Here is a 72,089-nt window from a genome sequence, read left to right as displayed (position 1 = left end):
ACTAAACCTGAAGCTTGGTGGCCTGTCTGTATTCCAGCCAGGTGGTGTTGTTGAAGTCTGCACACTTGCTTGCAGACGCTTCCTCATCATCACCTGTTGAACGCATGGAAATGATAACATTTAACAAAAACAGCACATGAATAATCATCCACTAATAACCAAATGAATATTTGTTTTATATGAACCAATGATGAGTTGATGCATACTAATCAAAAGTTTGAGTAATATGTATTCATGTGAAAATAACCTCAACCTGCTATTTATTATATTTGGGGTAAATTTCACACATGAATTCATTTGTTTTCATATCGCAACTAAGGTTAATTCTTTATTAGTACACGTTTAAACTCATCATTAGTTCATATTGAAGTAATTTTTAATTTATGTATTAGTGCATGATTATTTATGTACTGTTATTGTAAAATGTTGCCTTTAGAAATTGGGGCAGAAGCTCATGAGTATGCCAGAAATTAATAAAGAGGGTGATACTCTTAAAAATGTAATGACAACTTTAAAAATATAATCCAATAAAAGACGGCTATTTTACAAGGTAAAACTATTTAGCATTGTTACTCATTTACTATTTTGGAACAAATATATGAAGCCTTGATGAGCAGAAGGAGCTTCTGCCAAGGCTATGTTTATATGATAAAAAAACTATAGTGAAATAATATTGCATTGCCTTTTTGATTATTTATTTAAAAACCAAATTAGAATAATTTATTTAGTATCATGTGGTTTTAAAAACTGATTAACATTTGGCTTTTTCTGTCACATTAAATTTAATGATGAAAATAGAAAACAGTTCTTTATTTAACAATATTTCCCAGAATTACCATTTTCATTTAAGTGCATTTTGGTTTGATGTGATAACAGGGTTTCTGCAGTTTCTTAAAGTCAAATTTAAGCCTTTTTAAGACCATTACGGATTACAATTTAGCCTTATTTAGGGCTAAACACAAAGGATTTTTTTCTAATGGCTCAGTTACTTCTGTAAATAGCTTTTGTATTAATGAAAGATCATGTAAAGGAATGTGTTGCTTTAGTTTTCCTTCTCTGCTAAGGGAATTGAATTAGGAGAATTTGCTGTAAACTTTTCAAACAGTTGTTGTGAATTGCATCTCTTTATATATAAGTTTAGAACATAAGTTTGTTCTGTCGAAAATACAATTATCTTAAAGGGCTAATAATTTTGTCCCTAAAATATTTATGCAAAAAAATAAAAAATAAAAACTGCTTTCATTCTAGCCAAAATAAAACAAATAAGACTTTCTTCAGAAAAAAAAAAATGATCAGACATACTGTGAAAATTTTTTGCTCTGTTAAATATAATTTAGCAAATATTTAAAAAAGAAAAACAATTCAAAGGGGGGCTATATATATATATATGTGTGTGTGTGTATGTATGTATAAAGTTTTGAGATGGATTAGTGGTGGTTAAGTGCTGGCCTGATTGGATAGCTTTACTTACATTGGAAAATTAAGACCTGTTTAAAATGACTGAAGACCTACGCAACCATTTAAGACTTTTTAAGGCCTAAAATTTAGTTTTTGAAATTTTAGACATTTTAAGACCTCGCAGAAACTCTGGATAACAGCTTACAATAGAACTTCCATAACTGCAGTTTTATTTTGTGTAATAATAAAAGAAAATAAACTTACCCAGAGCTGAAGTGACACACACCGACAAATAAACAAATGCCTTGATCCATTTCCAAGCCATGATTTTCTTGATCAACTGTATGAAATCTGATGTTTCTTGTTCGGGTGCAAAATCATTCTTACCAAATATTTTGCTCCTGTTCTTCAACTAGAAAACCTAAGAAGCCTGGAATCCACTTATTAGCCACCAAAATCTGTTACACAATGCCTGGTTATGAGAAAAATGCAACAATATCCGATTAAGCAAGATGAAGGGCCTTTCCTTCCATTCCCGGTGTGCTTTTATTGACCATGTCAGCATGTGGAGACGTGGGGGAAATTAATTTCCAGCATCCACCCTGTCATGGCTTATGTAGCCAGTGGAGCTAAGCTTTAACTACAATGAAAAACAAATGGTTTGTCCGCTGCTCTGCAGCTGGTTGAGAGCCTATGACCTCATAGATGAAACGTTTAATTGTTTGTCCAGAGGCTGGACTTTGCCCACTTTAGCACAGCGTCCAGCCAATGCTCCCCCAGAAGAGGTTTAACTTGACTGAAAAGAAATGAACACAATCAATTGGCCCAAAATTATCATGATGAGCTCTTTGTTCAGAGTACTCCTTGACACTGAGGTATCTTCTGCAGACAAACTTCACAGGAATAAGTTACTCCTTCCAAACTTTTACTGTTTATAAAAAGCTTAAATACAATACAGGGCTAGCCTGTGACATTTTGAAGTATTCAGGCACAGTAAAATATATTTATTATGGATTAGTGTAAAGACCTTTTGTCTTTTGTATAATGTACACACGGTGTTGTACATTTTCTATATATTTATTTGTCAGATTACTTTTGGACGTCCCATAGAAATTAAAAGCACTGTTTATTTCATTTAAACATGCAGTTTATGTAATTTATGTGTAGTGCGATGCACTTCCCTACAAAATCATCACAATCCGTAACTATATTATTTTACATAATAAAACAAAACTCGTTCCTAATAAAAACTATTTAAATAATCTGATAAAATTATTTCATACTGCATAGTAATGCAAATTTTCGCACATTCAGGTTTAACGTTAGTTAAATAATGACTTAACAGCCTCACACACAAGCCTTTTGGGCAAAATGCAGTCATAAAAAGAAAATTAATTGCGGAACAGTCAAAAGTATCTGACTGGGGACCCAATAGAGTGAAACACGAACTATTCAACGAAGTTAAGCGAACACAAACCTGACACAAACCCTATGATGTCACATATGCTAGCAAAAAAGCGGTTATCATACGATTTTTCCATAGGCTTGAAGGTTGCAAATAATAAGCTATGTGTTAAAACCAGTGGTGGTAAGAGTACAAAAAAATTGTACTCAATTACAAGTACTGTTACATTGCTGAAATTGTACTCAATTACAAGTAAAAGTACTGGTGTTAAAAAGTACTCAAGTAAAAGTACAAATTACTCTTCGTAAAAACTACTCAAATTACAAAATTACAAATTACTTTTTTAGCTTGGCGATATTGGTGGAATTATCCATAAATGCGGAGTCAGACAAGATTCAGGCAGTAAAACACATTTTACATAACACATTTAAAGATACTATAAACACTTTTAAAACTGTGTAAACAGCATTAATTATAGATTATAATTATAGAGCACCTATAGAGGAAACCCACGCCAACATGGGGAGAACATGCAAACTCCACACAGAAACACCAACTCACTCAGCCAGGGCTTGAACCAACAAACTTTTTGCTTTGAGGCGATAGCAATACCCACTGCGCACCATGATTATTTTACAAAAACAATGTTTTGCTATTTTGAGTATAAAGATAACAGAAATATGCACAAATGCACGACTTTTAATCATTTCAAATGATGCCTTTCTATCTGTACGATCAATAGATGATTTAATAAATTAAAAAAACACTTGCAAATTATGGAGAAACTTTGTTAATTACCTAATTTGCGAACTGAACCGTCAGAAACCACAGAACAACACTGCCTAGTGCCTAAACATATTATTAATAAATTAAATATCACACAAATTAAGTTGTCTTCTTACCATAATGTTTTTTTTTTCAGATTATAGACTGAAGTCTTGTAAAAAAAAGGGTTTCTGCAGATATCATAATGTCAAATGTAAGACTTTTTAAGACTACGTCATATTTTTAATATTGTTCAAGATTTTAAAAATAATTATTTTTCATTATTTTATAATTTATTATGATTACAAAGTTGGGTAACGGGTGGGGCAGTGGGTAGCACTCTCGACTCAAGGCAAAAAGGTCGCTGGTTCAAGCCTTGGCAGGGTCAGTTGGCATTTCTGTGTGGAGTTTGCATGTTCTCCCCGTGTTGCGTGGGTTTGCTCAAGATGCTCCGGTTTTCCCCACAGTCTAAACACATGCATTTTAGGTGAATTACCTAAGCTAAATTGTCTGCTGTTGTAAATGAGAATGGGTTGCAGCTGGAAGGGCACAATTGCTGGATAAATTGGCGGTTCATTCCGCTGTGGCGACCCCAGATTAATAAAGGAACTAAGCCAAAAAGAAAATTAATGATTATAAAGTTTTATAACTTTTCAAGATTTTTTAAATCAAAGTTTGATGCATCACTCACTTTTGTTTATATCTCGGACAGTTCTACCTATTAAAGTTAAATATCAATGACAACAGAACATGGGTTACTCTACAATTTTTTTTTTATTCTGGCAAGAATAATAGCAAAAAAACAAAAAACATTTTTTGCCCACTCAACAATTGACACATTATTGTCTGGCTAGTTTCTGTCCTCTACTAATGAGCTGAAAAGGCAATAATGGTCAAACAATCCTGTCCATCATCACCAATAAAGCCTAGAAATTGGGCATCAGTTTACTGTAAGTCGATGAGTTCATATTGTCCAGTTATTAAATACCTTATTTGTTACTTAATTTTTGTTACATTGCTTTAACTTCAAAATGATACATCAGTGTAAAACCTATAAATGGTGGAAAAACATATTCTGTAATCTTAAAACCACCTGGGTCTCCACTTTTGCCATGGCCTCTTTTTTGTTGTAACAAACTTATCCCCCAGGTTTTTCCAAACTTTAACAAAACACTTCCTTTCCATGGCTGTTGCAATTTCTAGCCAAGAATTATTGGTCATCTGGTTATCTCTATGCTGATCACGCATGGTCGGATAGTTAAGATGTCTGTACAGTCGTACTGTTACAGACAAAATCTCTTCAAAGCGATTCAAATTCAACTCAAATCAAGCGCGGCGCCGCGCGAACTGTTCACCGGAAATCATGTCGCGCGCATCCAAAGTGAACCTCCGCAAACACGGCGATGACGTCACATTCGCCGCTCGCACTAAGCTATTGCATGCTGGTATTATTTGTAGTTTTAATACTGCAAATCACAATAGGACTAGTGAAATAAAGAACTACACCACCACGAAACCAAGCAACAACAAAAAAATTATTTAAATGAGAATTAAGAGTAGCGTCTCACGCCTTCAAACGCCAGCGCGCGTTCACTGCGTGCAGGATTGCCTTCTGATGCGCAAGTCACTTAGTAAATGAAGATAATTTATTCATGCAGCTGCTCCTACTGATGCAAATTCTGTTTTTACTTTTGATATTTGTCGCCAGTTAATCAGAAGGTGGCAATTTTGTTCTCTTTGACTTGATGGACAGAAAAGCTGCTTTATTTGCTGTCTTTTATGCGATATTCCAGTTTTGAGCATACATTTAATTAGCATTTTAGATGATAACATAGCTATTCACATCAGCGCATCTATCCCCTTTCTTCCCTATATACCTGTAGGTGAACAGCTCCTCCGGGTGTGGCCATGCATTTATCCTCTGCTATTTCTTCCTCATTTCTTCTGTCTTAAATCTCCATATGTCAATTGATAACTTTGTGACTGTATGATGACGGTCACTTAAATCTGCAGTAGCCTGAACTTGTTTTTCGGTTCAAATAATGTACCAGGATTTTCATTGGTCCGTTAAGATGAGCTTTTTTTATTGGCTACCGAAATGCTGGTCAGTGCGTGGCTGAAATATTAAATTATTTACAGTACTCTGTAACGAATTGTGATTTTAAAAGTAACGAAGTAGATTGCTCAGCTTAATTTGTACTCAAGTACAAGTAAAATTACAGGCTTAAAATTCTACTCATGAAAGTACAATTACACCAAAAATGTACTTAATTACAGTAACGTGAGTAGTTGTAATTCGTTACTCCCACCACTGGTTAAAACACAGCTCATTACACTTACAAGTTTCGTTCAGCCGGATAATCCTCACACAAAAATATAACTTTTAGCACTTTTGGATCTTAATTGCAAAAGCAAGAACTGAAAAGCTAACATTAGGCTATAAACGGACTACAGTGCCTTTGAGCGCTCGCCTGTGACGTCAGCACCACCTGGCTACAAACAACTTTTCAAGCTTATTTTGAGAAATATTTTTTATAATTTTATATAGTTTATTTTATTATAATCCACGCTTTATAATATAAACAAATAAATACGTTAAAACACATAGACCAACGTGTCTTTTGGATATTTTTTGCGTAATAAATACATTTTGTTTTGCTTTACGGTTGTTGTAAAAGTTTTGAAACTATATGTATAAACCAATGACTGTAAAAAATATGGACGACGCGACAGCCCTTTTTCCCATTGAACGCCTTGAGGGCAAAACGCCTGCTTGACGGGCACAAACTGTCGCAAAAGACTGCTGAAATTGGAGCCAGACATGCGCAGAAGGACTGTCTGATGGAGCCAGAGGAGGAGCCGCGAAAATGAGCAGAGTCGAGCTTCCAATCAAACGCTTTATGTAAAATCAACTACGCCCCCCGAACTTCTCAGCATGCGTTTGCTGTCATATCAACACAAATGGATGTAATAACGTTAACAAATATAAGGGTTTTATATATTCAATCGCGCCAGCTCCAGGCCGCAGCGCATAACTTACTCGCGGCGTCGCGGGCTGATTCCGGCTCGCATGCGGCAGCGCCTGCTCGCTCGGCCGCCGCATCTGGCTCGATTGACTCGGGCTGGAATTGGGTAGTGAGTCCAGGCATCCGGAGTAGGTCCAGCGGAGGTAACATTAGTCAGTCGGAGCTCTAAGAGATAAGTCTCCGGCAGGCGAGAATCTAGCCGAAACTGTGTTTTGCTATCTGGGTGGCTAGGCGTGTATCCACCAGGATCATGTATGTCAGAAACTATAGTTTACTGCTGAACTCATTTTGTCATGGTAAAATAACACCATGACATGGAATAATAACACTTCAGTCTCCTGCCGAAGCTCAGACGCCGCGCTTTGAGAAACTGTCAATCACAGCTGTCAATCACGATGACACGCCCAGCATTAAATTACTGCTAAAAACAAACTGTTTACAAAAATGAAGATCTGCACCTATTTCAGCACAATAACCAGTGCCTTAATCGACCAGAACTATCTTTCGGGACATTTTATTGCAAGTGTAATATTTTTTTTTTATTTGGGCTCAAGTCTCCTTCATTAACACGGAGGAGGCGGGCTTTATGACTTGTACTGCAGCCAGCCCCCAGGGGGCGATCTAACGGCCGAAACCTTCACTCAAACGTAGGCTTGCGGCACACTTGGTATAAACGTGCCTACATATTATCATAACTAAGACATTTCATAAGACATTTAAATAAGTGTATCGCTATAACAGTAACAGACGACAGAAAGTTCCTACAAGTTCCATCATGGACACAGAATATGGTGTAACAGGAACACGCAGGATCCGGCACCTCTGATATCTGATCCGGCATCCTCCTCAACTGCCCTGCCCTCTGCCCCCGTCTGCTGTTCACTTTCACTTTCCTCTGCGACTCCCATATACCCTCTTCCGCGACACCATACACACTCATTCACACACACATACACAACGGACAATTTACCAGCAGCACGTCTTTGGACTTGTGGGGAAAACCCACACGAACACAGCGAGAACATGCAAACTCCACACAGAAATGCCAACTGACCAAGCCGAGGCTCGAACTAGCGACCTTCTTGTTGTGTGGCTGTAGCAGTATTCCCCACGTAAACATTAAATAAAAGTTAAAAGGTTATTTTTTATTTCATATATTAAGTTTTTAGTTACAATACCCCCAAAATAATTCTGCATTAACCCACAGATTTTTTTTATATTTCTTTTTTACAAAAATACTTCTCAGAAAAAGCAAAAAATATCAGCAGATTCTGTCTGGCCCTGAGTAAGTGGTGGTTCATTCTGCTGTAGTGACTACTGATAAACCGGACTAAGCTGAAGGAGAGTGAGTGAGTATTGTGCCCTTTTTTTTTTAAATTGAGTGAGATTCCTTTTTTTTAAGTGAGATTTCTATGCTTGATTTAGTAGTTGCAAGATTTGGTGAGCTACAATCAGTAGGCCTACTGTGGTTATTTTCACAACACAATTCAGAAAATAAAATGCGTCTTGCAGGTTTATTCTGCATTTATGCTGGAAAATGACAGGGAAAAACACTTTGATGCCATACTGGCAGGAAAGATGCAGATACTTGTAAACATTCATCTCCATTGCATCAGCCTGCACACAGAATCTGCAGACATTTTGTTTTGCTGTTTCAGAATTTTTTAAAGAATCTTTGAAAATATGTGGAATGATTTTGGGAGTATATTAACAAAATACATGAAATTATTACATGAAATAAAGACAATTTTAAAATATTTTTTTCCTGTAATACCAAAGCTCATTTACAGTTTTTTTTACAATTGCTATGACACTTTTTTCAATACATTTAACAAGTTTCCTAAACTCTTAACACGGTTAGCACAACATCCGTCTTCATGGGCTATACAATTAACACATTTCTTGTTGTTTTGACACAAAATGCATCCAGTTAACACAAATTTAAAATGCTTGAACTACTTTTACACACAAACTCAATCAAGACCAAAACAACGTAATTTTACAGTCAAATTTACAAATACTTTCACACAGAATGTCAGAACAGATAACACCATGATCTAAACACAACTTATAGGCTAAAGTCAAAGTGAATTGTGAATTGAAACACAAATATATATTCCCTGTATTTTATTACATTGCTAGTGAGAAAAAGCTTATTGCAGTTATGTGTTTGTGTGTGTGTGTGTGTGTGTGTGTGTGTGTGTGTGTGTGTGTGTGTGTGTATATATATATATATATATACAGGCCCGTGCAGAGACTGTCCAAAGGGCATGTGCAGGATACATTTTTTGAAGAGCGGGGGGTTTGTTGTTGTTGTTGTTGTTGTTGTTGTTGTTGTTGTTGTTGTCATCGCGCGCGTACTTAAGAAGAGCGGTGTTGTCGCGCGCGTACTCAAGAGCGGTGTTATCGCGTGCCTACTGCTTCAGGACAGTAGGCACGCGACATGTGTCGCAGGGGGCACTTTTGATCATTTTGGAAGGGCACTTTCTATCCAAGACTAAAAAGGGCATGTGCACTGCACAGGTTGAGCCCTATGTGTGCACGTGCCTGTATATATATCACAGATTATTCCCATTTAGGCACCACATTCATGGTTCACTCATGGCACACTCATGTGTTGAGGTTTTACATGATCATATTACAAAAAAAAATTTCTAAAAGAGAACTCAGGAGGTTTTTGAAATTAACAGTGAGCGCAACTCCTCCACGAATTACGTCCAGGTATGGTTATGCAATACAGTGGTTACTTTACTATGCACAGTGTGTTTTGCAGTAAACTACTCTATAAACCTGGCGTTAATTTTTACATACATTAGTTATACAGTACAGTAAAGCATTTAAACTGTGTCTAATTACTTTTAGAGAGTCATGGAGTTGGAGGTCAATCAAGTCCCACATGAAATTATCTATGTTGACGAGGCTGGCTTCAACTTGGCAAAAAGGCGACGCCGTATAGGAGAAACATAATAGGCCAAAGGGCCACCGTTACCATGCTTGGCCAGAGAAGAAGTCGGGCAAATGCAGAAGACCAGGCAGAATAGAAAATTACTTTGTTTTTAAATTATAATTGCGGTGCTTTTCTGTGTGTATATCTTGCTCATAAACTGTATATAACATGCAGTAAACTGTAACTTTTTTAAAGCTACTCTAAGATGGTCGTTCATTTTTTGCATTGAATTTCTGCAGCATAAGAAACAAAATGCATGCTGTACTAAACCCAACAACACAAAAATGTAGAGAGGCTTCAAATATAAGGGCAGACCTGACACATCAAATAAAAATGCAGTTTCTGTAATGTCAGCTGATGATAGTGTTTTTATTGTCAGTGTGTATGATTGACTAAATGTTTATGTTGGAAGAGTACATGTGTTAGTGTTTTGAACAATTATTTCATTTTAAAACATGTTTACAGTGTTTTGTTAGACATGGTGTATTTTGTTCGTTTATTATTGTATTTTGAAAAGAAGTTTAGAGATTGAGTTTACATTGTGGGATTTTGAGCATGAGATTAACTGTTTTGCCAATTGTGTGTTTTAGGTGTGTTGCTGCGTTAAGAGTTTAGGAAACCTGTTAAATGTATTGAATAAAGTGTCATAGCCATTGTAAAAAACTGTAATTGAAGAAATATGTCAGAAATGGCCACTGGCAGGAATTCCCCAATAGTAAATAAAGTACAGCTAAGAACCAGTAGGTAAAATAGCTGGATAAAAAATATTAAAACACATATAAAGGTTCCAATTAGTTTCTACATTTGCTAATTTGCAGTTACCATTGTTTATAACATTTTTTTGTTCTTGGTTTGATTCAGGCATCTTAACATTGCTTGTAAAAACATTTTAAAGAAACACTTCTTAAACTTATGGAGAGATTGCTTGTTTCAAAACATTTTACCAAACATTTTTATTAACATTTTAAGAAATCGTACAATGAAGCAAACACATATTTTTGCAATCTAGAACATTTTAAATAATATCTTAATATGTTAAATAAATGCACTTATCTGTGCACAATATCCACAAAGGATAAAAGAAAAAGGAATGCAAGCAAAATAAAAATATCAGGATAGTTTAAAAGAAACAAATGTCTTATTATAATCAAATATTCAAAAGGATTTCATTAAATGCTCTACTTAGCATCTGTAAGAGTCAATATTTTGTTAAGAAACTTTTGTTTGTGAAAATAAAATTTTCTCATAGGAATAAGAAAATTTACAGTAGCTTATAGGAATTTCCTTTGGTTTTCAAAATAGCAAATCCTTGATGTGAAGCAAAACACCAAATCATCCCCATAAAATGATACCTTAAATTAAGAAATGTTCCTTTATTACAAAAGGTGCATTTATCACATCACAAATCTTATATACCTATACAAAACGAAACAAAACAAAAAAATCATTCCCAAAAAATTATAATACATTGATGGATACGGTGCAAATAGCAACATATTATATATAATATATATATATATATATATATATATATATATATATATATATATATATATATATATATATATAATTATATAATATATAAAATAAATGATATATTATATATATATGTTTATAGGCCTTTGTGTGTCTGTCTGTGTGTGAAAATATATAATACAATAAATACAAAAATACATATATAACTTTTCATTTGAATTGAAAACATTTTGTGAGAGGGGACAATGCTGTACAGTACCCAAACAGTGCTTTCACACTGGCACTATTTTCTGTTTAGCCACAGCGCAGCGTGACGCTTCACATGCCGTGACCGCGTAGGGAAACTGTGACGTCGAACTCATCACCATGATATATTTGGTACATGCAGTAACAGATGATTTTTACTTGAAAATGTTTAAATGTAACTTTTACTTGATTGTCGTTTTCGATCTGCGTTTTAGGCTTACAAAAGATAGAATACAAGGAATCACGGCGCTACTTTTGTCAGTCCAAGTAAGTGCATAAACAAGGTTAGGTTGAGTTCGTGTCGATGGTTTGAGCAGGTTTGAGATTTGCAGTTATTAACGATGATGATGCATTTATAACAGTTTGAAGAATCATCATGATGCTGAATGTAGACAGTCACTGTGAGTAAGTTTTTACGTTATGTTTTTTTGTTCCTTTAACTTGACTTCGATCTGCGTTTTCAGGTAACTTAGACTTGCAAAAGAACAACAATCGACGCAAGTGTTTCAGTCCAGCCATGCACAAGTAACACAAGTGACGGTAAGTGCATTTAAGTCCTTTTATAAGTCAGAATTTATGCTATATAATCATTCTAGTTCGATATCGTGTACGTTAGAACTGCTCGCAAGATGCAGTTATTGTTAACGATGGCGATACACTTTAAACGTAAGAGTCATTTGGATGGTAAATGCAATCAATGCTAATATGTTTTAGCGTTAAAAGATATTCATTTGATGCTGTTTACTTGATTTAACCCGAGTTGAATGTGCTGTGGACAGTGAGATGCTCTAATGCGCGGCTGGCAGTGCAATGGCGCCATCTAGCGGATGCGCTGCGTACTGAACGCTTAAACTCCTTTTTTACTGAATACAGTAGAAATTATGAATTACTGTTAATCAATAATTATCAATCAATAAATAAAAGATGGAACGCTTCACGAATTTGCGTGTCATCCTTGCGCAGGGGCCATGCTAATCTTCTCTGTATCGTTCCAATTTTAGTATATGTGCTGCCGAAGCAAGCACGAGCTGGGAGTCTGGAGGACGGCTATATATACCAGTGACTTCTGGGTATGTGTTTCATGTGTGGTATATGGCTTACTTACTTATTCAACTCATTTACACTTACATGTGTCAGTAAATCACTGTGTAGTAGTAAACCTGTAAACCCTTAAATTCTTTAAAATTTGAAAACCAGCAGTTTATGTAGGTTTACCGTAGAGTTTTGGAGCTGTAAGCGTATGCGAAGGAAACAGGCCGTTTCTTTAGAGTGATTGGATGAGTTCCTGAACTTCCTGTGTGACATCGAGGAGCTTTTGTTCACGTGTCCTTCTCCTCCCCCCACAGGCATGCGCAGATCCCCCCTGCCTTGGATAAGAGCACAAAACACTCCGACAAAAGGAAGCTGCTCTCACTAGAGCAGAGCCCATGAAAACCCAGACAGACACGTGGAGGGTAAGAATACTCTAAATCTTGGAGACATGAAAAACTGAGTTCACAGCCGGCGTTGAACTCAAAGCTCTCAGCAGAACAAAGATCAAACATTCAAACTGACGTCGAGAACAAAGCCTGCCTGTCATGCAGCTACATGTGCTATGTAGCATTCTCCTGGATATCGTAGTTGTGAAATTTGTTTTTATGTTTTAAAAAGGACTATAAAAGTCATTAGTTGCACAGAGATTAGTTTGTTATGTCTTAACTATAGCTTCATAGAATCTTGCTAATAATCTGACTTTAAGTTTTTGCTTACAGCATTTATCCACAAAGCTTAAATGGATAGTTTACAGGAAAATAAAAGTGGCTCAGAAAAGTGGCCTCTTTTTGAGTTTTTTCCCCGTTGAACACACAAAAACATGCTTTGAGGAATGTTGGGAAATAGCAGCCATTGATATTCATTGTAGGAAAAAAATGCAAGTCAATGACTTCCAGCTTTATTTACTATGTCTTCTTTAAAACACCTTTATTTTATACCTAAAAAAAAATTTGAAAGAAGTGGAATGTTGAGTTTGATAGAATTTCCATTTTGTTAGTGAACTGTCTCTTTAAGTGGCTCCAACACTATGAGTTTCCTTTCTCTGGTTTAAAACCAGTACATTAGTAGGAAAAAATACAATGGAAGTCATTGGCTACTTTTTTCCCCAGCATTTTCTTAAAAAAGAAATGCTTTAACAAAAGAAGGAAACTAATAGATGCTGGAGCAAGTGGAGGGTGAGTAGGCATAGGCCGGTATAAGGTTTTGACTGTATGATAACCTTGGATAAAAATATCACAGTTTGACAGTATTGTGGTTTTTGATTTAAAATATATATATATTTTTAAATGTCTGAAACTTTTTCTCCTATTGAAATCAATATATATTATACTTTAAGGAACATTTAAAATATTTTGGAGCTGTAAATAAGCAGGATAAATAATTAAAATAAATCACCAAGTTCTGTAATTAGTTTCAAAGATTTTTTTACAACTTGAAAATGCATCTTTGGCACTGTTCAGGTCCATAGTATGCTTGTATGTAGGTGCATAAGCTACTTGTTTCTCACATGTTGTTGTGTATGGTTGATGTGTATGGTTATTTGCTGCTGGAGATATACTGCAGAAACTGTAAAACAGAAAAATGTAGCGGTTTCGAAACTGTGACTTTTTCAAACAGAGGTAAACCTTGAAACTGGTTATCATCCCATGCCTAAGGGTTAGTAACATCATGTAGCAATTGTAGAATTGATATTGAGCAATTCTGGAAAAAATGCATCACCGTTTCTACAAAAATAGCCAGCACAAATGATTTCAAGATTTAAATTAATAATAAATGTTTTGTTTACTACCAAATCAGCATATTTGAATGATTTCTGATGGATCATGTGACACTGAAGACTGGAATCATGTTAAATATGAGCCTAGGATCAAGATATAAAGTAGGTTTTAAATATATGATAACATAATTAGATTTAATAACATTGTAATAACATTTCACGGTATTATGCATTTACTGTGTTTGGATTAAATAAATACACCCTTACTGTACCTTTCTGTGAGGGGTTTATTAACTTACAGTAATAGTAGCTTGTTTCCATCTAGTGGCGTAATTAGGTTTTGCTATCACAGTGACTTAATGACTTCAAAAGGTTTTTAAACCAAGTTGGACCTTTTAAAAGAATTTTAAAAAAAAATTGAAAATTAGTCATTTTAAAAAAACCTAAATTTCACAATATTTATTTGGTGTAGTTCTGATCAAACACAAGCAGTCTTGCTGTGTATTGGTATTGAATATATTAAAACTAACCAGTCTCTCGTCTTCATTGTGGAGTAACTGTTTTCCTAGCTTTGCCATTACAAAGACTTAAATGCTTTTTTAACCTTTGTATGGTGTTCGGGTCTGTGAGACCCGTTTTCAGTTTTTTTTCAAAAGAAAAATTAAGCCATTTATTTTTTCAACCTGAAATTCATTGGCTTTAGCTTATTTTCTGTGAAGAACATAAATTTTCAAAAAGCAAATTTTCAATGACCGCATAATGTACCTCCCCCACACATTTACATTACATACAAGGTGTTCGGGTCCACTGGACCCAGGTCTAATAAAAGTCTTGAAAGTGTAGGTCCAGTGTTCCTACACAAAGTTGCAACATTGTTGAAAATTCAACTATCAACACTGTCTGCTCTTACATTCCTGCACAGTTTATCCTCTCTCTTGCGGGAACCAAGCTTTATTTTCTCATACCCTGTCCCATCTGCAGGGGCATAGTACTATAAATAAGACATTGCGGGTGTGATTCCTTATCACAACTGATCAAGATAGCCAAAAGATTATCTGCTGCGAGGGCCTTGCAATTGATTGTGGAAGAGAGAGGAGCTTCTGATGATAATGTCCATGACCATGGTGGAAACATTACGAATAAACAAATCTGTGGGTTTTATTCTTTTCATAACATAAAAAAACATTAAAAAAAAAGCGAGAAGCACATTAATCCATCAATATGATCTAACAAAGGTAAAGGGGAAAAATTAACCATGTTTGCTGTTCATATGGCTTGTAATTGGGATTAAGTAAACATTTGTTGAATAATTTAACATTAAATTGTTTGATAGTGTTAATATGGGAAGCCAAAACTCTAGGCCAGGGGTGGCTAACCCTGTTCCTGGAGAGCCACCTTCCTGCAGATTTCAGTTGCAACCCATTTCAAACACACCTGCCTGTAATTATCACGTGGTGTTCAGGTGCTAATTAATTGGTTCAGGTGTGTTTGATATGGGTAGTAACTGAAATCTGCAGGAAGGTGGCTCTCCAGGAACAGGGTTGGCCACCCCTGCTGTAGCGGGTCCATCAGACCAGTTTTTCTAGCGGGTCCATCGATCAGTTTAATCGAACACTGGCTGAGAAACAAAATACGAACACCCCACAAGGGTTAAAATATACACTATTTAATATTTAAAAGATAGATAAAAAAATTTAATTTGTAAATGTAATATCATTTCGCAATATCACTGTTTTAAAAATAAATGCACTCTTCTGTTTCGTAAAATAATTTTAAAAAGACAAGTACTTTGTCGCCATCTTGTGGCGTAATCATTAAGACTTAATAATCTTTTCACTAACATCACTCATCATATTATCACATTAAGTGTTTAATGAAATTGCAATAGCTCACAAACTGTTGACATATTGTTTTACAGCGCCACACCCAAACCTGGCTCACTTTGCCTCCTATTGGTAGCTTTGCTTAACACAATTATCACCATTGAATGACAACAACAGACAGCGGAGGGATAGCCTAAAATACACACATGCATACAGACTCAAACATTAATCAATTATCACATTATACATGTATTTATTTAAAGTATTTAAAGTAGGCCTACGTTTGACAATCGACCCCAAATGTAAAATTGTCCAAGACTCCAATAGTATCTGGATGTAGCCTTGATGATGCAAGCTGAGACTGCATATCTCCACTGAAGGCAGGCAGATAGCATTGAAAGCCGATTAATCACTATTTCTGAAACATATTCAGTAATAAAAACCATGTTCAGTTGATAAAGCGCATTAGACACCTTAAGTTGAATGTAGGAAATCCAACAGTAGGCATATAATGCATTAAACTTTTTTTTTGTTGTTGCAATAATTGCTGAAGCTTTTATCCTGAAATAATTCTCACAAGATTGACATAGACCGCAAAAAGGGATACTTTAACAGGTATAATAATTTATGTAAATGCTCAGAGCAAAAAACTTCAAACTAATTTAATAGCAAAGGGTTTATAAAGATACAATAGGTAATGTTTAACAATAAGGTCTCATTAGTAATTGTTAATGCACTATAATAACTAACATCAATAGTAAGAAATAGCTACATTTGTTACAGAAGTTTTGTTAATGTTACTTTAAAAAACACAACTGATCTGAACCATGCTTGTTCCTTATCACAATATATTGAATTATTAAACACTGGCACGTTTAACCAACAGGCAGTTAAAGTCATAAACAACATGCGAGTTTATTTCAAGTTAATTGATCGTATTTCTGCAGGTAAGACAGATGCAAACCAATCAGTAGTGCATTTGCGCGCCTCTTCCCATTCATAGCGAGGGGTGTAGCCGAAATCCCTGTGAGCCTTTTGATATGAGAAACTAAAAGGCGTGTTAAGCATGGTCAGTAGCTGCCTATTTAAGGGTGGAGTAAACGTTAGGAAGGGTCGGAGCACAACGTGCAGCAACTCCATGAAGAAAGAAAGAATATACAGGAGCGGAAAGGGCAGAATTGGCCTCTCTTGTATCCCAAAGCCTAAAGAGGACAGAACAGCATAGTTAAAGTCCGAATAGCTGACATGTGGCGTGTTGTCTGAGATGTAATAGAAGTTTCCTCCCATCATGGCCCTTTTCTGAGGATCTCTGAGTCCCCGTCCTGCTTGTAGATGTGCCAGGGCTGCGTTTCCCACATATACAGGATTCACTTTAGCCTCACGGCGTGAGGTTCGCAGCAGCACATTTCCATTGCGGATTCCATCCCTCATGTGGCCTAAAGTAAATCGGCAGCCTGGTCCAAAAATGTACATGGGCCTCAGTGCACAGGTGGCGAGCTGACCTCCATTACACAGCAGATCTCCATTGGCCTGCAGGCAAATCTCTTCGGCCTCCTTTTTGGTTTTGCTGTAGCTGAATTTAAGGCGAGAGGAGTATGGGGTGTCCTCATTGCCGTTGATGATTGGTTCACCACTGGGATTGGGACCAGCCACCTCAATGCTGCTGGTGTAAATGAAGGAGGGTACGTTTTCTTGGATGCATGTCTCAAGCAGCAGCTTTGTTGCTGTCAAAGAAAAACAAACACAAATATTTTTCTTTAGCATTCAATGGGCATATTTCAGTTGGATATTCAGTTGCATATCTCAGATCATTATCAGTTGGAGATAATGAATGGCTTTACTTGTATTTCTATTGCAAGGACCATATAGACCATTTCGATGTGGTGGTTTCACTGGCCCATGAACATTTCCTGTTGTCAAAGTATTTCGAAACTAAAAAAAGAGGCAATTTAATCATAATGTTAAACGGCAATCATAACATTATTTATCAATACGTGGACCTTTTAGGATTCTTGGACACTATGGAAATTACAAATGCAATACAGGAAATACACTAGGACCATTGTTATTGTTTACATCCCTTAAAATGGTCTATAAAATCAGAAGATTGGCTCACGCAGAAGAATAATAGAATACCTGTGCTGTGCCACTATCAAGAAATCATGCCAGACCTTTAGACTCATGACAGTCAAGGACTGACTCATCTAATTAACATGACAATTCTAATTGATTGGTTGCTTTACATATCAGTCAGACATTTTCACCCGCCTAAACCTGACAGCGAACAAAATAATTGTGTACAGTTAGTTTTGTTAGGTGTTATGTTTAGGAGAGTAAAAATATAAAGTTATTGCCTCTGTAACAGACCAGTGTGCAAAGCTCTTGTAAGTATTTTAAAGAATGTACCTTAAACCATAGGTCTCAAACTAGATTCCTGGATGGCTGCAGCTCTGCACAATTTTGCTCCAATCCTAATCACACACAGGTGATACAACTAATCAAGGTGTTCAAGACTACTAGAGACTGTTAGGCTGTTGTAAGTTAGAGGTGGTTGGAGCTAAACTGTGCAGAGCCGTGGGTCTCCAGGAACTGAGTTTGAGACCATTGTGCTTAAACCAAGGGTTTTCAACCTTTTGTATTCCACAGACCCTAATAATAATTATTACACCGTAAAAAAAAAAAAAAGTATATATATATAAAAAAAAATCCTGCAAAGATGTTAATTTTTTTTTCAGTAATATTTTAGAGTAATTACTGTAACAATCTCTCTAAATTAAGTTTGACTTTCATTTTAAGTACTTTATCATTAAAGACAAATTACTGTAATTTTTATTTTTTTATACAGGGAAATTACTTTATTATTTATATTTATATGTTATTTTAAAGTGCATTCAAAACTCCGTAAAAATTACAAACAATATCTGTAAATTAACGGCTTGACTGTTATTTTAAGTATTGCATAGTTAATGACAAATTACAATAATTTGTCTGTTTTAAACTATACAATTACACACAGTTTTTTTCCTGTTTTTTTAAGAACATTTAAAATTAGGTAAAACTAAAGTAATAGCACCTCATTATATTAAGGTTGATGCTAACAGTTTTTTTTTAATTCTTGTGATTTAAAGTTGTGAGAATTTTAATCAGTTTTATCTTGTATGTTGTTTTTTTCCAGACTTTTTTGATCCAAAATAAAACTTTTTAATTACAACCTTGAGCATGTCTTGACATTTTATTAAAAGTATTTAATCGTAATGATTTAGGGAGAATTCTGTTAAATTGTTTAGTTTTCTTTTTAACTTTTATAGTGCAGTCACTTTATAGATGTTGTTCGGTCATAATAATCTCTGAAAAGTCTGTAAAATAACAGTTTCTTTGTAAAACTCTTATTGTGTAACTATTGAATGAATTTGATCGTAATAATCTAGGAAAAGTCTGTAAAATAAAAGTGTTTTTCTGTAAACGTTTTACTGAAAATATCTGTAGATTTATTATTTTTGCACTTTATTTCAACAATGAAATTTTTTCCATAATTTTATGATTTTTCTTTGGCAGCCATAGCCGCCAGTCATTTGACCTTTTTTTAACGATTTTTTTACAGTGTACATTATTATTTGCAAAATTTCCACTTATTTATTTGTTTTCACAAAGCTCTATCTTATAAAAAACAGCTGTTTATGGTGCTGCTGGTTTAAAGAGATTTCAATATATATATATATATATATATATATATATATATATATATATATATATATATATATATATATATATATATATATATATATTTTTTTTTTTTTTTTTTCTGGAAATTCAAAAATCATTTGCAGTAAAATTCAAATTTATTGCAAAAATAATACATGCAAAATAGTAATATTAAATGTATCAGGACTGGCAAATAAAGATTGTACTTTGTACATTTTTTTTCAGACTCAAATATAAAACCCAAGTTTTAAATGAGCCCATCAGGCAGAGAGAGCAGTGTCTCTGTGCAATCTCAAACTTTCTTCTGAAATGAGCATTTTTCTCAGCCATATGTTTATGTTCAGTAATTTTCCTTAAAGGCAAAATAACCTATTTATCGCCATGTTGTAATATTATTATTATTATTATTATTATCGGAATCTGTCTTTTGAAATCATTTTCCTCCTTATACAGTGCTCAGAATAACTGAGTACACCCTATTTTGAAAATGAATATTTTTCCCCATTTATCAGTGAATATAGGCAAGGTATTTTAGTGCAACAAAACAGATTTATTAAACAGATATAATTATTCAAATAATATTTTAGTAACAACATAATACAATTAAGTTCAAGAAAAATATTGCAAGAATAAATAACAATCTACAAAATTTCAACAATTTTTCATATTTTTGCTTCTCTTGATTTTTCCTCGTTTTTAAATTTGTATTTAAAATTTTTCTCTAACATATAAACTGTGTACTAGTTTTTGGACTTTTATGGTAAGTTATTTTGTTAGATTTGGCTTCAGTACTGACTAATCTAATGTATATGCACACATATAATATTGTGCAGCCTCCTATTAAAAATATGAATTTAAAAGAGAGATTTGTGAAGGGTGTACTTTTATATGCTGAGCACTGTATCTCAATTGGTTTCATTTTTATGTGCTAAACACACTTACCTTTGACATTAACTCCATACAGTTCACTGTATTCAACTGCTCCAATGACATCAATGAGAGACGCAGTGTGAAAAACAAGCGCTGCTCCTTTACAAGCTCTCCTCAGCAGCTCAGGATTCCTGATATCGCCCTCGAAAACACTCACTTTAGTCTCTCCCCGGCAATCTGAGCACACAGAGAAACAGCAGATTCACAGTAATGTATGTTTTGCCCTAATTCATGCTTTAAAATGAGAAGATAGTGCCTTATGAATGGCTTACATCAACTACATTCTTTATTTTTACTGTGAGGCGACAGTGCTAACCAATTGAGCCGCTGTGTATATACTAATGAAATAGATATTGATGGGGTCACATTTTGTCTTCAAATCTATCCCAGAAAGGATCAATGTTTATGCTTTTCTCATTACTTTATTAATATTATTATTTGAATCAGTATTTAATCCTGAAATGGTTTTGACTAATGAATAAAGTTAACACATTGCTTCATATAAGAATGTTCAGTGCATTTGCCCCTCTCTTTGTAACTTTGGGAGCCACCAAACTCAAAACCAAAAGGGCTTGATGATATACGTATTTGTATTGCTGTGTGTAAATAAGTGATTTTGATATTATTATTATCATGTGTTCATTATTATGTGTAACATTAACTCTGTTTATAGTGGTTTTGTAGTGAGAATATACAAAACTGCTCCTGAATGTAGATTATACTGGTTTTTAACCAGTTTTGATAAAGATGGCTGAGAGTATACTTAGTTTTGGGTAAGGAACAGATTGTACTTTGGGTGTGTGTGTGTGTTTTATTTGATTGTAGATCTTTTCAGAGTACTGGGGTCAGCTCTAAACAGCCTAGGGGCTGTCTGACGTTGAATGCTTGAGATATTGAGATTTTGTTCAGAGTTGTACGCACGCACCCATGTGGAACTCAGGTTAAAACACCTATCTATGACGCATTTAATGCTGTTATGTAAGAGTATAATTGTTGTTGATTTGTGATCGTAAGCAAAGCAGTAAGCAGTAAGCAGACGAGTGTTGAAGCTGGCTTCTGCTGAGGAAACTATCTTCAGTAAACTTTATTTATTCGAATCTCTGACTCCTCTTCATCTTACAGACTGGTGATTTTTGGGTTCAAACTGTAATTATCCCTTCAATATATTAATATTAATTAACTATTATTATCAGTATTATATCAATCACCCATCATAACACACATAATATTACATTTATTATTAACTAGTCAGATGATCTACAACCAGTGTTTCAAACTCCAAATCATTCAAAATATTCTTAAATGTAATGAGGTCAACTTCTTAATCTGAAACTTAATTTGCCAGTTGCTCTATGAAAAAGCTGCTGCATATTCAATTGCCTTCCCCCAAAAAATTTTGTACACACCGCTTGTACAGACAATAAATAAAAAAAATTGATAGATGAGAAAATACTGGGCAACCCTTTACAATAAGGTTCATTAGTTGATGCATTTACTAACATGAACTAATCATGAACAACACTTGTACAGCATTTATTAATCATAATTGAACATTTACTAATGCATTATTAACATTCAAGTCCATGCTTGTTAACATTAGTTAATGCACCATGAGTTACCATGAACTAACAATGAACAACTGTATTTTCATTAACTAACGTTTATTAACATGAATATATACTGTAGTGAATGTATTGTTCAATGTTTGTTCATGTTAGTAAATGCATTACTTAAAATTAACTAACGAACCTTATTGTAAAGTGTGACCAAATACTGTGATGGAAATATCCACTAACCATCAAGAGACTGTATTAGCTCAGAGCGGATGTTTCTATCCAGCAGTCGGATCTCAGCAAGCTTCTCCTCCTTCAGCAACAGTCGAACCAGCCTTTCTCCAAGAAACCCGCAGGCTCCTGTCACCACACACACTTCTCCTGAAAGAGCCATGGAAACTGCCAGCAATGCCAATTCACTGCTGGGTTTTGCCACTCTGATGGAATTGTTCGAGTGAGCAGGGACTGGAGAACTCAGAGGTGTAACAAGTCCTCAGAAGCTGGAGCAGACTAGAGGGCGGTGTGTTTTTAAGGCTTGCTATCTGCCAAGGACAGTCTCAATGCCAACAGTGTTGGGAATCAGTGTCAAGGTGCGAGTCAGCACTCGGCTTATTTTTATGGTCCTGTTTTTGTAAAGACAGCCATTGAAATCCACCATATTGATTTTTTTTTTTCATGGTGTCACATATTATTAAACAGACATAATTTGAAATACAAAATGGTTGTGGGACCTTAAAATAAACTCTGCTCCTCAAACACTTGCACTTGCTATTAAAAGAAACTTGCTCTGACTTTCTATTACTAACATTATTTCATTTATTCATCATTTTATTCTGTCAAAAAGAGAGAGAGAGAGAGAGAGAGGGTGTGTTTGTGTGTGTGTTTGTGTGTGTACCTTGTATTCCTCACATTCAGGCCCGGCGCCAGGAAGTTCAAACTGAGGGGGCACTTTAAATCCATATTGGGGCACTAGACCTGGGGCCTCATGTACGAAGACTTGCGTGGAAATCTTACTAAAACATTGCGTACGCACAAAGCTGTAAATGTGCGTACGCAGAAAAAAATTCAGGGGCCTCATGTATCAACGCTGCGTACGCACAAAAACTTTGCGTACGCCAGGTTTCACGCTCAGAATCGCTCACGTTTGGATTTACTAACAATGAACTGAACGTGGGAATGTGCGCACCTTCACGGCAGCTTTCTGGCAGGCGTACGCACATTTTTTGTGCGTGTCTGTTTTATTTCCATTGGCGACTCCTAGAGGCAGTTGTATTAAATTCTTCTCTACAAAGTGTCTGAGCCTTGCAATGGCAGCTGTATGAGACGGGTTCATATAGTAGGTATGTAAGATTTCCATACCATACAGTTGACCAGCTAAACATTAAAGCACAATTTGCAGCGGTCGCCTGTTTTCCCAATGTAATCTGAGCGATCTACTGCACGCACATTGCTATAAAGACACTATCTGAAGATAAATTTGCATGCGTGAATCAGAAACATTTCCATTCAATAAATGTGCAAATAAAATATGATGCACAAACTTATTAATGATTCCTACTTGTCTTTCTCGTGATAAATAGTGGGCAAAATCTGATATGTAGCGGGGAAAAAAAGAAGAAAGAATTCATCAGACGCTGGATTCGAACCGAGTTTGTGCTCGAACGAGTCAGCATATGATCATATGCTTCTTATGAGGTGCGCCACTGAGACTGCTAAGGGTACTGCAACAGTTTACAGATATAAACCACACTATTTCTTTTTTAAATGCACTCAGTGCGATGTTCAGACCCAACTGTGTTAACCGTATCAGCTAAACTCTCCCACTCTATTTTTTTCTTTTGTTGTTAATTCCGGAGAACAAACTTGCAAATAACACCGCTTTTCTCCGTTCTACCTCCGAAAGCAGCACCTCCAATTCACATTCTGTTCAAAGTTTCTCTTTTTGTTTGATTTTGCCGTTGCTTTTTCGTTGGGTTTTGCCATTAGCATAGTCATTAGCATATTCATACGGGGGAGGAGGCAGGGAGGGGTTTTGCGCTCGTGCATGTTGCGCTCAGTTTCACGTTCATTCGGATGTACAAAAGAATATGCGTGAGATTCGGCGTACGCAGTGTTTCATACATCTGAATTTTTTTCTGCGTACGCACATTTACAGCTTTGTGCGTACGCAATGTTTTAGTAAGATTTCCACGCAAGTCTTCGTACATGAGGCCCCAGGGGCCTCATGTATCAACGCTGCGTACGCACAAAAACTTTGCGTACGCCAGGTTTCACGCTCAGAATCGCTCACGTTTGGATTTACTAACAATGAACTGAACGTGGGAATGTGCGCAACTTCACGGCAGCTTTCTGGCAGGCGTACGCACATTTTTTGTGCGTGTCTGTTTTATTTCCATTGGCGACTCCTAGAGGCAGTTGTGTTAAATTCCTCTACAAAGTGTCTGAGCCTTGCAATGGCAGCTGTATGAGACGGGTTCAGCAGGTATATAAGGTTTCCATACCATACAGTTGACCAGCTAAACATTAAAGCACAATTTGCAGCGGTCGCCTGTTTTCCCAATGTAATCTGAGCGATCTACCGCACGCACATTGCTATAAAGACACTATCTGAAGATGAATTTGCATGCGTGAATCAGAAACATTTCCATTCAATATTATTATATCTGTAAAATGTTGCAGCACCCTGAACAGTCTCAGTGGCGCGCTCGTAAGACACATGTGAACATGTTTTGACACGTTCGAGCATGAACTCGGCTCGAATCCAGCGTCTGATGAACTCTTTCTTCTTTTTTCCCCCGCTACATATCAGATTTTGCCTACTATTTATCACGAGAAAGACTAGTAGGAATCATTAATAAGTTTGTGCATCATATTTTATTTGCACATTTATTGAATGGAAATGTTTCTGATTCACGCATGCAAATTCATCTTCAGATAGTGTCTTTATAGCAATGTGCGTGCAGTAGATAGCTCAGATTACATCGGGAAAACAGGCGACCGCTGCAAATTGTGCTTTAATGTTTAGCTGGTCAACTGTATGGTATGGAAATCTTACATACCTATCTGAAGATGAATTTGCATGCGTGAATCAGAAACATTTCCATTCAATAAATGTGCAAATAAAATATGATGCTTATTGATATGAATTTATTAATGATTCCTACTTGTCTTTCTCGTGATAAATAGTTGACAAAATCTGATATGTAGCGGGGGAAAAACAAGAAAGAGTTTATCAGACGCTGGATTCGAGCCGAGTTCCTGCTCGAACGTATCAATTCCTGATCACATGGGTCTTACGAGTAGCGCCACTGAGACTGTTACCAATCCTGCAACATTTTACAGATATAAACCACAATATTTCTTTTTTCAATGCACTCAGTGCGATGTTCAGACCCAACTGTGTTAACCGCATCAGCTAAACTCTCCCGCTCTATTTATTTCTTTTATTGTTAATTCCGGAGAACAAACTTGCAAATAACACCGCTTTTCTCCGGTCTACCTCTGAAAGCACCTCCAATTCACATTCTGCTCAAAGTTTCTCTTTTTGCTTGATTTTGCCGTTGCTTTTGCCATTAGCATAGTCATTAGCATATTCATACGGGGGAGGAGGCAGGGAGGGGTTTTGTGCTCGTGCATGTTGCGCTCAGTTTCACGTTCATTCAGATGTACAAAAGAATATGCGTGAGATTCGGCGTACGCAGTGTTTCATACATCTGAATTTTTTTCTGCGTACGCACATTTACAGCTTTGTGCGTACGCAATGTTTTAGTAAGATTTCCACGCAAGTCTTCGTACATGAGGCCCCAGGGGCCTCATGTATCAACGCTGCGTACGCACAAAAACTTTGCGTACGCCAGGTTTCACGCTCAGAATTGCTCACGTTTGGATTTACTAACAATGAACTGAACGTGGGAATGTGCGCACCTTCACGGCAGCTTTCTGGCAGGCGTACGCACATTTTTTGTGCGTGTCTGTTTTATTTCCATTGGCGACTCCTAGAGGCAGTTGTGTTAAATTCTTCTCTACAAAGTGTCTGATCCTTGCAATGGCGTCTGTATGAGACGGGTTCATATAGTAGGTATGTAAGATTTCCATACCATACAGTTGACCAGCTAAACATTAAAGCACAATTTGCAGCGGTCGCCTGTTTTCCCAATGTAATCTGAGCTATCTACTGCACGCACATTGCTATAAAGACACTATCTGAAGATGAATTTGCATGCGTGAATCAGAAACATTTCCATTCAATAAATGTGCAAATAAAATATGATGCACAAACTTATTGATGATTCCTACTTGTCTTTCTCGTGATAAATAGTGGGCAAAATCTGATATGTAGCGGGGAAAAAAAAGAAGAATGAATTCATCAGACGCTGGATTCGAGCCGAGTTATGCTCGAACGTGTCAGTACATGATCACATGCTTCTTATGAGGTGCGCCACTGAGACTGCGAAGGGTATTGCAACATTTTACAGATATAAACCACACTATTTCTTTTTTAAATGCACTCAGTGCGATGTTCAGACCCAACTGTGTTAACCGTATCAGCTAAACTCTCCCACTCTATTTTTTTTCTTTTGTTGTTAATTCCGCCGAACAAACTTGCAAATAACACCGCTTTTCTCCGGTCTACCTCCGAAAGCAGCACCTCCATTTCACATTCTGTTCAAAGTTTCTCTTTTTGCTTGCTTTTGCCATTGCTTTTTCGTTGGGTTTTTACATTAGCATAGTCATTAGCATATTCATACGGGGGAGGAGGCAGGGAGGGGTTTTGTGCTCGTGCATGTTGCGCTCAGTTTCACGTTCATTCGGATGTACAAAAGAATATGCGTGAGACTCGGCGTACGCAGTGTTTCATACATCTGAATTTTTTTCTGCGTACGCACATTTACAGCTTTGTGCGTACGCAATGTTTTAGTAAGATTTCCACGCAAGTCTTCGTACATGAGGCCCCAGATGTATGAAACACTGCGTACGCCGAATCTCACGCATATTCTTTTGTACATCTGAATGAACGTGAAACTGAGCGCAACATGCACGAGCACAAAACCCCTCCCTGCCTCCTCCCCCGTATGAATATGCTAATGACTATGCTAATGGAAAAACTCAACGAAAAAGCAAAGGCAAAACCAAGCAAAAAGAGAAACTTTGAACAGAATGTGAATTGGAGGTGCTGCTTTCGGAGGCAGACCGGAGAAAAGCGGTGTTATTTGCAAGTTTGTTCTCTGGAATTAACAACAAAAGAGAAAAATAGAGTGGGAGAGTTTAGCTGATACGGTTAACACAGTTGGGTCTGAACATCGCACTGAGTGCATTTAAGAAAGAAATAGTGTGGTTTATATCTATAAAATGTTGCACTACCTTTAGTAGTCTCAGTGGCGCAGCTCATACGACGCATGTGATCATAAACTGACACGTTCGAGCTTAAACTCGGTTCGAATCCAGCGTCTGATGAATTCTTTCTTCTTTTTTTTCCCGCTACATATCAGATTTTGCCCACTATTTATCACGAGAAAGACAAGTAGGAATCATTAATAAGTTTGTGCATCATATTTTATTTGCACATTTATTGAATGGAAATGTTTCTGATTCACGCATGCAAATTTATCTTCAGATAGTGTCTTTATAGCAATGTGCGTGCAGTAGATCGCTCAGATTACATTGGGAAAACAGGCGACCGCTGCAAATTGTGCTTTAATGTTTAGCTGGTCAACTGTATGGTATGGAAATCTTACATACCTGCTAGATGAACCTGTCTCATACAGCTGCCATTGCAAGGATCAGACACTTTGTAGAGAAGAATTTAACACAACTGCCTCTAGGAGTCGCCAATGGAAATAAAACAGACACGCACAAAAAATGTGCGTACGCCTGCCAGAAAGCTGCCGTGAACCTGCGCACATTCCCACGTTCAGTTCATTGTTAGTAAATCCAAACGTGAGCGATTCTGAGCGTGAAACCTGGCGTACGCAAAGTTTTTGTGCGTACGCAGCGTTGATACATGAGGCCCCAGATGTATGAAACACTGCGTACGCCGAATCTCACGCATATTCTTTTGTACATCTGAATGAACGTGAAACTGAGCGCAACATGCACGAGCACAAAACCCCTCCCTGCCTCCTCCCCCGTATGAATATGCTAATGACTATGCTAATGGCAAAACCCAACGAAAAAGCAACGGCAAAATCAAGCAAAAAGAGAAACTTTGAACAGAATGTGAAATGGAGGTGCTGCTTTCGGAGGTAGACCGGAGGAAAACGGTGTTATTTGCAAGTTTGTTCTCCGGAATTAACAACAAAAGAAAAAAATAGAGTGGGAGAGTTTAGCTGATACGGTTAAAACAGTTGGGTCTGAACATCGCACTGAGTGCATTTAAAAAAGAAATAGTGTGGTTTATATCTGTAAAATGTTGCAGTACCCTTCGCAATCTCAGTGGCGCACCTCATAAGAAGCATATGATAATGTTCTGACACGTTCGAGCATAAACTCGGCTCAAATCCAGCGTCTGATGAATTCATTCTTCTTTTTTTTCCCGCTACATATCAGATTTTGCCCACTATTTATCACGAGAAAGACAAGTAGGAATCATTAATAAGTTTGTGCATCATATTTTATTTGCACATTTATTGAATGGAAATGTTTCTGATTCACGCATGCAAATTTATCTTCAGATAGTGTCTTTATAGCGATGTGTGTGCAGTAGATAGCTCAGATTACATTGGGAAAACAGGCGACCGCTGCAAATTGTGCTTTAATGTTTAGCTGGTCAACTGTATGGTATGGAAATCTTACATACCTACTATATGAACCCGTCTCATACAGACGCCATTGCAAGGATCAGACACTTTGTAGAGAAGAATTTAACACAACTGCCTCTAGGAGTCGCCAATGGAAATAAAACAGACACGCACAAAAAATGTGCGTACGCCTGCCAGAAACCTGCCGTGAAGCTGCGCACATTCCCACGTTCAGTTCATTGTTAGTAAATCCAAACGTGAGCGATTCTGAGCGTGAAACCTGGCGTACGCAAAGTTTTTGTGCGTACGCAGCGTTGATACATGAGGCCCCTGGTGACTGATTTTGGTCTCTTGTTTCTTTTATTTAGGCTATTTATTCACATTTATTATTACTTTGCATTACTGCCTAAGTTACTGGACTAAGGCAGTAATATAGGCTACGTTTTAATAGTAATAAACAATATGCAGTTTCGCTATTACGAATTTTATTAACGATGGTAATGCAAACCGCTTATTAATGCAGACGGATCATGGCTTCAGTGCCAAACGAAACGAGTGCTTTAAAACGTGTTATTCTCCTAATTTTCGTTTTATTTCAAATAACAGGAATATGAATGTTTAAAGTTTTAGGTAAAGAAATCAAATTATGCCCACACATGCAAGCTGACCCACGATCAGACAATTCATTGAACCGGTAAATAAATATAGTGAAATCAGCTTAACCGAGTCATCACGCTTCACGTAGCCTATATTATCCAACCAACATCAGTGTTAGGGAAAAGCTAAATGTTACAATCTAATGTCATTTAAAACAATTACTTAGTTACATTTTAAAGGCATTAGTGTAGCCAGAAAAATACCTAAAAAAGATACCAAAATTCACATGTTAATACCGCGAAAATTGGTTAAATTTTGGCACGGATAACACGCAACTCAATATGCTAGGCCTATAACTTTTTTTAATCCTAAGATTTATCTTAGGCTATCATAAGTGTGTTTTTTTCGTGATATTGTAAACCATCATAAACCATAAGGTTACTAGGCCTACCCGTCATTTTATTTATTAATTTTTTTTTATTAAGCCTTTCTTTAATAGCTTGTTTTCAGGTTATTTTCATTTTAGGGCCATGAGCTACAAGTCAAAACAAACTCGATATGTTGTATTTTAGCTCTTAAAATATATCTACAATATATTTTATGTTGTTTAATTTTGCATGAGCAAATAGCAGTATATAGCCTAAATTACATATTTTTAAAATATTATCATTCTGCCTAACTGCAGCGCACGAGGTTTCTCGGTTGATCCGCGGTAATTCCACTTAAGCACTATATTCAATTTATAACACTGCAAACTTGACTTCGCAGGCCGATCATCTTTAAACGCAAAAGGCATTTATTATGTGTTATACCTGACTGCTGTTCTGCGTTTTGTCAATTTTAGCTTAATTGTAATAATATTAATAATAATATAAAAAAATAAATTAAAATATTATTTATAGTGTAGCCTACTGTGTGACTGTGCAGTAAACCATTAATTTTTATAAAAAAAAATTATTAGTCTACATATTCCCGAATAACTAATAATTTTCTCTCTTGTTAGTTGAGTGCGCCTCCATCGCCGTGTGCGCGTTTTAAAGGCTACTTACGGGCGCACCTGACCTGACGCGGGGACCGGATCTCTGGACTATAGGACTAGCTTTAATCTCACCATTTTCATAATTCAATTGCTATGTCATATATTTTAAAATATTCAAATGTGTGTTCTGAAAGTTGGAAAGTTTCAAACTCTTTCTAAGGGGGCAATGCCCCCCTTTGCCCCCCTGTAGCGACGGGCCTGCCTTTCTAAGACGACAAATCTGACGAGAAACACCTGAGGGAAAAACCTGAGGCAAGACTTGAAGCTCTAAAAGATAATATTCATCAAATGAAATGCAACCAGAGAGCAGTTTTGTGGACTCTGTCACTCTTTAGTATCCTTGTTCGCTCCTGTCATGCCAAAATGAATAAAACATTTGGATGTCGCTTACCCTGATGTTGTCTATTAGGAAGAATGCGTCAATAGAGCCGCCATTTTAGTACAGGGTAGCGCTCCTTAGAAATAAACGGTCCTTTTAATTGAGCGCCATCTAGCGGTCACATAATCTAATGACTAAATATTATGACAACTTGTTCAACTTCTTTTATAAATATATATAACTTGAAATTACCTTTTCTCACCACCACACTGGTCTTTTTCACAAGACAAAAATTTGTTGTTGGAAACTGTATTTTATATACTTAAATTTGACTTTTGCATGCTAAAAGTACTTGAGTAAGAGACGTTTTACTTGATTTGGGTCATTAAAAACTCCCTATGATGTATGTAGCCTATACCTGCTGTAATCAACCTAAATCCTACTGTAGGTTGACATAAAACAAAAACAACACTCATTCTTGTATTAGGACATTTTATTAAGCAAATTTTAAAATAACAGTAAGTTCATGACATGTTAAATATATAGTATAATTTGCTGGTTTTAAACATACAGAACAATAATAAATATAGTTATGAAACAACCATAACATAACCCTTATGTCTTAGGACATCTTTACCTTTTTTATACCTACACCAAATGTTGACTAATGAAGGTACTTTATAACAACCATTTATTTGTTAGACTACTGTATTGTCAAACCATGTTGCATACAAATGCATTCAACAGACTAACATGACAGTGCATTGCTGTAGAGGACAAATAAAACAAGAGACAGGTGTTTAGAAAGAGTATAGTTTATTTAGTTTGACATGCAAACAAGACAAATTTTCAGAAAACAACCCGGAAACATTATAACGCGCGCGCTCGTGATAACCCTCAGTTGTCTTCTTTGCTCAACAGCTTAGCTGAAAAACAAAGCAAAACATTAAAACAGTCAGACAAAGAGCAAAGAGCATAGAATCACCAAGAGACGACACTCTACAATTTGGGAAACAATAACGCACATTTTGAATAAATTAAATAAAAACAAAGCAGCTGCTTTCCATAGCGACAGCAATGAGATCCAATGGACGGAATCCGGGAATCCAAATTGCTCTTGGTCATTCTAAGCTCTTTGCATGAAGTTAAATCATAACAGTTACCATGGTGTCTATTTCAAACTATAGTAAACTAAAGTTTGAAACTATAGTTTAAAATAGACGATGAGTGGGCCTCGCTACTCCCACCCACCATAACCCTCGCAGCGAGGTCCCACTACCGGCCCCCCGTGTTTCCCTGAGGGTCCTCGGGGGTTGTTTGTTTCCTGCCTAGGGCTCAAAGGCCGCCTCGCCCCAGGGAGTGCACGGAAAGACCGGGCGCCAGGCCGTGCCAGTATTCACTGGATGTTGCTCGGCGGCACATTTCGAGCAACAAACACGTAATATTCCTTGCGATGTTACGTTTATGTACATAAACCACAAGGAACTACAGCACAGACGGGCCCGAGTGAAGCTTCACGAAGCGGACTTCGTGAGATTGGCGTGGCTCCACTCGTACCGTCGGTATTGAACTCACCTTGGTCAAGTACAAACAGCAACACCGAGCGAACTGACAACGCTGACAGAGAGCACACGAGCTTTATAGGGATGCAGATGCAAATTTTTACAAGGCACGTCACTGCTGTCTCGTTGTCATGGCGAGCGCTGAAGAGGGCTCACCTGATTGGAGCAGACTCGGGAATCTGCGTAACGGCGAGTTGCCGTCTGCCGTACACAAAAATATATTAAATATATTCAATATATATATATATATATATATATATATATATATATATATATATATATATATATATATATATATATATATATATATATTATTACATTTTTGGGGCTGTGTAATATTCTGGGATGCAGTAGAATATGGAGACGGATGAATATAATTGGGTATATGCCGAGCTAGTGTTGTTCCCATATACTTATAAACTTCCGGTGACCGATTATTGTGAGTTTTTTCCATTTTATACGGTTCCTTTTACAGCATTCATGTTGTAATGTAATTAAAATACATTCAGTTAAATAAACTTTGGCATTCATTTAGTTGTTCAAGCGTAAAACGAGACAAAAGGCCTTTTACTCGCACTTGCCCGTCAGAATCGGCAGGATAGCGCAGACGCTCCATTGAATATAACTGGGGGTAAAACATAAATGCTCATATTATAAAGACATGGCGGGGAAATGTAATTTAATGCAGTGCTTCTAGTACAATCTGAGACCAACTTCATATCGGATATCACTCAGCCAGTGGAGATCGCTGATTTCTAAAGAAAACACACCTTAAAAACGTGCAGATCTTTCCTTTGGCATACAGTTCGCCAGAAGTGCTTAACCCAGGTTACTGGCAAATTAAAAGTCTTCTTCGTTGATGTTTAACGGCGGTTGGCATCCAACTTTAATGTTGCATTACCGCCCCCTTCTGTACTGGAGTGTGGACTGGATTTGGACAGAGATAATTGCAGTACCCTCTCATTTTGTATTCCCCTCTCCTCCATTTCCTCTTTTTACTCTTTTCTTACCTTAAATATCCATATTAAACTCTATATCCTATTTACTAAACCAGTGACCTTTAAGAAATATAATAATTGTGACTTAATGTCTCTTGATGTTTTTCCTAATATATCCTTTAGTGTGCACCATTGCATCCCCATTTTCCTTAATTATTCTTTTAACATTATTCTTTCTTTGTTATATTTTTTACACTCAACTATATTTTTTACACCACATGTTCCACAGATTCAATATTATTACAATATTCACATCTTCCAGATACATGTTTACCTATACATGCAAGTATTTATTTAATCTACAATGTCCAATTCTCATCCTAGTTATAATTTCTTCTTTTCGATTTCTCTTAATAGCCCTCCTTTCTCCAACCTTCTGTTGAATACTATATAAATGTCTTCCTTTCTTCTCTTCATCCCAACTTTTCCGCCAATTTTACAAGATTTTCCTCCAAATCATTATTTTAGCTTCTGCTTTACTTATTTTAATGTAAACTTCTACTTCTGTCCTACTACTGGGTTGCTTTGCTAGATTATCCACCTTTTCATTTCCTTCAATACCTACATTTGCTGGAACCCATGTAAATATTACCTGTATCCCAATATGACAAATTCGTGTGTAACATTCAAGTACTTCATATACTAGGTCTTGTCTTGATTGTGATTTAAATGTTTTTAAACTTTTTAGAACAGCTCTGGAATCTGTACATGTTATTAATTTATTAGGTCTGGATTCTTCAATCCACTGAAGGGCCAGCCATACACCCACAATTTCTGCTGTAAACACAGATAAATTATTAGTTAGTCTTTTTTGCACACTAATTCCTAATTCTGGTATTCCATATGTCACCCCAGTTTGTTCGTTTTGAGGGTTCTTTGATCCATCCGTGTAAATTGATAAAAACCCCAAATATTCCTCCTTCAAAATTACAAATGACTTCACATATAATAGTGTCCTCTTTTGCTTTTATGTGACTGTTTAATATCTTCCAATCGATCGTAGGTTGTTCAAAAAACCACAAAGGCCTACTGGCATTGATACTGTTGGGCTAAATTCCATTTCCTGTAATCCCATCTCATTCCCTATTTCTTCATAAACCCAACCAAAGCTTAAATTTTTACTCCTTTTATTTTCCCAACATTCCTGCATTATTTTAAAAACAGGATGGGATCTATTATGCCCTTGCATGTTTGCCCAATAATTTGCTGTAAACTGTTCTCTTCTTAATCTTAATGGCATCTCATTCATCTCTACCTGCAATGAAACAGCTGGTGATGTGTGAAAAGCTCCACTACATCCTCTAAGTGCTTGGGTTTGTATCACTTCTAGTTTATCTAGTGTTGTTTTAGCCGCATCTCTATAGGCTATACAACCATAATCTATTACTGACTTAATCAATGCAACATATATATCCTTCATTGACTGCCTTGCCCTCCAATCCACTCCTGTGAGACATCTCATCACATTTAAAACCTTTTTACATTTCCAGTAACTTTTTAATGTGCTCACACCATGTTAGTGTCCAAAACCATTCCCAAAAACTTAAAGGACTCCACCTTCTCCAAAACATGACCGTACAGTTTAAGATTTATTTCTACTCCCACCTTTTTCTTAGTGAAGCAGACCACTTGAGATTTTTCTTTTGACAATCTAAAGCCCCATCTAATTGACCATTGTTCCACCTGACTAATTGATTCCTGGATCTTACTTACTATATATTTTAAATTCCTACCCCTTTTCCACATTGCCCCATCATCTGCAAACAACGATCTACCGATTTCAATATCTACTTCCGAGAATATATCATTTATCATAATATTAAAAAGCAAAGGACTCATGACACTTACTTGATGAGTTCCATTTTCGATAACATAATTATTTGACAATTCTTTTCCAATTTTCACTCGAATGGAGCGTCCACTCCTTTATAAAGAAATCCTTTATCCAATTGAAGGCCCTACCTCCGATTCCCAACAGATGTAACTTAATCATCAACCCTTCCTTCCACATTATGTCATATGCATTCTCTACATCCAGAAAAACTGCCACGACCGATTCCCTATCTATTTGAGATTTTCTTATCTCATCCACTAGGCATAATACTGGGTCCATTGTTCCCCTCCCCTTCCTGAATCCACTTTGATAACTAGTTATTCCCTCCTTTCTAACACATGATTACACTTATAATCATGCTTATAAATCTGCATACTACTGATTATTAATAGCAACCTGTACATATATTCATATATTGTAACATATACACTTGTAATCATGTTTATCTATCCCTGTACATCATATATTGTAACATATACACTTGTAATCATGTTTATCTATCTGCACACTACTGATTATTAATAGCAACCTGTACATATATTCATATATTGTAACATATGCACTTGTAATCATGTTTATCTATCTGCACACTACTAATTATTAATAGCAACCTGCACATATATTCATATATTGTAAATCTGCTCATAGCTTATCCAACCTGTATACAATTTTGATAGTACATCCATCTGTAAATATCACCATAGTTTTTCTATAATTGCACTTTATAACTTATTCCTGTATCCTGCACTTGCTGCTATTGCACTGCTGGTTAGACCTAAACTGCATTTCGTTGCATTGTACATGTGCAATGACAATAAAGTTGAATCTAATCTAATCTATCTAATAACTCAATCTGTCTGTCACCATACACTCCATAATTTTACCTAATTCTCAGGTTTTGTTGGATCTTTTCCTGGTTTCCTTATGGGAAATTAAATGTCCTATTAGCATGCTTCAGAATGTCTTTCGAAAAAGAGTACGGGTTAAACCCTGGCATCCTGGCCAAATTTGCCCACTGGCCTCTGTCCATCATGGCCTCCTAACCCTCCCCATCTCATAATTGGCTTCATTACTCTGTCTTCTCTCTCTGTGGTGTGCGGTCTGGTGGAAAATGGCTGCTGTCGCTTCATCCAGGTGGATGCTACACTGGTGGTAGATGAGGAGATTGCTACCCAATAAATACCAAACTAGCTAAATTTAATAACAATATTTCCCCTAAATGCTCATTTTGTACTCAATATGATGAAACTCTAAACCATTTATTTTGGGAGTGTACTTACCGTAAAGTGTTTTGGGTTGACTTTTCCAATTTCATTAAAAAATTCTTATTTCCAAACTTCTGTATTTCCCCAAAAATTGTATTCTTTGGTTACTCTCTGAGTGTAGATCCTTCTCATTGTAAATTTATTATTAATTAATTGCTTTTTTAAACAAAATTTTACATCCATAAATGTAAATTTTTAAAGAAACACCCTTACTTTTTTATTTTCAGAAAGGACTTTGAAATTTATGTGAACTCTTTAAAAGACTCTAACAATTACACTGCATGTAAACGCTTTCTTAGTGTAAATCATTTACAGTTTTTTACAATGGCTATGACACTTTTTTCAATACATTTAACAGGTTTCCTAAACTCTTAACGCAGCAACACACCTAAAACACACAATTGGCAAAACAGTTAATTTCATGCTCAAAATCCCACATTGTAAACTCAACCTCTAAACTTCTTTTCAAAATACAATAATAAACGAACACACTACACCATGTCTAACAAAACACTGTAAACATGTTTCAAAATGAAATAATTGTTCAAAACACAAACACATGTTCTCTTCCAACAGAAACATTCAGTCAATCAGAACACACTGACAATAAAAACACTATCATCAGCAGACATTACAGAAACTGCGTTAGTTTATGTGTCAGCTCTGCCCTTATATTTGAAGCCTCTCTACAGTTTTGTTTTGTTTTGTTGGGTTTAGTAAATGCATGCATTTTCTTTCTTTTACTGCAAAAATTATATACAAAAATGAAGAAAAGAATTGCTTAATAACATTTACAGTTTATGTAAAAAAAATACAGAGACAGAATCGCTGCAGTACAGACTTTATTTGCAAAAGGATTTCACTGCAAGATGAAAAAAAAGCACAGCAATTACAATAAAAAAATAAAAACAAAGTAATCTTCTATTCTGCCCGGTCTTCTGCCACATGTTCTCATCCACATTACACTCGAAATCTTCTATGGCCCAACACGGTAACTATAGCCTTGTCAACAGATAATTTCATGTGGTACATGATTGAACTCCAACTTCATGACCAACTTTGAAAGTAATTAGACACAGTGTATGCAAATGCTGTATTGTATATCTACTGTATGTACTAATGAACTCCAGGTTTATAGAGTAGTTAACTGCAAAACACACTGTGTAGATTACAGTAATAACTGTATTGCATAACCTTACCTGGATTTATTGGTAATGGAGTTCTTTGATGCACTCACTGTTCCTTTCAAAAAACTTAAGAGTCCTCTTTTAGAACATATGATAATGTGCTTTCTACATGGGAATCATATATCATATGTCATATATATATATATATATATATATATATATATATATATATATATATATATATATATATATATATATATATATATATATATATATATATATATATATACATACATACAACCGCAATAAGCTGTTTCTCATTGGCAATGAAATGAAATACAGGGAATATATTTGTGTTTCAATTCACAATTAGAACAGCTGTTCACTTTGACTTTATCCTATATAATTTCTGTTTAGAACATCGTGTTATCTGTTCTGACATACTGTGTTAAAGCATTTGTAAATTTGACTGTAAAATTACATTGTTTTGGTCGTGGTTGTGCTTGTGTGTAAAAGAAATTCAAGCATTTTAAATTTGTGTTAACTGGATGCATTTTGTGTCAAAGCAACAAGAAATGTGTTAACTGTATAGCCCATGAAGACGGATGTTGTGCTAACTGTGTTAAGAGTTTAGGAAACTTGTTAAATGTATTGAAAAAAGTGTCATAGCCATTGTAAAAAAACTGTAAACTTGTTTAATTTGCTGGAATTCTATTTATGTAACCTTCTTTGTCTCTTTGTTCATATTATATCTTTGTAATGTTCTTTCTTGCATTAAAAAAAAAAAATGAAAAAGTAGATCAGAAGATTGGCCCTATGTGTAAAGTGCTTTGTGTGCCAAGAAAAGCGCTATAGAAATGTAAGGAATTATTATTGTTATTATAAAGCACTGTTCATCATGATATAGACATTCTCATAATTCAATTGCTATGTCATATATTTTAAAATATTTAAATGTGTGTTCTGAAGGTTGGAACTACAGGGGTGTTAGTAATTAATGACAGAAAGAATTTTCAGTTTGAGTGAACAATCCTTTATAAAAACTGGGGGGGCACAAACTCTTTCTGAGGGGGCAATGCCCCCTTTTGCCCCCCCGTGATGCCGGGCCTGCTCACATAATAGGGATCAACTGTATATCACAAGTATAGAAATACCAGTAAATAATGACCAAATAAATGTCACCATGAGAAAAACTGCTCATTAATCCTACAGAATGAAGTATTTTGAAAATGTAAGAATTCTGATTGTTTCCTGTGAGGGTAGAGCTTTAGGATATACAGTTTTTACAGTATAAAAATCATTATGTCTATGGGAAGTCCCCATAAAGATAGCTGTACAAGTGTGTGCATGTGTACAGCGCGTCATGATATTGTCAAGTAGCTATGATGTGATCCTAGAAAAACATCTGTGTTGATTCTGGATCATCATTTTCGTTTAAAAATGTAATCCATACCTATTCCCTAAACTCAGATCAGTAGATAACCATCATGTAGAAGTGTCTAAACCTAACAGTAAGCTTAACCTCCTAGGGCTTGAGTGTTCACATGGACATCATTTTTTTCTAAAAGTATATCAAAAGATGATACTTAGATTTTATTCTAATTAGGTTTCAATAAGCCTAAATAGCAAAGACAAATAAAAAAATGCATGTAAAAAAACAACTTGCGTCTTAAGAGGTTAAACTAAACATAAACAGTAAACGCATCTCTTAATTCTGATTAGCTAATTGGAATATTGCTTCAGGATCAACATAGATGTTAACCCAGGAACATGTCCTACTTGGTGAAATCAGGTTGGCATTTAAAGGCCCAATGCAACGGCAAAGAACCATGTTAACACAAGGCAAGACGTTGATTAATCTGATTAAAACTAGTTTAGAATGAACTCAGTATTAATATTTGACCAATTTCTTGTCAGTTATGCCATGTTAGATCTCATAGTTTCTGCACTGAATCAGACGCAGACAGGCAGAGAGGGAATTTGAGCGTGTAAATGACACGGGCATATCTAATAGCTCATACTATAGGAACAATACATTTCAGAGCATATTTGCTAGTCGGTTAATACTTGAGATTACACATGAATGAATGAAGGCTCTGATGAAAACACCCCTTTGCCTCCTCTCAGCCAATTAAGGTATGGGATTAGATGTAAGGTTAGGATTAGGTGTGGTTATAGCAACACGATCTCACAGCACTTTGTGATTTAGTGGATGATTCGTATGACCCATTCGTACAATTTAGTGCAATTTGCTTATACCCCAATGACAGTTGGGTTTAGGGGTGGGGTTGAGTGTCACGCCTCCTTTCAAAAAAGACTGAACTTATACGAATTCGTACAAATTAGCCACTAAACTGACAAAATGTAAAACAGTTATGTTGTCTTGTGAGATCAGGCTGGATTGTAGGCAACCAGGCAGCGAATTCAGTGCATTATTTGGCTGGGGTAAATTTTTCGGCACAGTCACTGAGTAACGATTTTGATTTTAACTAATGTTTGAGGGAAGCTGATTTATCAGTGCAAATTGTGTACTGCATTACACTAACAGGGATTGTTAATATTATTTATGTGATGTTGATTTTTTACTGCTTTGAATATTGTCCTCATTTGTAAGTTGCTTTGAATATAAGCATCTGCTGAGAGATTACACATAAATGTAATTTATTTATTCTTGTGATGCCATAGCAAAATGTCCTGTCATTACTACATTTTCAGGTAAATATAAACTCACCGGTCACTTTATTAGGTACACCTGTCCAACTGCTCGTTGACGCAAATTTCTAATTAGCCAATCACATGGCAGCAACTCAGTGAATTTAGGCATGTAGACATGGTCAAGACGATCTGCTGCAGTTCAAACCGAGCATCAGAATGGGGAAGAAAGGGGATTTAAGTGACTCTGAACGTGGCATGGTTGTTAGTGCCAGACAGAGTGTTCGGAGTATTTCAGAAACTGCTGATCTACTGGGATTTTCACACACAACCATCTCTAGGGTTTACAGAGAATGGTGTAAAAAAGAGAAAATATCCAGTGAGCTGCAGTTTTGTGGGTCCAAATGCCTTGTTGATGCCAGAGGTCAGAGGAGAATGGCCAGACTGATTTGAGCTGATAGAAAGACAACAGTAACTCAAATAATCACTCATTACTACTGAGGTATGCAGAAGAGCATCTCTAAATGCACAACAGCTTCAACCTTGAGGTGGATGGTTTAAAGTAGCAGAACACCACACTGGCTGCCACTCCTGTCAGCTAAGAACAGGAAACTGAGGCTCCAATTCACACAGGCTCACCAAAATAGAACAGAAGACTGAAAAAACATTGCCTGGTCTGATGAGTCTCGATTTCTGCTGCAACATTTGGATGGTGGGGTCAGAATTGAAAGCATGGACCCATCCTGCCTTGTATCAACAGTTCTGGCTGGTAGTGTTGGTGAAATGGTGTGGTTGTACCTTGCTGAATCTTTGCCATAAAGGGTTAAGGCAGAAGGCAAAAGGGAGTCCAACCCATTACTAGTAAGGTGTATCTAATAAAGTGGCCGGTGAGTCTATTTAAAAAGGTACCAAACACAAATTCATTTTAAAAAGTTTATTTTTGCAAAGTGTATAAAAAGCAAAAGGCATTAAAAAGCATTATTTACAAATATATCAGCACACTCGCTGACATTTAAAAAAAAAACAAGCATTTGGTTTTCCCTGGCTCCAGGCCAGACTTCAGTAAAGTGGCATGCACAATAATTAATCCATCAAATCAGTTTTTTGACAACACACATCACTAGAAATGTGAAAGCTGCTTCAGTATTCTATGCATACAGGGCAAATCAGAATCATTTGGATGTTGAAAGAGGACACTCCTGTATGTCAGTCTCATCTGCAGAACCCTGTGGACAATGAACAGTCATTGTGCAGGCCCGAATTCCTCCGAGAGGCTCCAGCAGACTAAAGGCCTTCTCCCACTCATCTTTCTCCGGGTCATAACACTGCACGATGTCCACCATGCACCTGCTGTTCCAGGAGTAACCGCCCACCACATAGATGCGCTCCTCGAAGACGGCCACCCCCACATCGCTCTGACCCCGGGGCATCGGCGCCACCATTGTCCACTGGTCAGCGTCAGGGCTGTAAAACTCACAGCTGAGCACATCATCATAGTCATTCGTACCCCGGAAGTGGTTTCCACCCATAACGTAGAGGCGCTCGCCCACGGTGCACATGCAGTGGAGACCACGAAGCTCCATCATGTCTGCTCGCCTGCTCCACACGTCTCTGTCAGGGTTATAACACAGCAGCTCCTTCTGGAAAGCGTCTCTTGTGATCCCACCTGACGGTACAAAGGGTGATTCAACTCAGTTAGGATGAACAGATGAATATTCATTTAGTTTTTTTTTTTGGTTGTGTATTTTTGCAGAAACAAACACAAGTCAGCAGAGAGGATGTGGTTTGGAGGCTTCAGCAAAGGACGTTTGCTTAGGTCAGTTCACACCAAGCATTCACGACTTTCATATTAACTGAATCACAAAGCCGATAATCCTTATATTAAGTGCATTAATCTGCCACTTTAAATAACTTACTTTTTAAATGCTAAATGTATCCTGATTGGTTGCCAGTGTTTATCGTTTATCAGCTGATATTAAAAATAGATTATTAAAGGGAGAACCCTGTTGCTAGGCATTGTTATTGTTGCTTTTGTGGTTGGTGTTGGCAATTTAGTGATTTGTCATTAGATTTAGTGACTTTCAAAACAAACTGCACGATGACAAATCTAGGTTCTAGTTATCTCTAGTCAAATCTAGTTTCAAAGAGAGTATCAAAGGGTGGCTGGTGGGCATTAATTGCTTAGACGACTCTTCAAAAAGAATCCTTTTGCTTTTTCTTGTTTACTCAACTTTTGAAAACATCAGCTGCACTGACCTAAAATTATTTGTCAGTATAAAAAAATAAAAACATTTAATTAAGTTAATATAAGATTATTAGTTTTCTCGAAAGGTGAACTACTCTGTAACAAAACTTTTTAATTTGTGCCAACTGAACATTTTTTCTCTGCAAAACTGGAATTTCTGAACTTGAGTAAACAAACAAACAAACAAACAAAAAAAAACCCATCATTCTTATTTCCATTAGTTTTTTCTTGTTTACTCAATGTTTGAAAATATCAGTTGCACAGACCTACAATGTCTGAAGTTGAGCGAACAAAAACTCTTTTGGAAATTGGTAATAAGAAATAATACATTATTAGAAAAAACAAACATAGTTCAATTATTTGTTTATTATTTGATAGTTTTAGGATTTGAATTTTCATTTTAAGTTTTTAGGAAAAAACTTCCATATATATACACAGTTGAAGTAAGAATTGTTGCCCCCCCTTTTAATTTATTTTTCTTTTTTAAATATTTCCCAAATTATGTTTAACAGAGCAAGGTAATTTTCACAGTGTGTCTGATAATATTTTTTTCTCCTGGAGAAAGTCTTATTTGTTTTATTTTGGCTAGAATAATATATGTATAGAAGAATATGTATAGAAGTGTCTTGAAAAATATCTAGTATAATATTATTTTTATATTATTAAGATTTGAAATTAGTTATTAAATCAATTATGTTTAAACATGTGTTGGAAATATTTTCACTCCTTCTTAAACAGAAATTGGAGAAAAAAAGGGGGCTAATAATTCTGACTTCAACTGTATATATATATATATATATATATATATATATATATATATATATATATATATATATATATATATATATATATATATATATATATATATATATATATATAAATAAATAATAACAGTTAAATACAAATTAACAGTCCACATGTGCAAAGTGTTTCTTTTTGTAGAGATAAATGTGAACTAGGTAGATAAAAAATTATTTCTGTTGGCGCAATAGCCTAGTGGCTAGAACACTGTCAAATGGTGAAGTAGCTCAGGGAGTCCCTAATGTGAATCCCAGCTCGAGGACATTTCCCAACCCTAACCCCTCTCTCTCTCTCCCACTTTGCTTCCTGTCTCAATACTGTGGTATCTATTAAAGGCAAAAAGGCTAAAAATAAATCTTTTAAAAAAAAGTACCTCTGCAGCTGTGCCCACCCCAAAAACAGATAAATTACAATTGAATAATAATTTCAAATTACATTAGCATTATTGCAGTAGCATTTTGTTGTTGTTGTTGTTGTTGTTAATAATAATGAGAATAATATTATTGGTGTTACTATTATTTTTGTTGTTAGAGTTAGAAACACTGAAACCTTTATTTTTATCAAGTGAGGAGGTCTGAGATTAACTCAATATAAAGTAAAAGTTAGCTGAAGCTTCTCTGGGTGAACTTGCAAAGTTTTCCTCACAAAACTAATCTTTTTAACTTAATGAAGAAAACTTTGATTTAGGTTAAGTAAACGTGTTAAATGTAGTTGTGCAAACATTTTTACAGATTTTTGTTAAACAAACAAAAAACAAACAAGTAATTTCAACTTTTTTATGTTAGATTTTTTGCAGTGTAGCTGATTAATACTGATTGATTACTCCATGACTGTAACAACTTGTAGATCAAAGCAGTTCATAAAACCAAGTCTTAACATGATGGCTATGTTTATGCAACTGGCAATTTGTTTACAACTGGAATTAAGATGTGCTTAAGTAATCAGAGGTTTGTTTGTCTCAAAACAAAGGTCTCAAGGGAATTCAACGACATAACGGGTAAATAACTAATAACAGAATTTTAAATTCAGGGTGAATTTTTGAGGATCTGTGTGCAGATGCCTGAGGCTTTGCTGATCTTTTAATGCAAAAAGAGACAATGGAAAACAATATGAAATGCAGAAGCCACTAAATACACTGAACACAGTAGGTTTGTGTTGGATAACGATTTGAATGATAACAACATGCGTTTTTCCCTTTAAATGTTTAAATGGATTGCTATCATTTTGATATCTTTATAGTTTAGCAAGTTTCAAACTTGGAACACAGGCCTGAAAGAGGTCTGAAAATGTTATAAAAATATCCATCAGTTCATTTTAATATTTAATATTTTCACTTGATTTTGCAATGCAATGTTTAGCTTGATGTTTTTTTTCTGCATGACCTGTTTTTTCCAACTAAAGCATTAAAACACCATCTTCATTGACAAGTTTGCATCCTCTTTTTATATTTGTTCTAGTAAAAATGACTTTAAAGTTTCCAAAGTGCCATTTATTTTTATCTTTCCATTACCTCATGTTCCTTTTTTTTCTCTTGAAGTTTACTTTATTCGATAAAGTTTAAATACGTCATGATACATCAAGCAGGAACATTCGCAAAGATTCAAAAGCGGCCAGCTTTGACCTTTATAGACTGCCCTCACCTCAGAAGAGTGACCCAGTTCAGCTCTGTTTCCTGGATATCTGCTTCATTTTAGTTTCGATTCTTGTTCCAGAAACTTCACCATTAGGTGAGGGCTGCGAAGTTGCTAAGAGACCACCACATAGTGATTTCCCATTTTGTAAATAATAAAAGACTGCTTGTGCAGTGGATTCATTAGTCTCATGCAGAGGACTGTGGTGGATTAGGATCACATTTGTGAGCCACAATTGATTAGTTTACAAAATCTTTTCGTTATTATGTAGGGCAGATATTAGCAGATTAATCCACAACTACACACAAACATCAAACTGATTTAACTTTTTTCTTAAAACAGAATGATTACTCACCAGACACATACATCAGACCTCCATGCACTGTGCCAGCATGTCCATAGTGTGGTTCACTCATCGGGGCTACTAAAGTCCACTCGTTCTTGTTCAAGTTGTAGCACTCCACCGAATCTGATTGACAAAGAGTTTTTTTTATTTTAGTACAGTACATATAGAACATAAATAATCTCTTAGACTGAAAGAGTCTTTCAGATCTTATGCATAATTTTTCTTTCATTTAATGAGTTTTTTGTTTTTCACAGTAGTTTAAAGAGTAACTTCACACAAAAATAAAACTTCTGACTACGTGAACTCACCGTAATGTCAGTCCCATTGCATGGGGAATTTGTTCAATTTTGGAACACAAATCAAGACATTTTTTAATAAAAACTATTAGAGTTTAGTCTCTTCATTGAGACCTGAACAGCTGATACTTTGAAATATTAAAGAGATTAAAAATAAGTCTAAACGAATTAAATGAAAACATTTACAGTAAGTTAACATTCATAGTAGGAAAACATTCATAGTAAGTTGCCCTTAAATGTAATTATGTTGTTTACAATTTTTTTTACTTATATTTTTATTTTATATTATATGTGTTTTTATAATATATATACATATATATGTGAGTGCGTGTGTAATTGTATTTATTGTCATTTCTTTTTAAAATCCTACTTTTTGTATTAATATTATATGTTAGACACCTAGGGTCTGAGAGTAACTCAATTTCGATTCTCTGTATGTCCTTTGCATGTGGTTGAATTGACAATAAAGCTGACTTTGACTTTTATAGTAGGAAAAAAATGTATGGCAAACAATTTACAACCTTTTCCAAGTTAACTGGTTTTGTGTTTAACCCAAGACAGAAACTCAAACAGGTTTGGAACAAGTAGATCATGAGTCAATAATTTTGGGCTGAACTATCTTATTAAGTAAACCAAAGACTAAAATAAATCTGGTTATTATATAAAGTGACACTGTCTCTTCAGATTATTTAAATGGGTATATTTTTTGATCTCCTAACAAAAGTGGTTTCATGTAATGCAATGTAATGTTTTTTTTAATGCCATGTCAATAACAAAGACTATATTCATGGCAAGAACATTTTAAAAATAAATATGTACAATTAAAAACAACAAACAAATAAATACATAAATTAAATAAGATTTTGAGTGTTAACACATGATCAAAATTCAAAATTTTTTCTAGTGTCACTTAGTTAAAAATGTCATTAAAAAGAGTTCATTTAATAAGAAAACTGTCTGCAATCCATAAAAGCAGGACAATCCAGTAAATTGTTTTACAGTAAGGGGAATTGTGTAGTACAAACATTGAGTAAGGTCTTCGTGAAAGTGGTGTCAGTTTTGTGTGAACAGACTTTTAATGGATTGACAGAAATCTTTCAGATTTGCCTAAAAACATTCCCACTTGTGTTCCAAAGGTGAACAAACATATGGGTTTGGGTGAGTAAAGATATCAGAATTTTTATTTTGGGGGTGTATTTTGTACAGAGTAATCGTTATGTCCTTACCAATCTCCCCCGTGGCATTTCTCCCTCCGACTGCATAGAGCTTCCCCTTGAGAGCACTGAGATGGAAGAACGTCCTCTTCTCATTCAGAGAGGCCACCTGCAACCAGCGGTCAAAGCGAGGATCATACCTGTACGCACTGTCCACAGCTGTCTTGCCTTTGGTGTCGTAAGTGCTCTGACCTCCCACAATGTAAAGAAATCCTCCAAGAAGAGCCACTCCGTGCTGGTAACGGGGCACCTCCATAGGCTGCAGAGCCCTCCAGGAGCCTCCGTCATCTTTATTGTAAAGTTTGAGCTCTTTGCTGACCACCAGTTGCTGCCTCATCACTCCACCCAGGACCACCAGGTGTGTGCAATCAGATCGAATCTTTGTCCGCTCCGTCTGCAGTGCCGGCTGGAGGAAGGGAAGCATCTGATAGTTACTGGCCTCTAGGAGAAGGTTGACACAAGCAGTGTCAGATCGCATGAAGGCCTCCCCTTCTTCTTTTCTCTTGCTTGCAGCTCCTTCTTCAGTCTGGTCCTCCTGAGAGATCTGGAGGAGCTCAGCAGGGGACATCAAAGGGAAGCGGATGTGCCGCATCAGGGAGTAGGCAGCAGAACGCCGCTCGTTGGGTTTGTGGGACAGCCATGCTCGGGCGATGCGGTACAGCTCCATCTCAGAGAGACCCCTCAGAGAGTTGCTGGAGAGGGCGAAGGTCATGCTCGCCTCGGACAACTGCAGGAGGCGGCCGCTCTGCATCAGCATGGAGAAGTTCTCACACACAAATGTGTGGATGTGTTTTTGGACATCTTCCAGAAGAAGATCTTTGGCTATGCGCTCCACTTCCACACAGTTTTCTATAGTGATCTGCCATGCAGAAAAACATGCCGTCATTAAAGAGCTCATGAATAATTAAAGCAATGAAAGAATGAATGCCACATCTTAAGAGTGTGTACCTCACTGCTGAGTAGCTGGTTGCAGAAGTTGAGAACGGGAAGCACCTGGAGGAAGCTCGCCGCCTCTAGCGTGTCCTGAAGAGTGCCGAGACTCAGGCTCAGTTGAGATGTGTAGATGAACACGATGATGTTCTTTAGGCCGACAGTGCTCACACCATGGAGCTTAATCTCCTTTAGCTCTTGCTCCCTCATGCCTCCTGCCACACCAAAGTGAGAGAGAAATGAGGAATTATGACATTAATGTGGGTTGATGAGTTTGAATAGGGGAATTGGTTTTCCTTGATACACAAATAATAAATTAGAATGCACAACAACTACACAGAAATGTTTAGACCAGCAGTGTCAAAACTTTCTCTGTTTCTGGAGGGCCACAGCTCTGCAGGGTTTAGTTCCAACCCTGCTCCAACACATCTACCTTTAGGCTTCAAGCAAGCCTAAAGGACTCACTTAATGGATCAAGTGTGTTTAATTAGGTTTAAGGGGGCTCTCCAAGAACTTGTAACAAAAATATATATAGTGTTTATTTTAACGGCACAAATCGAGCACAAACGAATGACACCAGTTTGGTGCGATTTAGAGGAAATGGGGTGGAGAGATATTTTGCTTAAATCTAAACTAGAAAAACAGATACAGTGTCTGTTTTAATGGCACAAACCAGCACAAATCCAGCACAAACAACGTGTGCTGATTTGAAGTTATTTGAGCAACATGGGGTGGAAAGTGACGACACATGGTCAAAAAAATAATGTTTAATATCTCAGACCCCAAATCGTTAGTGTTTGTGGCACAAATCAGCACAAACGTAGCCCAAACGACTGGCATAGTTTTGGGGATTATTTCTTTTTATGGGGTGCCAACTTCATGGAGGTAGTTTGACACCGCAGGATTAGACAAATATTACAAATATTAACATTTAGACAAATACCTCCAGTTAAATTCAAATAATTATTTAATAGGTGAATTGGGTAAGCTAAATTGTGTATGTTCTGGACCTCCAGGTTGGGGGTTGAGCGCTGGGCTAACGATCCACCTGAGATGTTACGAAACACCAACATGTTGCGCCCAAATATCAATTTCGATATAAATGGCCTTGGGAGTAAGAGTAAATATTATTAAACTTACTTTCATTCATCCACCTGATCCAATCATTCACCCGTTCTAACCCCATTCATCATTCAAACCCAAGAACTGACCCATATGGAACTGAGACCACAAAAGCTTACCCTGAATCACCCACCACTACCATCCCACCAACCTACCCTGTCATCAAACTCGAATCTCTACATCACCCGTTCTTGAGCACAGTCCTGCAACCCTGAACCTCACCCATCCTCATCTACACATTCCATCCACCCAGATCCTCCAAAACACCTTCAACAAACCGCAAACATGCAATCAACCCTTTTCACATCCAGTTGAAGTCAGAATTATTAGCCCCCTTCAAATTTTTTTCTTCTTTTTTAAGTATTTTCTAAATGATGTTTAACAGAGCAAGGAAATTTTCACAGTATATCCGCTAATATTTTTTCTTCTAGAAAAAGTCTTATTTGTTTTGTTTCGGCTAGAATAAAAGCAGTTTTTAATTTTTTAAAAGCCATTTTAGGGACAAAATTATTAGCCCCTTTAAGCTATTTGTTTTCTTGATAATCTACAGAACAATCTACTGTTATACAATAACTTGCCTAATTACCCTAACCTACCTAGTTAACTTAAATAACCCAGTTAAGCCTTTAAATGTCACTTTAAGCTGTATAGAAGTGTCTTGAAAAATATCTAGTAAAATATTATTTGCTGTCATCTTGGCAAAGATTAAAAGAAATCAGTTATTAGAAATTAGTTATTAAAAATACTGTGTTTAGAAATGTGTTGAAAAAATCTTCTCCCAGTTAAACAGAAATTTTGGAAAAAAATAAACAAGCGGTCTAATAATTAGAGGGGGGGAGGGGGGTGCTAATAATTCTGACTTCAACTGTACATCCATCTGACCTTTCAATTAGACCCATTCACTCATCCATCTGTTAACAACTACACATACATCCATCCAAATCTTCATACAACCCACCCATTTATATACTTATTCAACAATACACCACCTTCCAATTGATCCATCCAACCTATCCATTCATCCAGTACTGACTGATACCATTATAAGAATATTTAATTAAATGTATTAATTCAATGAGATTGACCTGTGAACATGGCCTTGAAGTAGTCACTGGCTGAAGCCATGATGACCCTGTGAACAGGGAAAGTTTCACTGCTGTCACCAGGAACCAGAGTTACATCACAAAGGGTCTCATCGCCACGAAAATGATCCAACCCCTTAAACAAAAGAAGAATGAAGTAAAATACACTGCTCTATCAATATACCATAGTTTTCACTTATACCAAACCGATTTAGTTTGAGGCTATTTCATTATGACTAATTGTCTTTGTCTCACCTTGAGTATGTCGGCGCCATGTTCTGTGCTGTTGAACACTTGTATTTGAGGCTTTGGAGGGGCAACAGGTTTTTGTGGCACTGTGGGTTTTGGAGGGATTACAACTGGTTTTGGTGCTGGTTCTGGAGGTTTTGGAGTGGCCTCAGCAGGTCTTGGAGGAACCGCTGCTGGGGGCTTTTCTGTTTGAGGAGGGGGTCGTGGCGGCTCTCTCTGCGATCTGCTTCCTATTCGTGAAAGTCTTCGATGCAGCTTTCCTTCCTCACCACTGTTTCTGAAATAAAGACTTAATTAGAAATTTGATCGTAAGAAAGCTTTCAAATGTGGCTTCAAAGCCATTGTAAAATGTTGATTTTCCCCTTAGTACATTACAATGCGTCTTTTAAATCTTTTTACCCCTGAACATTTGAAAGTTACAGTCAAAATTTTTACAGTGATTTACCGGAGAAACTTACTAAAATGTCATTCAGTGTAATAAAATCTGCTCAGTCATATTTAGACTGAGAATTATCAGAAGAGTTAAGTTTTTCAATTTAATTAATTATTTCTATAGCGCTTTTACAATGTAGATTGTGTTAAACGTTATAGTAGATTGAAACTGTGTCAGTCCAGTTTTTTAGAGTTGTAGTTCAGTTCAGTGTGGTTTAATTGTCACTGCTGAAGGTCCAAACACTGATGAGCAAATCCATCGATGTGCAGCTCCACAAGTCCCAAACAAAGCAAGCCTGTGGTGAGGAACAAACTTTACCAATTCAAGAAAGTGAAGGAAATAACCTTGAGAGAAACCAGACACAGTTGGGCATGGTCATTTCTCCTCTGGCCAAACTTCTTGTGCAGAGCTGCAGTCTAGGCGTTGGAGGCTGAAGAACCCTGGACCTTAAGTTTCTATCTGATGATCGCAGTGCAGCCCCAAATTACTGATCATTTTAATAATTTGTCACTATACTTTATCAAACCACTAGGCTTTACCCATCTGTCAGCTAGATATGTAGTCATTTACAATAATAAATTTGTATTACTCACAATTAATAAGCTTTCTACATGTATGAAACCACTTTTGTACATTTAAATTGATGCAGTCATAAAAAAGCATCTCATTTTTTACTAAAACTATTAGCAGATTTTTTTTTATCCAATACTTACCAAGTAGTTTTCACTAATTGATTGCATTGTTACATATTTTCTTTAAAATCTAATAAAGGTTTGTTATCCTATGCGACATGAAAGCATATCACAAAAAATAATGCATTTTCCAGAATCTATTTAAGAAACAAAACAGATATTCTGAGAGCTTTTTTAAGGGATGCAAAAAAAAAGCAACAGCAAATCAAAATTGACAAAAAGTACACATTTGTTTTTTTTTTACTACATACTCTGCAGTTCAAAGAAAGGCCCACCATGCAATTTCTTAAAAAAAGACTTACCCCATGTCTTTGGTATCTACTTCTTTGCTGTTTGATTTCTGAAAGAAAAATGAGAACAATTGTTTAAGTGTTTCGCCATATCTGCATGAGCAATATTTGGAGCTACGAGAAAAAGTTTCAGCAACAACAAGGTCAGAAAGGGGAAGTTAGCACTGCCATATGTGCAACGAACAAAGAGATGTCGATTAGACTGATGGCCTCAACTCTATGTGAAAACGAGGGAGTTTTTCACTTCAGATCACAGAGATAACTGACAAACAAACATACTGAAATACTATGATTATACAAATAAATAACATCTTTCTACTATTAAATCTCTTCAAATCAACACATTATTATAAAGTAAGGGGGAAAACTCATGGAATACATACAATAAAAGGAGCTTACCAAGACGAGGCGCTTTATCTGGGGGTTTCAAAAGTGTCTTCTCATTATAGCACTAAGCATCACGCTGTGATCGCACTCAGTCGACACAACTGGGTATAGAGTCTGTTTACCACAACCTCATTGACTTCCTGTGTCACTTCTCTCTCTGAGACACACACCCTTGCATGTTGTTTCAAAACGTTCATTCTTCCTCCTTTTGACATGTTACTTATAATAGGCCTAAGTTCAAGCCTTTGCTCTTCCCTCGTCTGCATCTGCACTCTGATGTTGTGTTTGATACTCATGAGGTGAACCCAGAGTCTGTGTGAAAAGAGGAAGCCTTATAGCGGGTTTGCATTTCTTTTATGTGCTGCATTTGCAGTTTACTGTAAAGTGACTGTAAAAGTATATGTCAAACAAACATCTTGTGAAAGAACCAGCATGCACTCGCATGACTATTTAAAAGCTGCACCAGTGTCAAATCTGTATTCTGTGCTCATTTTTTTTCTAGCTAACCTCATACAAAAAGATGACAATAGAAAGAGCGTAGTATTTATTGTAAAGTAAATAATATAACTTAAAATATTAACACACAGTCAGTTAAAGAATTACATGTTGTTTAATTTTGCCACACTTGTTATTTTGACCAAATATTAACTGGATGTTCAGTATTTATTAAAACCGATCACTTAGCTTATTAATAAGAAGCTTTTCTTTTAGCATATGCCTTGATCAAACTTTTATCTTGTGTATGGCTGCTTTATAGATAAATTAGAAGTGATTTATTCATAATCATGAATTAAATTGTACCTAATACCAATTCTATTTTGTTATTTACTGTTGTGAAGCTGATTTGAAGCAATCTGTAATGAGTGAAGGTTTTAAGATAATTCACTCTTGATTCTCTCAATAAAAATAGTGTGGGGATTTCCCGGTTCTGTTCTTGATGCTTACTGAAAAACAAGTATTAAAACCATCAATACACTGTTAACAATTGTAGATATGCTATTCTTGCGACTAAAAGCAACAGAGTTTTCTTGTGTACATTTAGTAATAGTATATGGATCTTTGTAGTGTTAAAGTAGAAATTATTATAGTCCATTTTGCTTCTCAAAGTCTGGAGAACTGAATGAGGTTCCTGTTGATCTCAGCAACATTTCTGCAGCCTAGAAGAAGGAGATGCAATTCAGGGTCAGACTGAGTCAAAATGTGACCCCATTTATTTAAGTCGTTTAATGCATATTTTCCAGCAGACTGACCTGCCAACACCATGGATAAGCGAAACTCATCATGTAGAATATTTAAGATTTCTTTCACTCCATCCTCCCCCTGGACAGAATAGATTGCATATCAACATTTTATCTGCACCAAATGTCACATATTTGTGACTCTAGACCATAAAACAAGTCATAAGTGTCCATTTTTTTAAATGAGATTTATAAATACCATATGAAATGACAATATTTGGCTTAAAACCTGGAATCTGAGGATTTTAAAATAAAATGCCTTTAAAGTTTACTAATCAAAATGTGTTTTTAAATATATATTTAGAGTAGGAACTTTATAAAATGTCTTCATGGAATACAATCTTTAATCATAAAAAATATGGATAATTATGAGTATTTTTGGCTTTTACAAAATAAAATTTTGCAGTCTAGGGTCACATCTGACAATACACTCACTGGACACTTTATTATGTACACCTTAATAGTATTAAGTTGGACCACTTTTGCCCCCAGAACTGCTTTAATCCTTGGTGACCTTGATTCAACAAGATGAAAATGCTGAAAATATTCATTTTTTGGTCTATATTGACATGATAGCATCATGCAGTTGCTGCAATCTTCTGTTCCACCACATTCCAAAGGTGCTCTATTGGATTGAAATCTGGTGACTGTAGACACAGCGTTCATAAAGGGATGGACATGGTCAGCAACAATACTCAGGTAGGCTGTGGCGTTGACATAATGCTCAATTGGTACTAACGGGCCCAAAGTGTGCCAAGAAAATATCCTTCACACCAATAAACCACCACCACTAGCCTGAAGTGTTGATACAAGGCAGGATGGATCTATGCTTTCATGTTGCTGATGCCCTAATCTGACACTACCATCTGCAGAAATCAAGACTTATCAGACCAGGCAACATTTTTCCAATCTTCAATTGTCCAATTTTGGTGAGTCTGTGTGAATTGTAGCCTCTGTTCTTAGCTGACAGGAGTGGCACCCAGTGTGGTCTTCTGCTGCTGTAGCCCATGTTGTGCACTCAGAGATGCTCTTCTCGGTTGTATTGAATGGTTATTTGAGTTACTGTTGCCTTTCTATCAGGTCGAACCAGTCTGACCATTCTCCTCTGACCTTTGGCATCATTTGTGCCTAAAGAACTGCCGCTCACTGGATATTTTCTCTTTTTCTGACCATTCTCTGTAAATCTAAAGATAATTGTGTGGGAAATTGCCAGTAGATCAGCAGTTTCTGAAATACTCAGACCAGCTCGTCTGGCACCAACAACCATGCCACATTCCAAGTCACTTAAATCACCTTTCTTCCCTATTCTGATGCTCGGTTTGAATTACAGCAGATCATCTATGTCTACATGCATAAATGCACTGAGTTGCTGCCATGTGACTGGCCTAGAAATTTGCAATAGGTGTACATAATAAAGTGGCCGGCGAGTGTATATTAATAGCAAATTTAAGGGTTAGTTCACACACAAAAACAATTTAGAATCTTCAGAAAATTAATATAGAAAATACTAGTGTGACTCTAGAGGCTTTAATCACTCTTTATTGAAAGATACATTTTATTTTTATAGCTGATTTCTACATGGAATTGTAGATATTTAGTCAACAAAGACTTGATTTTTGAAATTCTAAATCATTAACATTGGTGCATAAAATTAAATTGCATTGTTATTTTTCTGAGCTTAAACGTTTTGAGTTATTGGATCTTCGGCGACAGGACAGAAAGTGTAATAAAAATTCTTTTCTTTTCAGTCCACTGATTTCCACAGTTACCTTGTAAGCGAGGCCCCAGATTGCCGGCCTGCCAATAAACACACATCTGGCTCCCAAGGCTATGGCCTTCAGCACGTCATTGCCTGTACGGATCCCTCCGTCCATGTAGACCTCGACCCGGCCCTGCACTGTGTCCACTATCTCAGGCAGACAATCTATCTGTGTGACATGGAAGGTCAAGATGTCTGGATAGTGGGAGTTATACCAAAACATATGCAGACACACTGATAGACACTTTCCCACAGCAGCAAACTACAGCTGCTAGTCCTGTACTTGAGTCACTAACATTCTGATTACTTACTGGATTAACCAGGGCCGGAGTGGGACTCATTTTCAGCCCTGGAGTTTCAAACCAGACCGGCCCACCTCAGTTCACGACTGATTCCAATTCAGTTTCTAATGGCACTATCACGTCTTTTTCAAGAAAGCTGCTTTAAAAATTCAAATGTTCAACAGCCCTAACAGTATTTTATGTCTTAACAATAAAATCGAAAAAAAAAAAAAAAGATTTTACACGGGAGAATCGATCCCGGGTCCGTGACATTGAGACGCAATGTGCTTACCACTAGACCACATTGGCGCCATTATAATTCAAGTAAAAAATAACTAATGACTTGCGACCCCTAAGACACAGCACTACTTTCTTTTGATTGCTCAATCTTTTTCTCCTATTTTTAGATTTCTGATCAAGTCAGTTATGTCAGATTTATTAATGTAGTGAATCATTTGATTTTCATTGAGCAGGTGTATTATTCATTTTATTCGAATTATTTTATTCACTAAGGTGCCGCTGTTTGGGGTCGATAGTTACATTACATCATCATCATTAACGTTAGTTAACCTGCAGACTGCATTTTTCTCACGGGGCTGCGAGAAAATAAATAAAAAGAGAGGCACTGCGGCAAAATAATGATTAAAAAGAGTAAAGCTGTGGTCAAATAAATAAATAGAAGAAAAAAGTGTGACTGCTCAGAGTGCAAGCAGCTAGGGACCCCGGCCCTCGCGGCCAAAAAACAGACCGGCCCACCGGGAATTCTCCCGGTCCTCCCGATTAGCCAATCCGGGCCTGGGATTAACATACCCATTTGAAAAAGACTCACAACTGTATTCTCAGTGAAGTTCTTGAATGTTTATGGAACCATACTAGTGGTCTGTCATTGCAAACACTGATCGTGGAGTCCCTTACCGTTGCTGGCCCTCCATCCAGTTGCCGGCCACCATGATTAGACACAATTATGCCCTGGACGCCATGCTCTACAGCCAGCTCTGCGTCCTCTTTAGTGAGGATGCCCTTGATAATAATAGGCAGCCGTGTCAGAGACTGGAGCCAGCAAACATCCTTCCAGCTGATCGATGGGTCCAGAGTATTAGCTGGGATCCCGTATTCCTCCTGGGCTTCTGTTTGCTCCTGTAGAGAGAACATAAATGAGTCCAAAATGTTTTTTAGAAAATAACAGGTAATATTGATCAATTCATTTTCTTTTTGGCTTAGTCCCTTTAATAATCAGAGGTCGCCACAGAGGAATGAACCGCTAACTTACATAGCTTATATTTTACGCAGCAGATGCCCTTCCAGCTGCAACCCATCACTGGGAAACCCCCATACACTCTCATTCACACCCATACACTACGAACAATTTAGCTTACCAAATTCACCTATACCACATGTCTTTGGACTGTGGTTGAAGCTGGAGCACCCGGAGGAAACCCATGCAAACACAGGCAGAACATGCAATTTCCACACAGAAATACAAACTGACTCAGCTGGGGCTTGAACCAGCGACCTGCTGTGAGGCGACAGCGCTAACCACTGCACCACCACGCCGCTCTAACAGGTAATATATTATAATTTTTTTTTACTCGTAGTAATGTACAATAATGCAATAAACATTCCGTACACTAAAGCAAACAAATAATAGTATTTGCTAGTTGTTATTGAATAGTAAAAAAATCTATATTATATCATAAATATCATCATTATTTGTTAAATTAATTTAAAAACTATTGTATAATAATGTTGTATCATAAACTGTCTTGTATTGAAAGTTTAATTATAAAATGCAAATATAATAAGTGTTGGGGGTAATGCAATACAATTAACGCAAGTTATGTAATAATATTAAATTTTTAAGTAACAAGTAAAGTAAGGCATTACTTTTAAAAGTTAAGTAATAATAGAGTTTCTTTTCTGAAAATGTATCGTGAGTTACTTTTTGTTACTTTTGTATCGTGAGTTACTTTTTGGTTTAATTAATTAGCTTAAACAATAAATTGCTGAATTCAAAATGAAAAGAGTCACAATGAATTATGCAGTCAATGAGAGAACGTGTTCATTGTTTTGAATGCACTGAAGAGAAAGAAAAGGGGATTGTCTCAATGGACAGTGATTTTATTCAAGACAAATAAGCAGCAAACACATTGCTTTCAACTTTTAGTAATCTGTATATACGGCATGTATAGTGCTGGGGTCAGGAAGTTCTCAGATAACAATATCCTAAAATATTATTTGAATGTTATTTAAAAGATAAATAAGGGTTTTACAGTACATTGTTAATTGCAGAGCTCCTATATTTAAAAAAAAAAACAAGAAGAAAAAAACAAGTCCTGAAAGAGATCAAGACTCAGATAGATAATAAAAAGTAAATCAAAAGTAATGCATTACTTACCATAAAAAGTAAACAAGTAAAGGAGTAACTCAACATTATAATACATTACTTTCAAAAGTAACTTTCTCCAACGCTGATAATAACAGTCATTGAGCTCTATAAATGTTTCATAAACAGTCCAAAAACTGTCCTCTCTTAAACCTCCTTTGTCAGACCATGTTTAAAACCTTTTCATAATAAAGTTAAAGGTGCTATATAATGTCAATCTGGATATACCTAGTTGAATATGATAGTTGTCTATACCATAGTTGAATAATAAGACTTTATTACTTTAGTGTTTTTGGAACAATGTGGTAGTCACGCACCGACTTCTTATTTATCAGGGGTTGCCACAGTGAAATGAGCCACAAACTACTCTGGCATATGTTTTACACAGTGGATGCCCTTCCAGCTGCAACCCAGTACTGGGAGACACCCATGCACACTTATATACTATGGCCAATTTAGTTAATCAATTCCCCTATCGCACCTGGAGGAAACCCATGCCAACATGGGGAGAACATGCAAACTCCAAACAGAAACACCAACTCAAACCAGCAACCTTCCAAGGCCACAATGCTAACCACTGAGCCTACTTGCATAAATATAGCATCATTTTTGTGACATTGTACAACAGTTATATGTATATATTTACCGTACTGTGAGGGTTGGGCTTAAGTTTGGGGTAGACCTTAATAAAATACTGTTTACTGGGTAATTTAATAAATGATATGAGTTTATTACTGCTTTTACACTGTGAAGGTTGGGGTAGATGTTAATAAAATGTATTTAATTCAAATTTTATGGGTATTGTAATACATAATCTAAACTATATGATAACAATAATATTAATTCCTCACATCTATATAGCGCTTTTCTGGGCACTCAAAGCGCTTTACACACATTGAGGGGAATCTCCTCATCCTCCACCAGTGTGCAGCATCCACTTGGATTAGGCGACGGCAGCCATACTGCACCAGACTGCACACCAGCTGATTGGTGGAGAGGAGACAGAGTGATGAAGACAGTGATGATATGGGGGTGGTCAGGAGGCCATGATGGACAGAGGCCATTGGGCAGATTTGGCCAGGATGCCAGGGTTAAACCCCTACTCTTTTTCCAAGGATATCCTGGGATTTTTAACGAGCACAGAGAGTCGGACCTCGGTTTAACGTCTCATCCGAAAGATAGAATGGTTCACTTGTTGCAAAAATGTTTTCAATTATTTTCTTAAATTCATGAATGAAAATATACAATTACAATCAGGAGATCAATATAAGAGAGATACAAGAGAGGGAAAATACAAGTGACATTAACAGCAGGTAATGTCACCTGTAAATAAACAGGGGAAAAATAAACAGGGGGGCTAATAATTCTGACTTCAACTGTAATAACAAAAATCGGACACATTTTTTGTTGTTGCACATACAGAAGGATTTAAGCAGTCAACTTCAATCAGAAAATGTGGAAAACAAAAATTCCTAACAAAATAAAAAAGATAAAGTCTTCAGATTCATGTGCAAAATCTATGTAATAATAAATAATTTATTTTAAACTTAAAGATAGGAGGAGTGTTTAAATAATAATGCAAGTCAAACCAAAACTTCACACATACAAAATAAAAGTTTTACAGTTTCATCATCCTTACCACAAACTGGAGAACGACTCGGAATATCAACATATTTGTAAATAAATGAGATTTTTATTGCAGTATTTTAAAATGCCTTTATTTTTATTAGGAAGAAAGTATTTATAAGGCAACAACCAAGCTTTTCTCCAGTCTACATTATTAACTAATGCAACCCAACAGAATCTGCCTCACAGAACAATACGATGACTTTGCTGAGGAATTAAATGGATCTGTTCATTCATTCATTTCCTTTTCGATTTATTCCCTTTATTAATCAGGGGTCGCCACAGTGGAATGAACCGCCAACTTATCCAGAATGTTTTACTCAGCGGATGCCCTTCCAGCTGCAACCCATTACTGGGAAACATGCATTCTCATTTACACACACACACTCGTACACTACGGCCAGTTTAGTTGATCAATTCCCCTAAAGCGCATGTGATTGGACTGTGACCCAGCCGGGACTTGAATCAGTGACCTTCTTGCTGTGAGGTGACTGTGCTACCCACTGTGCCACCGTGATGCATAAATGATTATGTTTATTATTTTAATGTATTGTATATGACTATTGCCCAGATGCAGTACACCAGTGGGGATATCTCTACGAACAGTATTATAATCTCTGAAGTGAGTAGGAAAGTCACGAACAGTCATAAAGCGTTCATAACACAGTAAGTTCCCCAAACCATCAAGTACAGAAAATAATCACTTGTAACAACAACTGCTGGCTGCTTGGATTGACGTCATTTTTGGACGTCACTCTCGGAACACGCGCGGGTTCTTTTAAACCGTCATTTCTCTGTCGGATTATCAAACTTACATTCCACTTTACTGCTGTTTACACTGTTTCCCAGCGCGCGATGGCGAAGACGATTGCGAGAACTGCGAGGTCCATCGCGGCCCAGATAAACGAGTGCTGCTCCTACATCCACAGCAAATACCAGCAGCTGCAGGCCTTCCGCTGACAAGTCAAACGGAGGACCAGACCCAAGCACTGGGACTGGATAGAAGACTTCGAGCTCGAGCACGAGCTGCGCTTCCCCACCCGCGGGCCCCGGAGCCTGCTGAAGCTGCGGAACCTGCAGCACTTCCTGCGGGAAACCGAGCAGAACTGGTGGGACTTTCGGCCTCCGCGGGTGCCCGGGAGACCGCACCGCGTGTTGCGGATAAACCTCCGGGACCGGCCGATCAAAGCCCTGCTGAGCACCGAGCTTTTCCCTCCGAAGCCCGTAGACCGCACCGAGAGACACTACTGCCGGAAACTGCTGCTGATGGAGCGGCCGCTGGAGATCAGCTTACCGGCAGACATACTGGAGGAGATCCGTGCGCTGGAGCATCTGGAGGAGGAGCAGGGGCTACCGCCACACCTGCACTGCTCATCCGGTCAGGAGGACTATTATTCCGCGGATGAAGAGTGAACTTTAATAAAGCACACAGTAATTATACTGTCTCAAACACCATTATTCCCCTTTTCCAGTATAAATTCTGTGATTGTAAAATTCTGCTGAAAAACAGGCCAATCGGAACAAAACACCAACTGTAGGATCATTGATATGTATACGCACAAGCAGCATTAGAATGGCCACAACAATTCCTAATGAGATTACAACAATTATACTATTTTCAGCTTATTTTACCTTTTGGCATCGCTATGACAACTAATAAAATGGTGTGGAGGTGGTGTCGGTTATAATAACTCTCCTAAAACCCTTTTCTGATCTTTCTGAATGAACTGCCAACTACATCCATACAGCCCGCAGTAGAAAAAAACAAGCCACTACCATTGTTTTCTCATTTAATGTCCTGTTTCTCTAGTAACTGCATCACAGCTTCCAGTTCTTAATGAACAGTATTCACTTTATTCTCCACTGGCGAGTGGGCGCTGCCATTTGAATCTTTTTGTTTCGCAACTTCCGGTCACATTCACTTCCATTCATTTTTTGACGTTAAAAACTGCTCATTACGCTGCTTGATGTTGCAATTTGATATTTTCTTATTACATTATTCTACTTGGTCTGTGTAGTCATGCAAACATTTGTTTGTAGAGCAAGTAGTTTGATCATTTTCTGCCGTTTATTATTTCTAGTCATTTCTCCCATAGGCAACTGAATTGGAAGTTCTAAGACAATCGTGAAAACAGGCGCACTTCCGCATTTCAGAATAAGGTCAATAATGCAGGCAGCCATACATAGCCATGGAGTATGCAATCTTATCTGTGTAAAGTTCATCAGGATGCAAAAAAAGAAAGATTATAAGTTTATTCAGTGCTACAAAGAATTCTGATATCTTGTACATAGTGAAATATCCAATGTGTATTAATTTCTGCCTGTATTTATTTTTCTTAAAACGGTGGTTATTAATTTATTCACAACATTTAATTCAGGAGCAGTAATAGAGGAGATTCAGATACTTAACGATAACTCATTCACTTCTTCTCCACATCAGTTGAAATTATTTGACAAGGCATATACTAAGTTTTTTCAAATATGTTTTTGGACAACTGAAATATGGATTATTTTGTATGGGCATTTCAGAGTACATCATGCGATGTGAGCATCAGAGCAGAGCTCATTAATATTCATAACCCTTACAAGTAAGGTTAAAACTTAGCTTTTTTTACTTTAGGTAAACCTTCTAGGATCTAAATGGGCTTGTAAAACCATTTCTGGAGGTTTTTTTTGCAGTCATCTAAGTGCTCAACCCTGTTCCTGGGGATCTACCTTCCTGGAAACACACCTGAACCAATTAATTAGGTCCTGAACAGTGCTTGATATTAAAAGGCAGGTGTGTTTGATATGGGTTGCAACTGAAATCTGCAGAAAGGTAGGTCTCCAGGAACAGGGTTGGTCACCCATGTTCTACAGTATGTACAGAAGATATCAGCGATTAATTTAAATGTAATGTATCAATGCATTCTAGGGCACTTTCAAGCTCAAAAATCAAAAATTGCTTTACCTGGAACATCCCCTCAAAGTTCTTGACCTTCAGGTGTGGTGGTAGCTTGAACTGGTTGCGTATATCATTGCGACGTTTGCCAGTGTAAGGCACGTCTACTGTAAGCACCAGAGCCTTATAGCCAAGAGCCTCCACTCTGTGTACAATCTGCTCCGAAAGCTTCCGGTCGCGGTACAAGTACAGCTGGAACCAGCGGTAGCCGTTGGGTGCTGCTGCTGCGATCTCCTCCACTGAACATGTGGCGTAAGTGCTGGCTATATAACATGTGTTCAACGCCTCAGTAGCTAGGAATCAAAAGTAGAGCAAAAGGGAGAAATAAGACCCAAAGAGGATAACCTAGTGTAAGGATCCAAAATATCAGACACTGAGAACTGTTATGGAATTTCATGAGACAAGATGCAATGTTCCAATGCATTTTCTAATCTGAGAAGTGATGAAGAAACCAACTGTTCCACTGTTCTATTCAAATCACTGTTGACAATGCAAACACAGGCTGGAGAAACAGAGCTACTCTACAGCAGGGGGTAATGCGAAGAAGTCACCCTTCTCCTTCCACCTAAACCCCCCTTCTTGACCCTTATGTTACCTTCTGATCAGAGCACATTTCACATAAAATGTTCAAGGTTTTAACATGGTGTATCTTGCAGCACTATATTCATGTTGGGTATCATTTTAAATGTCTCTGTGTGATTGGTAAAGTGGTCTTAATTTTACAGTAATATTTCACTGGTATGTGTTGATTTGGTTTTTGACTTCTTTAAGACCTTGATAAGATGCTCTCCATCCTAAGAGATGGTTAAGTGCTCAAATTCACCAGGCCAGGGTTTCTGTGACACTTCTATTGTCTTGAATTTATGGCTGTTTGTTTTGACTTGAGTATATAAGGTAACATGTGGGATAGGACAGGGGGAGATCTTGTAAAAAGACACCCCATTGCAGCATCTCTGAGACTTATGTGGTTAATGGATGTTATATTGTTAGTCTCATCTCTGAATTGGCTTCCTGATGATTTATTATGTAATTGGCAGAATACAATTTTACCTGACAAATAAAATGTTAAGTTTTGATTAATTCTGGAGTTTTGCGAATTCATTGTATCCAGTAGATTAGAGGAGTCTTTATTACCTTTATCGTATGGCATAATTAAATTGATTAATAGGCACATTTGATTATACGTAGCCATAGAGAGCCTATAACATGTAGACCTTTTAATCATTTAACAACTGGAAGAAGCAAGTTGTATGGGCTTGGCTAAGGATCTGTTTTTTTAAGACTAGGTAAGCGTTACTGCGACCAGCTTATTCAAATATAGTTAATCCTGCATCCTCTGACTATTTTCAGAGTGTCGACATATTGTCCGTGAGAAGATGCGCAAACCCGGGGCTTGGAACTCTGAGCGATGTTGGTCCCTAATGAACGTACAATTAGAATATCGGACCTCAGAAAATATCAAAACTCTAAATTAAATCATAAATGATGAATGTGATCCGTTCTTACAATTAAAAATACAATCTAAATTTTAGGATCATTGAAATTGAAGTCAGATTGAACTCGGAGCTAAAAAACTAATATAAATAAATTCTAATAAATAATAAAATTCTTTTCAGAAGCACTAGAAAAGGCTTACATGCATAAACCTTCGACCATGCTGTTAGTTTCGTCATTGGGCTAATAGATGGACTCCTACACTAGCAAACCTAAACCTATTGCTGGAATAGCCACTGTCCTGCAGATTTTAGCTCTAATCCTAATTAAAACCAGCATTTTCCATTCAAGCGTGTTTGAGCTGGTAAAAGCCAAAATTTGTCCCTCCAGGACTGGAGTAGAAGTTTTTAAACAAGTTTCCATCTATTGGATGAAGTGCTGCAAAACACATGAACCGATGTCAATAAATGACTTGAGTCCTGCTCTTACCTCTGGCAGTGGCCAGTTCTCCCTCATGCCAGGCCAGGCAGTGGAAAGCTGTGGGTGCAATTCCAACAGGAAAGCTTATTTCCCGTCCCAGCACAGAGGTCCGAGTGTCATTGATCGACACGTCACGCAAGATCCGTGGCCTCAAGCGAATCCTAAAAAAGATGAAATAGGATTAGATTTAACATTTTAAGGAGTGCAAAACTGCCTGATTTATAACTTTACCAGTCACGTTTCCATTTGTTTCAAACCATGAAAAGATAAAAAACAAACAGCAAGTTTTGGGGTGTTGTGATGCATATGCACTCAGTAGTCACTTTATTACATACACTAGTTTAACTGCTTGTTAATGCAAATCTCTAATAATTAAAATCAAAACAGCGTTCATTTAGCCATGTAGATGTGGACAGAGTATCAGAGCCAGAAAGAAATATGCACACCTTATAATCTAAGCTGCAAGAATTTAGTGCCTGAAATGTCTAACATTCCACACTTTTTGGTTTAAATAAGTGTGTATTCTTCCAGGTGTTTAATGCGCTTTTTCTTTTTGGACTTTTCAGTGTGCTCTCTCTGCTTCAACTATTTCATATAAAAATGCAAAAATAGTGCACAAGTAAGCAGTTTGAGACACAGTTTTTTTGTTGCTGTTTATGCTGTTTCAGATGCATTTACTGTGGTGTGGTACCTTTTATAGGCCTGCAAGTTGTCGTCTCGGGTGCAACATTCATCAGCTCCAGCTTCGTAATAGTCCCATGTAGACTTTGAGAGGTGCTGCTTCGCATATTCCTCAAAATCATCCAGACATACCATAGCCATTTCTGCACAGACGCCTTCTTCTCTACAAACACACACCATAGAGAAATTAGTATATGAAGTATACAACTGATTTACACAAACAAACAGACAGACAGACAGAAAGACAGACAGACGACAGACAAACCTTAAATAAGTTTAAGATCATAACTTATATGAATATGCATCCTTACCTACTTTCTCAATTATTACAGATAAATTAATACAAAATATTTCCATTATTTTTTAAAGTCTATTTTTAGACTAGTACATGAGAAATACATTTAATAAAGTGCAGCAACTAGGATTTATTTTATCAATCCCCTTTAGATATTCTTGTGACTTTTGTCCAAAAAAAAAAAACTGAAACCATTACCCTTTGTTCTTAAGATTATTTTTTATAATGTATGTGTGTGTGTGTGTGTGTGTGTGTGTGTGTGTGTGTGTGTGTATGTATGTATATGTATATTTATTATGTATGTATATGTATATTTATTCTCTATATTGTTCTATATAGTTTTACACTTGTGCATTAACAATATAATGGCAAACATGCATTATTTTGTTTTGTTCTCTTCAGTCATCACTTTTATCAACTAACTCTAATTTGAGTATTAATCGTATTAGGTTAGGTTGGGGTACAAGTTTAGTGCAAACTTACATCTACTATGGTGAGTAGAATCAAAATAAAGCATTAGCAGATAATAAGCAGACAGACACTAATGCTCTGAAGACATCAAGTTATGAAGTTACATATAGGCAATAGAATGTCTAAAAAGGACTATCAAAATAAAGTGAAACAAAAGCTGCATTTAAAAACCATTACAGAAATATTTTAATGCACAACATACATTCATTCACAGAGAGAAACAGAATATTAAGGTTTAAGCATGTAATTTTTCATGTTTACATTACATTTCATATTTTAAATAGTATTATTTTTACAAGTTCTACTTGGAAATTACAAACAAGAGGCCAGTTTTACCTTTTAGATTTAGACAAATTTAGGTCACAGCACAGTGGACTGCTCTGGTGTTTTCAGCCAACTATCGTTGGCAGTCAAAAGCCTGATTAACATAAAAGACTGAAGCAAGAGGATGGAATCACAAGTGGGTTGGAATTAACTTTTGAACTCTAACTTTTGGCCTGCATAAGACACTGAATTACCTTACTGTGAAAATATGATTGCCAAGTGCAACAACGACGTGAACTATAATGTAATTTCACTGTAATGCTTGTTTGAAATGTCCTAAATTTGTTAATAAACATTTTAAAACTTTAATGTACTACTACCACTAAGTTAATAATTAAAGCACAACACCAGATCTGTTCTTGTAGTCATTAGAAACTCTTGACCTATGGACTCAGTCCAGGACTGTTTTAAAAAGACTGAAGCAATCCAGTGTTTACTCATCTGTAACGCAAACTCTGGAAAAAACCTATAACAACCATATTCTTTTTGCTATTAAATAATTGCACTACATCTTAACTAAATTTCAGAATACTGGTATGAAACCAGCCTGTTTGTGACGCAACTAAAAACGAACATTATATGACCTAGCAAGTAGGGACTGGTATTGATGTTTAGTGTGTTTGCAATGTTTGCAAATGTGCTGACTGGCTGCACTGACCACAGACTATAACTGCACGTACACATGTGTTGCCACTGATCTCTATGTGTGATACAACAACATGCTTTAGGTAACTAACTAGTGAGACAAAACAATAAAGTTATAGCTAAAAACAAAATTCTGTCATCAATCACTCAGACTTGACCTCCAAACCTGTTTGATATAATTGAGAAACCTGTAGTAACCTTCCATAGTAGTTTTTTCTATTGTCAATGGTAACAGGTTTTAAATTGAACAAAAAAACAAAACTTAAACTTGTTTTGGAACAAGCCAAGGCTGAGTAAATCATGACAGAATTTTTATTTTTGGGATGAACTATCCCTTTAAAAAATGAGAACCTGATTTTCCAAAGAAATAAACTGTTAAAAACATTTCCTTAACTCAAAAGAGATAAATGCTTTTTTGAAGACAATGCTACATAATAAATGCAAGTGGATTCAGACATCTAATCATATTTGTGGCATATATTTCGAAGGCATCTCACAAGTTACAAAAGAAAAAAAAGACATTCCATTTTATGTAAATTTTGTCTCAAAGTGTCATTCACTGTAAAAATACTGAAAGAGCAAATGTAATTTATCAACTTATAAAGTGTTATAGAAGTGTTGACACATGAGCAGGGCCAGACGGAATTTGCGGACGCTATTTCTGCTGAGAATTTTGGTAAAAATCTGCGAATTTCTGCAGAATTATTTTGGGAGTATTTAGCGGAGTATCATAACTAAAACCTTAATATATTAAATAAAAAGTATTAAATTACTGAATAAAAACTGAATAAATTTAGATTTACACATTTGCTCAAGTAAATAAACAGAATTAATAATGGGCTAAAAATCTGCAGAAATCTGCGGAATTCTGCGCGTGCAGATTCCGTGTGGGCCTACATATGAGCAAATGAGCAGATTTGATATATGGTTGGAAATGACAAATGTACATATTATAATTAAATTTTAATTTTCCACCAAAGTTTGCACATATGTAGAATGCTAAATTAAATAGTGAAATACATTGCCATTTTACACATTGTATATTATATTTCAAAATGAATTTAAATACTGATATGCTTCCATACCATGAGGCCACAGAAGAGGATTTATAAATTGTAGTGTACAAAATGAGTGATACTGGCAGGCTACATGGCAATATAAACATAGCAAATATACCACGTCCAAATCCTATTCATAGACCATATTCATACATAGCACATAACATACTTATTCAGACAGTATTATAGAGTCTTGAGTTACTTGCTATTAAATGAATCTGCTATTAAGTATTATGACTTGCTACCACTTTCTGGCAGTTCAACTATCTATATTGTTTATTATTTATTTATCAAAGACTGGTCTAAACCACCAAGGTACAATTTAAAAGACAGCTTAAATGTAAATACCCTAATTGAAAGTATACTTAGATAGGCCACTGAGTTTTTTTTTGTTAACATAGTACACACATCTTTTAAATTTGATTAATCAAAGAACAATACACAAACTTTTTAATCAGCACAACTGTTATATAAAAAGCAATAAAAAGTGTACTTTAACTTACATTACACAACATATATATTTTAATGGTTTATTGAGCAAAAACATTTTCCAAATCTGGTCAATTATATTAGGACAGAAATGTATTAATGCCTCAAAATTTCCACAAAAAATTTAAATGTTTACTTAAAGAAAGTGAAGGAAGACAATAATCCTTTATGTCTCTGCTAAAAAGTTAAATGCTCAATACTAACAAGTTCATCAGCCAAATAATACAAACATTAAGTGTACTTGAAGTATGTGAGTGTTACATTTGTCACTGCAAGTGTTACTGACACTAAGCGTTAAACAAGGCCTAAAGATAACAAAACCTTGAGTCAACAAAACAGTTCCCCTTAAATAAAAACCGATGCAGACTGACACTTTCTTATGTATCCACTAAACTAATCAACAAACAAATGTTATTAAAATGCTGTTTGAACGTCCTTATGTAATTGTTCTTTATCCATTCATTAAATTGTACACAAGGCAGACTTTCATTACAGGAAATAATTCACATTATAAAAGGGAAATCAATTAATAAAGCAGCAAAATCTCGTTTCAACCAAACTGCATTTGGCTCAGTCAGTCACACATGCTTCTCTGACCTATTTTGACTCTTTAACTCTGCAACCATCAACCACAGTTTAGTTCACACATGAACTAGCCTTTGATTGTGGCATCCGCACGTTGATTAGTTGTTTCCGGCCGATGTGCTCAATAAGTTACTTCTTTGGTTGTTGAATTAGCAAACTGCTAATCACTTACCTGCTAGAGCCCAGTAAGTTCATTCTTTTATGGCGCTCCATCTCTGCATGTGAAAAATGGACACCGTCTAGAAAGAAGCATTTCACAAGATCAGCTCACTTATTTTTTAGTGCAGTTATATGTTGTTGTTTTAATAATTCGTATTGTAGTATAAAACAAATGGTTTCTAAAACAAAAAAAGACCACTAGGTGGCGAAAGTTAGCAAGTAAAAATATTTTAAAAGAACTTTTTGAACATAATGATAAAACACACAACCATTGTTTACAATTAATAATCCAGCAGCACCTACCAAGTCTTTTTAAATAACCGATGATAAACAAAATTAGCAACTTGTAAAATAGAATATGTGCAAGAAATGTCTATTTAAAATGAAATCTGTATAAAAGTTGTCTAAAATGTATCCACTGACTGTGATTTAAATCCCCGCCATTTAGAGGTACAGTCCCAGAGAAGCTGTTTAAGCTGTGAGCTCGTATTAGGCATTTACCAAACATTTAGAAGAATGCATATCTAAAACTGGATATTAAAATGATAATGTCTTAAATGTGCTTGTCTTTTTTAGGGACATTAAAGAATCTTTTTCAGCACTAGTTCTGGAAGTAATAAATATTAAATAACTAGTTTTCCACGAAGTAAAACTAAGTGCATGCAAATCAGACAAAAGGACATAAAGGTAAAAATTTAATGGATTTAATAAGAAGAACTACAATCTTATGAAATGGTGTGAACAACTCAAATGCAATTAAAAATGAAACAAACAAAACAAAAAAAAAAACACGGAAATATAAATCTATACATTTAAAAAAAAGACACAACAATTTAAATATGTTGGCTGTACATAAAGAAAAATTACGTCAAATATTCATATATCTACAAAAATATTTAGAGGGATCAGCGAAAGAGACCGACCATTGATTACATCATTTGAGTGGGCGGGGCTAAAGGTCTGTTTTGATTCGCTTTGTCACGTCAAACTCTCTGATTGATGGAACTTTCTGTGTGTGCAGCATTATGGGTAATGTAGTTTATCTATACAAATTTCGCCATTAAACACGCTTTAGTAGACAATAAATTGAACAGTTGAACAAAACAATTGCCTTAACTACCTGAGAGCTCACAAAAATTCTGTCTCCATCAGTTACTTTTAAACATTTAAAACTAGAGCTTTCTCCCAGAACCTAATCTGAAGTCAGTGGGCACCCTTGGATACACAAGCTTAAAGGCACACCTTTTTAAAAGGTACATATTAGTACCATAAGTGTACTATCCAATGTTTACATATTATGAACCTTTAGCTTTTGGACGTAGTCCTGTGTGTATGTGTGTGTTGTTGCTGTATGTCTTACCTTGTCACTGAATATCTTGATTTGCTTCTGATGTCTGTTTTTTCCTGCCACATGTGTTCAGGTAGGACAGTACAACAGCAGCTCATTCACACACAGTCACTAAGCTCTACAGTCAGCACTAGCCTGGACTTCACATTGTACAGGAGTGAAAAGGGGGCCAGAAACAACTTTTTGTTTCAATTGTGTGCTTAGAGTGAGGGTTACTGGCATGTCATCAGTGCTCCTGTGTGTGTGTTCTGTGTTCCTTTGGTACAATTTTGCAGCATTTTGTAGAATTTGGTCTTCGAAAATATGCTACACTGGTGGATATGATGACAAATTTCTTGTGTTGATAAGCATCAAGAAACTTTAAAGATAAGAGTCTCCAAAATAAAGTGAAACGTTTTGGACAATGTATAATTTTAGCTGTTGTGACAGTTACATTACATTTTTAAAATTGTATTTAAAATTATTTTGTTACAATTTTTGATTTTTAATTAGGTTCAACATAACAAATACATATATAAATGTGTTAAAATCTAAGAATAAAGACAACAACAACAGCTGTACAGAGTGAAGGCATGTGGTTTCATTCAATATTTCATTCATTCATTCATTCACTCACTCACTCTCTCATTCATTCATTCGTTCATTCATATATCCACGTGTGTTGTTAAGGTCCTGCAGAGATACAGTACTGTTCAAATGTCAATGGTTATAAGGTTTTTGTAATATACTCTTCCCAATGGTGGATTTAACAAACACTTTCAATTCTCCAAATATGTTTTTATTTAACAGTTCATAAACACAATGAAAGTGTGAAGAACATTTTAACAATCTAGAGAAGCTTATGGGCTAAAGAAGCTTTTGCATTATTGAAAAGATCAATTTATGGTAAAGGTTGTTCATGGAACTCTGAAAAAAAGATTATTTAAAGATCATAAAGCTTAATTGTTGAGTGTCATTTTGGGAGTATGCTTAGGGATTTGATTAAAAGAAAAAAGAGATAAAAACTTAATAAATAAACAAACAGTGTTACATTTTTACAGCTTAAAATTTCAACTAATAAAAAGTTTTCTTTTTAAATTTATTTAAAAATGTAATTTATACCTGTGATGGAAAAACAGCATTGTTTTGAAATATAAAACTATTGTTATAAATGTCTTTACTTGATCAATGTAATGCAGGGATGCTGAATAAAAACAATACCAGTAATTTAAAACCCAATACCAAAGGAAAATGTGAATTTTTGTTTTTTGTTTTGTCTAATTATTAACTAGGCGACACAGTGGCTCAGTGCTTAGCACTGTCACCTCACAGCAAGAAGGTCACTGATTTGAGTCTCGGCCGGGTTAGTTGGCATTTCTATGTTGAGTTTGCATGTTCTCCCTGTGTTGGCGTGGGTTTCCTCTGTGTGCTCCGGTTTCAAAAACATGTAGTATAGGTGAATTTTGTGGATGAGAGTGTATGGATGTTTCCCAGTGATGGGTTGCAGCTGGAAGGGCATCCACTGTGTAAAACATATGCTGGATAAGTTGGTGGTTCATTCTGCTGTGGCAACCCCAAATTAATAAAGAGACTAAGCTGAAAATGAATGAATGAATGAATATTGATTGGTTAAAGGGATAATTCACCCACTTAATTCACACACTTTAATTTGGTGATTATTTACTTAACCTTCACTTGTTTCAATCCAGTTTGAGTTTCTTTCATCTGTTGAATACAAAGGAAGATATTCTGAAGAATGTTCTTCATTGACTTCCAAAATAATGTTTGTTTTTATTAAGGACATCAATGCCAATAGGGTAAGCAAATAATCTTGTTTTTTCTTTTGACATAAGATTATTTTTTGCTTACCACATTGGCAGATTATTTTGCTTGTTTTAAGGAAAAACTCATTTATTTTTGGCATATTATTTCTTCATACAAGACAATATGTTTTGCTTGCTAGAAAATTCTTCTTGATTTAAGAATGTTTGGATATTTGGACTAGAAACAAATGAATGAATGAATAAATTAGTAACTGTTATGTA

At 36.2% G+C, this 72,089-nt stretch overlaps 4 protein-coding genes, 1 long non-coding RNA gene and 1 other non-coding gene across 21 annotated transcripts in view; 1 reads left to right on the top strand and 5 right to left on the bottom strand.

Annotated features, from left to right (window-relative positions):
- Positions 1-2,045, bottom strand: part of pla1a (phospholipase A1 member A) — an 11,276-nt gene extending 9,231 nt beyond the window's left edge. Inside the window, exons 1-2 of one of the 2 annotated variants that reach the window (XM_068223300.2) lie at positions 1,663-2,045; positions 1-93 (exon numbers count right to left, since the gene is read on the bottom strand). The exon at positions 1-93 is cut by the window's left edge and continues 130 nt beyond it. Coding sequence is in view for 1 of the 2 variants with exons in the window: in NM_207056.1 (NP_996939.1) it covers positions 1-93; positions 1,663-1,723 (154 nt within the window). In the remaining variant the exon portion in view is untranslated. 2 annotated transcript variants of the gene reach the window in all.
- A 4,355-nt stretch (positions 2,046-6,400) lies between these two features.
- LOC100535312 (uncharacterized) lies at positions 6,401-14,088 on the top strand. 5 transcript variants are annotated; one of them, XR_012385305.1, is made up of 7 exons: positions 6,401-7,731; positions 7,841-7,943; positions 11,316-11,395; positions 11,479-11,530; positions 11,728-11,803; positions 12,265-12,333; positions 12,610-14,088. It is a non-coding gene; the product is annotated as an uncharacterized lncRNA (long non-coding RNA). The 5 variants fall into 5 exon arrangements; XR_012385307.1 differs by lacking the exon at positions 7,841-7,943 and having other exon boundaries at positions 6,518-6,737; positions 12,227-12,333; XR_662577.5 differs by lacking the exon at positions 7,841-7,943 and having other exon boundaries at positions 6,619-6,737.
- On the bottom strand, positions 12,182-12,288 carry LOC137490351 (U6 spliceosomal RNA). Its single transcript, XR_011016934.1, has one exon. It is a non-coding gene; the product is annotated as a U6 spliceosomal RNA (small nuclear RNA).
- Positions 14,089-15,662: 1,574 nt separating the features above from the next.
- hsd3b1 (hydroxy-delta-5-steroid dehydrogenase, 3 beta- and steroid delta-isomerase 1) lies at positions 15,663-22,802 on the bottom strand. Of its 3 annotated transcripts, XM_073911919.1 has the most exons (4): positions 22,264-22,522; positions 20,480-20,644; positions 17,677-17,767; positions 15,663-17,559 (listed from the first exon to the last, which is right to left on the bottom strand). In XM_073911919.1, exons 2-4 carry the CDS (start codon positions 20,528-20,530, stop codon positions 16,751-16,753), a joined length of 951 nt encoding a protein of 316 aa, XP_073768020.1. In that variant the 5' UTR covers positions 20,531-20,644; positions 22,264-22,522; the 3' UTR covers positions 15,663-16,750. The 3 variants fall into 3 exon arrangements, with proteins under 3 accessions (XP_073768020.1, XP_073768019.1, NP_001373226.1); NM_001386297.1 differs by lacking the exon at positions 17,677-17,767 and having other exon boundaries at positions 15,865-17,559; positions 22,264-22,802; XM_073911918.1 differs by lacking the exons at positions 17,677-17,767; positions 20,480-20,644.
- An 18,267-nt stretch (positions 22,803-41,069) lies between these two features.
- si:rp71-68n21.9 lies at positions 41,070-51,988 on the bottom strand. Of its 4 annotated transcripts, none has more exons than XR_012385303.1 (8): positions 51,881-51,988; positions 51,494-51,531; positions 50,073-50,343; positions 49,821-49,953; positions 47,632-47,828; positions 46,696-47,542; positions 44,837-45,296; positions 41,070-41,816 (listed from the first exon to the last, which is right to left on the bottom strand). XR_012385303.1 is itself a non-coding variant. In XM_021478892.2 (8 exons), exons 2-8 carry the CDS (start codon positions 51,496-51,498, stop codon positions 41,323-41,325), a joined length of 2,061 nt encoding a protein of 686 aa, XP_021334567.1. In that variant the 5' UTR covers positions 51,499-51,531; positions 51,881-51,988; the 3' UTR covers positions 41,070-41,322. The 4 variants fall into 4 exon arrangements, 2 of the variants coding, with proteins under 2 accessions (XP_021334567.1, XP_009302939.1); XR_012385304.1 differs by having other exon boundaries at positions 50,073-50,337; XM_021478892.2 differs by having other exon boundaries at positions 45,183-45,296.
- A 409-nt stretch (positions 51,989-52,397) lies between these two features.
- hao2 (hydroxyacid oxidase 2 (long chain)) lies at positions 52,398-70,211 on the bottom strand. 6 transcript variants are annotated; one of them, NM_001430913.1, is made up of 9 exons: positions 70,078-70,211; positions 68,731-68,797; positions 64,702-64,854; positions 64,020-64,171; positions 62,106-62,389; positions 56,062-56,283; positions 54,876-55,034; positions 53,119-53,188; positions 52,398-53,025 (listed from the first exon to the last, which is right to left on the bottom strand). In NM_001430913.1, the coding sequence occupies exons 3-9, from the start codon at positions 64,830-64,832 to the stop codon at positions 52,970-52,972; spliced, it is 1,074 nt and encodes a 357-aa protein (NP_001417842.1). In that variant the 5' UTR covers positions 64,833-64,854; positions 68,731-68,797; positions 70,078-70,211; the 3' UTR covers positions 52,398-52,969. The 6 variants fall into 6 exon arrangements, 5 of the variants coding, with proteins under 5 accessions (NP_001417842.1, XP_073767863.1, NP_956777.2 ...); XM_073911762.1 differs by lacking the exon at positions 70,078-70,211 and adding an exon at positions 69,021-69,544; XR_012384914.1 differs by lacking the exons at positions 68,731-68,797; positions 70,078-70,211 and adding an exon at positions 65,794-65,881 and having other exon boundaries at positions 54,876-55,175; positions 55,942-56,283.
- Positions 70,212-72,089: the final 1,878 nt, after the last annotated feature.

The sequence above is a fragment of the Danio rerio genome, chromosome 9, assembly GCF_049306965.1.
Source record: "Danio rerio strain Tuebingen ecotype United States chromosome 9, GRCz12tu, whole genome shotgun sequence".
Lineage (NCBI taxonomy): Eukaryota > Metazoa > Chordata > Actinopteri > Cypriniformes > Danionidae > Danio > Danio rerio.
Note: the sequence above shows the minus strand (reverse complement) of the source record. Positions and strands in the feature narration are given on the sequence as shown.

Coding starts and splice junctions, on each gene's coding strand:
- hsd3b1 (NM_001386297.1), bottom strand. CDS start 22,414: ATGGCTCTTTCAGGAGAAGTGTGTGTGGTGACAGGAGCCTGCGGGTTT. Junction 20,645..22,263: donor GCTAATACAGTCTCTTGATG/GTTAGTGGATAT, acceptor CTGTGTGCTCAG/ATTGCCGGGGAGAGACTAAA. Junction 17,560..20,479: donor GTATGGAGTTAATGTCAAAG/GTAAGTGTGTTT, acceptor TTTCTTTGACAG/CAACAAAGCTGCTGCTTGAG.
- hao2 (XM_073911762.1), bottom strand. CDS start 68,771: ATGGAGCGCCATAAAAGAATGAACTTACTGGGCTCTAGCAG. Junction 64,855..68,730: donor AACTTACTGGGCTCTAGCAG/GTAAGTGATTAG, acceptor GTGTGTTTGTAG/AGAAGAAGGCGTCTGTGCAG. Junction 53,189..54,875: donor TCTGGGGCCTCGCTTACAAG/GTAACTGTGGAA, acceptor TATTCTGTCCAG/GGGGAGGATGGAGTGAAAGA.
- si:rp71-68n21.9 (XM_021478892.2), bottom strand. Junction 45,297..46,695: donor AAATGCCACGGGGGAGATTG/GTAAGGACATAA, acceptor TTTGTCAATCAG/ATTCGGTGGAGTGCTACAAC. Junction 41,817..45,182: donor AGGTCTGATGTATGTGTCTG/GTGAGTAATCAT, acceptor TTGTACCGTCAG/GTGGGATCACAAGAGACGCT.